Consider the following 72,089-nt stretch of genomic DNA (forward strand, 5'->3'; position numbering starts at 1 on the left):
TGTTTAATAAATGAAATTTTTTGGATTCTGAAAAAAAGAAAAAAGAAATCCCAGGAAAGGTGGAACACTACAGATGTTAATAAAAAGAAAGATGAAAGAGTGAAAGATGACAAATACAGGGGTGTACACAAGGGTTTATTCGAATCATTTAATGGTATGACTGACATATCTCACAAAAGTGTTATTTTATCACGTTACCAGCCTCACCTAGCCTTGAAATAATAAGTGTACTAGCACATTCCTTTATGGGGGCACACCATAGCACTAGAATAATGTGGGTGGTATTCCACAATGACATTGCCTCAGTACCACATTGTAGATACTATTCTACAATGCCATAGTAGTTTGATACGGGTGGTGGGACAGTGCTTTCAAATGCCATGATCCAGGCAGACTGGTTCAGATCAGTAATGACTTCCTTTAAATATTAGCCCCCCAAAGACTGATGCTTGAACTCCCTCAAGAGCTTAACCCAGAGGTGTAACTCTGGACCTCAAGAGCTTAACCCAGAGGTGTAACTTTGGATCTTGAGTCCAGTTCCTGGACCTGGGTTTTGTGATCACAGGTAACTGTGTGGACACATGTGCTCCCCCACTGTCATCTTGTCTGACTCTGAGATAAAGGGAAGTTAATCTGGAGTACCTGAACTCTGTAGGCTATGATTTGAATAACTATGTTCTATATAATTAAATTAACCACCAGAGATTACACAATCAAGCAGATTTTGAATTGCAGGTCCAAAAATGTATATCTAAGCCTTGAAGGCCTAATCTTTGTTGTTGATGCTGGACTTAGGTTTTTTTTTTTGCCTCTATCTACAGTTCCTGGTAGCTTTATTTCAGCTTGACCACACGTTCAAGTTTTGCTGGTCTGAGAAAACCACTTATCCTCAGTCAACCCTGTCTGAATGGAACAACCAGGACGGTGGCTACCAGAAGCAGGAGCTGTATCAGTCGGCCGGGAAAAACTGTGCCAGGGAAACGGAGGCACGTCTTGGCTCTGAAATAACTAATGTGCCGCCGAAGACAACCACCCACGTCGGTGGTTATTTTCGCTGAACAGGTCTTGCTTTGCATGACGTGGTGTGTGCATGAGTGCGTTTGTGTGATTGTATAATAACTGCGTGAGAGGTGAGCGGATATGTGATATGTGAGAGGAAAGTACTTGAATGGAGTTCCCACTACTCCTCATTTCTGGTCCCCAGAAAATCAAGTTGACAGCAGGATCGAAAGCTCATACATCATTTTTATTATCCATGGCAAGTTCATGACCTTTCATACACAAACTCTCCAGCTGTGACTTTAAGCTTTTAACCTTTTATATATGTGTGCTCTCATGCAAACACCCACTTTAAAGCTTTTAGTGGCATATATTATTTCCTTTCTGATGATTTGGTCTATAATAGAAATGACATCCTGTTCAATTATACAGAAAGGAAAGTTTGGTGCCTGAGAACTTGATGGAGTTGGGCCCACACCTGTAAACACTATCTCTGTTTCATAAAATTCTTAGTCAACTTTGGGACAAATGGGGGACAAATAAACCCGAAATACCCACACAATAACCCGTCTAACACCCCAGTCAGACTGTGTGATTTGTGAGGAGCGCCTGGTCCAGCTCAAGGCTCCTGTATGCCTACTGGCTCCACACTCCACTCCTTTCTCCACAGCCTTGCGCAGTATGGGGGATTAGTGCCAGGATTAGTCGCGTTGTCTCTGTGGTTCTGGCCGCTCTGAGCTGTTGTGCCGCTTTGGACCGGTTTGTGTCCTGATCTCATTTAGGTGACAGCGAAAGAGAGCGAGAGAGGCTGTGTGATTTACCTATATGATTTCTACACTGTTTTTGTCAGTTGTTGCTGGTCATACGCAGCACTCAGTAGCCGTGGTGCACAGCAGCCGGGGAAGCTGGGGGGTGGGGGTGGGGGTGGGGCTGGGGTGGGCTGGTGGGGGGGTTATCACATTCCTTACACAAACCAAAGCAAGCATGAACACGTTCCCATGCAAGGGTTAGCACTGTAGAATGTGGAAGAGCTTTTGAACTAAACGACCAGGGTCATCACACTGAGTGAGTCAGTGAGATTTTAATCAGGCTATACTGGTGTAGCACACCACACTCCTGCAGAATACACTCAGCTTGCAATTTGTATGTGTGAAGGTCTTCCAGTGCCAAAGTCAAGCCTTTGCTATGGCCTCTATGCAAGTGAGAGGTTCATGTATTCAGAACTCACCATCCCTCTAGCTGGGTTTATCCTCTAACATTGCTTCCACCATTGCAGAATCAGTGCTAGTTTCTCAGTAGCAGCGGGGTTGGCACAGGGTTGGTGACACTTCAGGGGTTTAGGCCAACCCAGGAGGAGCACATCTGATTCCACTTGTTTAATCAGATGGTCTGTTGCCTTCAAACAATAATGTGCTCCTGTTTGGTTGCAGTGAAACCCTTCATCCGCACTGGTGCTCCTCTGGGAAGACTAGACATATCCGCTCCATAGACTTCACAGTAAAGCCAACATACTGCAAGAGAAGACTGACTTCTGAAGTTCTGAAACTTCACATTTATGCATGATATTGTTGTTCTGGTACCCTGAAACACATCTGTGAATGTTCCGGTACCCTGAAATAAACTCTGTGAATGTTCCAGTACCCTGAATCACTTCTGTTTGTGAATGAAGCGCTTGATCATTACCCATGCCAGTCTGCTCCAGGCAGTGCTGGTCACAGGGAACACTAAACACTGCACAGTGTTTTCAACCTGGGCCTGGAGCCAAAGAACTCTTCTAGAACAGAACGTAAGCTCAGGGAAGCTGCAAATCCATTTCAGTTAAGATAGACTCCATGCAGCTGATTGGAAAAGAAACCAGTTATTGTCCATCTTTCCTCTGACAAAACTCTGAGTGCTTATATAATTAATAGGGAAAAGCAACATCCACTTCAAATGAACTCTTTTCTCACTTAAAACAAATAATCTTATCCAAGAAAATTAAATATTTTCAGAGAGTGCGTTTTTAAAAGAATAACGCTTAGGTGTCAGTGAGGTCCATTGTGAGAGATGCTCTTGTCAAGCATCTGACAGAAGTTTCCCAGCAGGTGTGTCTATGGTGTAATGGCAAAGAGCTCAGGTCAGAGCAGAGGGCCCAACCTCACAACTGTGTGATGTAACTACTTGGGTTGCTTTTATGACTAGATTAAAATTACATGGTTGTCTAAACATGCAGCTCAAAATGGTACCCAGATGATAAGGCAGATGTGGCATTGTACCAGATGTCAGGATTGTTCTGATATTAGACTGATGAGCCCTGCTCTCTCTCTGTCTCTCTCGCTCTCTGTCTGTCTCTCCTACAGACACACACATACACAAACTCTTACTTTATCCATTGTAACCTACAACACATACCTGCTACATTTTTAGATTTTGTATAAAGAATTGTAAAAAGAATTTTATCCCATTTGCCCCTTAAGGTTCCCATAGGTTTTCATGTTTTCATCATCAGGACTTTTGCTCCATCCAGCCCCAGAAAAGGTCCAGAGGAGGCCCAGATAAGCTGCGTTCTCCTGTCTCCCTCCATGCTTTATGGGTCCCAGGAGGGCAGCAGAGACCCAGAGAAGGGACAGGCTAAATTAAGGCAGGAAGGTCACCCTATACACATGCGCATGCACGTGTGTGTGTGTGTGTGTGTGTGTGTGTGTGTGTGTGTGTGTGTGTGTGTGTGTGTGTGTGTGTGTGTGTGTGTGTGTGTGTGTGTGTGTGTGTGTGTGTGTGTGCATGCATGGGCATATGTGCTACATGAGTGCATAAACAGGTTGAATAGTGTTACATTGTTTACTTGGCTTAAGGCTTCAGCACTACAGAAGAAGCTACTCGAAGCTGAGCAGTGCCACATTCAGCAGGCTGATGCCAAGGTACACCTCAACTACTTCAACAGTTTCTGCTTCTGCTACAAACAAAGGTTTGAAGCTACATGTTTTAATACTTGAATATCAGTTTTTGACTCTTTCAGCTGACCCTGTCTTTTCTTAGGTTTAGTCACCATCAGTTAGGCTTGTAAACAACTTCCTTCACATGAAGCCTGACACTGGGCCTCTTCCAAATGCTGTCTGTTCAAATTCCCCTAAAAGGTTAAGAGAGAACACAGACTACCATGTTCTATATGTCAGTTGAAGAGTCCCCAGTCATAGACACCATGTGGCACAACTTCCACTCAAACTTAGGTCTCCATGGAAAGACTCACCTCTGCATTGTGAAAACAACACTTTAGCTATATAAAACATCCATAAGTTGCCATTGTTAAGAAGTTAGTCTCTCAGGTAATGGCTAAAATTAGGCTTTGGCACTGGAAATGATGTCAGTCAGTCACTGAAGATGGGTAATACCCATCAGTAGCTCCTACCAGCGGCACCAGTGACTGATCACCTTCCACACATTGGTGTGTTTGTCAGATCATAGAATCCTGGTTTGATTTTGTCTTATTGCAGGCAGATGACTCCTTCAGTCACATCACTCCTTGAAAGTTACAGGATCTATTTGATCATAGTGATCTCAAAGTGCTCTAGCAAACAGGGGGCTGAGAATGGCTGCAGTGATTTGGGTCAATAATAATGATATAATGTGCTTCATAAGAGAGTGAGTAACCCTGTGAGGAATAAGTGATATTTCCTGCTGTCTGTATCTGGGAAAGAGTCTGTTTACCTGAATTTGTGTGAGAAGGGCATTTCAGTGGCAGCAGCCCGCTCTGATCCATGTGTCATTCCAAATAAAGCATTGATATGCAAAATTTTCTCCTTTAAAGCAACATTAGTCTCCCCCTCACTCACACAGATGCATATATGCACACACGCACACACACACACACACACACACACACACACACACACACACACACACACACACACACACACACACACACACACACACACACACACTCAGGGCTTGGTTCCGGTTAAAAGCGGACTTCACATCACTGACGTCAGTTGTTTACCATCTTCCAGGTCAGCTCTCATTCTTTTCTTTGGCTCTGAGGCTTAGATTGGCTTTCCTTTGCTCTGTTTCTCACCCCCCCCCACCCCCCACCCCAAACATACACACCCCACACGGGGTGTTATGTAACCTGTTCCTGCTCGGTGACCTGCTGTGAAGTCAGCTGTACAATTGTTACATTAGAGCTTTGATGTGACCAGATCAATGGCACACCACTAGAGAAGCTTGCTGCCAGAGAGGTAGATTTAGAGGGCTGGAAGGTAGAAGGAGAGGAGAGTAGAAGAAAGGAGAGAAGAGGAGAGGTTTGTACATCCAGGGGTTCCTCTTCTGCTGCTGCGGATCTGATGTAAACATACCAGGCTTGTGTGTGACTGTTTTTGCTGCGCAGTTCTCCCTCACTCTGCTTGCATACTGCGCGATTGATCGCACCCTAGTGGAAAACATCGGGCCTACACGCATTAGTGTTTTCTCAAGTTCTAGAGCGGGATTAATAATAACGGAAAGTGTTGGTAATGATGAATTGAAAATATTTGACCCATTACCGCTACAAATGACATTCTGGTTCTCGCCATCTCCTTTTCATCCTTAGCCATGCTAGCATTTTGGGGTGGTGATTTCTTCAAGGATCAAAATGCTAGTATATGTGTTCAGTTAAACTCTTGACATATGATGATTTACATAGTGACAAAATTAGCTTACATGAAGGGCAATGGACAATCTTCTGTTTTTTGTCAAAATCATGAATATCTACACACACGCACACAGACGCACACACACACACACACACACACACACACACACACACACACACACACACACACACACACACACACACACACAAACACACACCCTTGCATGAGTGTCATACTGAAAAATACCTAAGCTGTGATGTGATAGAGCAAACAGTTCTGAAGAGCCCTGCGGTGTTTCCATGTACATGAATGGGGTCATAAAAATATGTTGGAATCTGTGAAATGTATTTAGCCCTGTTTTTTCATTAAGTGTTACAGAGTGCCACTGCACACCCTTACGTTTTGAACAAATCTAAGTGGTTAACTTACACATCTCTGCGTTCATACTTTGATAAACTGTATTGATATAAGTGACTGAAATGCCCAAACTATTAATCAGCTTAGTACCTGGATGAGTATTACTTTTGCAAGCCTGTTACCTAACATCCATCCATCCATCCATCCATTTCTTGAAAAATAATGTTTCAGGAAAATGCTAAGCATACAGTAAAAGTGTCCCTGATCAATCAAACATCAATGCACTCAATGGCAGACTCTGGAAGAGGGGCCCCATGGTTGAAAAAAGCATTGCTAAAGTGCCCTATAGAGCAGCAAAAACAACAGGAAGTGCCCTATTCCTTGCCATTCATATGGGTAAAAAATGCCCTCTAGAGTGGCCCTTCATGTAATAAATTATGATTATGTGCCCTCCAGAGCAAGAAAATCTTACCACGCGTCTTGCTAGTGAAGAAAATGTGATGAAATGCACTATAAGGTGTTCTGGACTACACTTGACAATCCCTATGGTAATGTAGGGATTGTAATGTTCATACTGCTCCTATATTACAGTGTACCTCAGGGTGCCCCTTCCAGTAGAGAAAATGTGATGCAATGCTGTATAGGGTACACCTACAGGTACACATGAAGAAGTAACTATTTAGGTGCTCTTCTTATGGAGAAGTGCCCCTCGAATGGTTTGAATGTGATGCAGTGCTGTAAAGGGTGTTCCTACATGTGTGAGAATGTGGGAAGTTTTCTATTGCCCATCCAGTGAAGAAGATGTGGTGCAAAATAGGCACCCTCACAAAAGGATAAACTTGATGTTCCCTACAGGTGCCATTCTGATTAAAATCTTGCCCTTGAGAAAACACGAAGAAGTGATCTTGCAATGCAGAGAAATAAATCCCAGTGAAGAGTATGAGTTAGTGCCCTATAGCCTCCCATACACTGTGCCTTTTCCAAAGTGGGTTCCATGATGACCATTTAGGGGGACCATCAAATACTTTAAGATTTTTAATTTACCTACCAAACCTGCTTACATATAGGTGAGATTACAATTTTAAAATCAGGATAGCCTAATAACATAATGATATTCAAGAATGAAGACTATTTCATCATATATGATCCATCATGGCTTTTTGTTTACGTCACCAAGTTGTGCTGTACATGCCCTTTTTATTTTTCACTCCTGCCTTTCAAACAGCCTGAGTCCACCATTGACCTTACTGTTTATGTTCTGTAGCCTAACATGTATGCATTCTGCATGAACACAATGTACCCAGCTGTTCATCATTAAAGGAGCGAGAAGGGAATCAAAAACAAGAACTTTGTGACCCAGTTCAGCTCTTTGGTTTTTTTTTCACCACATTCTGCTGAGTTTTTTTTTTCCTGTTTTACCCAACTGCTGTACCTATGATATGTTCTATTTTACTCTCTTTGTGAGAACAAAATGTCCCCTATAGTGACAGTAAAATTTGCTGCAAAACAAAAAATGCAGCTTTCAGATGGAAACTAAAAGATACAATGGATTTCCCTGTGGTCACTGAATTGACAATTTTGGCTAACGTGTATATCTACAGTTTGACACTCAGTAATGACAACAGCATCAAAGATAATACAAGAATAAGAGTATGCCTCTACAGACGTATATGCTGCCTTTTATGGAGATTCTTTGGTATTCACTGGTAGCAGTGTGTGAAAGGGGACTGATCCCTGGTCTAGAAATGACACATGGCTTCCTCTTTGTATTCATGGTTGCCCTATAGAATGCCCCACTAAGCATTTCCTGTTGATGTGTATTGGGTACTTAAGGTTGTATACTACATATATGATGCCTTTATTAAGAAGCTTATTTTATTTTGGCTTCAGTGTTCGATAGCGTATGGGCCCAGGCTTATAAAATTGCAGTAACTGAATTCACTTGAGAGCCTTGCAAATTTAATAATAATGCAGTTATAGCAGAATTAGCTTACTATACTATGGTCGGGTGTGGAAGGCAAATCTGTCACAGAAAAAAAAAAAAAATTACTTGTAGCTTTAACACTCAGTCTATTGACTGAATGTGTTACCAAACAGGCAAATCTTCCAAAACCAGTTCCTCATATCTGAGAAAGGCTTATGGCGCCACCTCATGGACTTTCATACCTCATGGAACGAAATGAAAGCCAGATGTACACTTTCCTGCATAGGCGCATTCTTGATGATTATATTTGTTCTGAAATCTATATCTTTTGTTCATACTGACAAAAATATAATATTTAGATTGTAGTCTAACAAACAATGCAGGCACCTTTTGATATATTACATTTACTGAATCATAAGGCCAGTGAGTTTAAATTGTGCAAACCCATTTCACCAGTTCTTCTTACTACACTGCTAATAACAAATTCAAAAGTAAAATATAACTATTCTCCGAGCAGAAAGAAATTTACTACGGGTTATAGAAACAGAAACTATCTACACAGAGCACAAGATATTCAGCATACTTGGACTAAATAAAAATGAGCCAACTGCGCAGATGTGTGCGACGCTCGAACGCGACCAGAAAACAACATTTTGTCGTCATTTCCTTTTGTTACACCATGAAGCAACATTAGAAACAGTTAAACATTATTAAGTATCTAGTTTAATTCAATTTATATTTAAAACGTAGTTAGTAGGCAGTACACCAACAGAACTCAAAATACATTGACATTTGTTAGCTATCGAATCAGATGTTGGCTAAACGTTACGGTTTCTAAGGGAGGTTTTAGTTGTCGACTTCCGCCACAACACGAGAAATAATTAAGCTAGAAACAACGAAAAGGCTGGAAGTTTGGCAGTCCTGTGAAATTTGACCAAAATTCGTATATCCTCAGGTTTGTTGCTTTTTGGTTTTCATTTTCAGCTTTATTTGACGTTTATTAAGATATCAATCTCAGATCGACTCAAATCAATAGCAAATATAACGTTAGCTAACCAACCAGCTAGCTAGCTAACCCATTACAAGCCCCTTCCATACTGGTAGCTTTCAGTATTTTTACATGCAAAACAATTAGCGTGCGAGTACTAGCAAAATCGGGTTATGGAAATAATTCGACTAAAATGTTTTCATGCCCAGGAACACGATTACGTAAAAAACATGAGATCGGGGTCATAATAGCCTTAGCAGTAGCGAAAATGCCAGTGATTTCACGATTTGTGTCAAAATATCCTGCTGAAGCAGATAGCTATAATATGCAGTATGTAGCAGATATAATGAAGGAGTATGGCAGGCTTACTCGCTAACAAGCTATGTGGTGGTTGTGATTTTGAACACCCAAAACCAAAGATCAATAACTACCCCCCCCCCCCCTCTAGAGAGAGATAGATAGTGTGTGTATATATATGCATATAAATAAAACATGCATCTACAACAATCTAAGCATAAACTGAAGTATTGGTGATGCACAAGTGCAGTAAACCTTGGTATGATCACTCAAAAAGGTAGAATAATTCGAAAGAACACATGATATCCTGCTTAGAATGTTGTCTTGTAATCATCTACAACAATGTTCTTATTATTATTATTCATTTCAAGATGTTAATTGTGTATTGTAATTAACCCAACTGATTCCATGCACCATAAAAGGCAGCAAAACACTTGAATTATTGTCATCATGCCTCCCTAATTAAAATCAGCCACATGTGAATAATAATAATAATAATGATAATGATGACAATAATTTTAGCCCCAAAGCCTAAAATTATGCATAGTTGGCATTAATTTTGTAGTTGATTTTCAAATATTAGTCTGAATAACCTCTCTAAGGTAATTGATTAGCTGAAGCATCTGTGACCCCACAGTGATGATCTGATTATTTTATTGTGTGCCTATATTGGGCTACATTCTGCAGCTCTGACTAACTTCCATAACCTTTAAGCAAATGGCAGTGTCTGAAAAGGCATTGCAGAACTCAATAGGAAGAGACCTTTAGGACCATTAATTACCTGATTCTGTTTGAGAAGTAAATGTAAAAACGGTTACAAACAAACCCTTGTGTATTGACTCAGCACTGTGTTTGTATATATTTCTTTAAAAGGCATACTCAGTAGTGATGGAGGGAACTTCTAAAAATGATGGTGAATCACAAATGTCTGTTGCTGCTCAAGTTCCGTTCATTGACCTGTGCACAGTCCTTGAGAAGATCCAGAAAGCCAAACTTCGACCTGATAAAGCTAAATTCTTAAAAGATTTCATGGATTCATGGAGAAAGTTTCATGCTGCCCTTCACAAAGACAATCCCAACACTACAGACTCATTCTACCCAGCCATGCGTCTCATAGTGCCTCCATTTGAAAGGGAGAGGATGGCATATGGTATCAAAGAAAACATGTTGGCGAAACTCTATATCGAGGTTTTGGGCCTCCCAAAAACAGGACCAGAAGCAACTAAGCTTCTTAATTACAGAGCTCCCACTACATCTCAAGGGGAATCAGGAGACTTTTCCCTTATAGCTTACTTTGTCCTCAAAAAGAGATGCCCAAGCCAGGGTAACCTAAGCATTAAGGAGGTCAACAACTTTTTAGACTCAGTAGCTATGAATAATGCCAGCAAACAGAAAGACCTTGTGAAGAAAAGTCTTTTACATCTGATTACTCAGAGCTCAGCACTGGAGCAGAAGTGGCTTATTCGTATGATCCTGAAAGACATGAAGCTTGGCGTTAGCAAGGAAACAGTGCTCCAGGTATTCCACCCAGATGCTCCAGAGCTTTACAATGTCACTACAGACTTGGATAAGGTATGTAGACAGCTACATGACCCCTCCATTACATTGACTGATGTGTCAATTGGGTTGTTCTCTGCCTTCAAACCTATGCTGGCGGCTGTGGCCAACATCCCCCAAGTGGAGAAACAGATTGGAAATCAGCCCTTCTATATTGAGACCAAGCTGGATGGTGAACGCATTCAACTTCATAAGGATGGGGATGTATATAAATACTATACACGCAACTCATTTGAGTACACACAGCAATTTGGGGCCTCGCCACTAGAGGGGTCCCTTACACCATACATCCACAATGTCTTTAAGTCTCATGTGGTCACCTGCATCTTGGATGGGGAGATGATGGCTTACAACCCCACCACAGAGACCTTCATGCAAAAAGGCAGCAAATTTGATATCAAGAGGCTTGTGGATGACTCCGAGTTACAAACATGTTTTTGTGTGTTTGACGTACTGCTCGTCAATGACCGGAAGTTTGGAAATGAGCCTCTCAAGAAGCGTTATGACACCCTCCAGACTGTCTTCATGCCTGTTAAGGGCCGCATCCAGCTGGTGCCTAAAACCGAAGCCAAAGCCATTAAGGAAGTTGTAAACGCCCTCAATGAAGCCATCGACAATCGGGAAGAGGGGATCATGGTAAAAAACCCTCTGTCCATCTACAAGCCAGATAAACGTGGCGAGGGCTGGCTGAAGATTAAACCTGAGTATGTGGATGGTCTGATGGATGAACTGGATTTGCTGATAGTTGGAGGCTATTGGGGGAAAGGTAGGCGGAGTGGGATGTTGTCCCACTTCCTCTGTGCCGTTGCTGAAACTCCAAGTCCTGGAGGGAAGCCCACAGTGTTCCATACAGTCTGTCGCATCGGATCAGGCTACACCATGAAGGAGCTTTATGATCTTGGCTTGAAACTGGCCAAACACTGGAAAGTTTACCGCAAGATTGACCCTCCTCCAGCCATTTTATGTGGAACAGAGAAGCCTGAGGTTTACATTGAGCCACAAAACTCTGTGATCATTCAGGTCAAAGCAGCGGAGATTGTAGCCAGTGACATGTATAAAACTAACTGCACATTGCGTTTCCCCAGGATTGAGAGAATCAGAGAAGACAAAGAATGGCATCAGTGCATGACCTTGGATGAGCTAAGTCAATTCTGCACTAAAGCCTTTGGTAAGCTGGCGTCCAGACATCTGTACATCCAGGAAGACCAGCCAGACAAAAAGAAACGTAAACTTGGGCCCAAGCCCAAAAGGACTATTGGTATTGTGGACCACTTCAGGTCCCAAGACCTGTCAGCAGTTACCAAAGAAACAGACATGTTTGAAGATGTAGAATTCTGTGTGATGAGCGGAAGTGACACGCATTCCAAGGCTGAGCTTGAGAAGACCGTGGTCCGCTGTGGCGGCATCGTGGTGCAGAACCCTGGGAAGGACACGTACTGTGTGATTGCTGGGGTGGAAAACATGAGGGTGAAGAACCTCATTGGTGCCGACCAGTATGATGTGGTGGGTGCCTCCTGGCTGCTGGAATGTCTGGACAGGAAACAGGTGCTGCCATGGCAGCCACGACACATGATCCACATGTCGCCTTCTACAAGGGAGCACTTTGCCGAAGAGTATGACTGCTACGGAGACAGTTACTATGTCGACACAGACGAGCAGCAGCTGCGGGATGTCTTTGGCAGGGTCAGACTTGTGGAAATGGAGGTTGCCTCTGTGGCTTCAGTAGAAGAGAAGTATGGTTGGGATGACTTGCCAACCAGCATGTTTAGACCTTGTTGCGCCTACTTTGACCGGTATGGTGACATCGGAGACCCGAAAAGTTTCATCCAAGGGTCATGCCTGAACTCCCGGGCCCTGGAGTTCCGCTTTCATGGAGGCACAGTGATAAAGAGACTAAAAGAAGGCATCTCGCATGTTGTGGTGGCAGGGGAGGAGAGAGTGCAGGACCTGAGGACACTGAGGCGTCTCTTCACAAAGAAGTTCAAGATAGTTAGAGAGACATGGGTAACTGAATCTGTTAAGGCAGGGCACTTATTGAATGACAATGACTACCTCATGTAATAGTGGAGGCCACCACACCATTTAGAGACTGCAACCCGTTTATGATCATTGTTGAGATGATCATCTTTGACTTTTTAGCAATAATAAGTTTGCACAGGCAATATGTGCCTTTTTAGACTACCATTTTAGATTTACATAAATAAGTACATTTTTATTTAGACAAGCTTTATTTGGATTCCTTACAGAAAGTGTGGATCATGTGAATATAATATTTTAATTTATTAGTTTTTTTTAGTTTTATGTAAGATGGTTTCATGTTTCATAAGAATGACAGAATAAGGTTGTTTTTACAGTTTATCTTTCTATATGACAAAAATTAAAGATTGGTGAAGTGAATTAGAATGTTGATGGTATTGTAAATAATAATGCTTTGTCAATTTGTGAAGTCATTCAGTATACTTACATCTGTCAAACCAGTGTGTTTAGGTGAGGCCTAAGCAATTTGGTTCTTTAGCAAGCTTGACACATTTCATTTAGACCACTTGAAGAATACAGAATTTATAAATTGTTTGTTGACTTTCCGATTGTTTTGTATGTGAGCTTTAAGTAATCTTTCAGCAGTTTCACTTCAATAACATGATCTATACTGAAAAGTGATTTGCTCTTTCCATAATGGTAATAGCAGCTTGCCTAATATTGGTTCTACCAGTTCAAATCAAATTTCTTTTGATTTGAGGATTATGTTCACATATGTTATATTGAGCTTGCCTGGTTTGTTTCTTTTAGCTCTATTGAAAACATTGATGACATTCTTCCTCTAAAAGCACCATTTCAGTGAACCTGAAAATGAGGTTTCTCAGCATCATCCCCTGATACACACACACACAGAAGATGCACACAGGATGCACACAGGGACATACATAGCCCTGAAGGGATGAGAGGAGCTTAAGAGCCCCTTATAAAAGGTAATCCAGGGGGAATGAGGAAATCGTGTTGCCAGAGGGTTTGGAAAGGTGAGCGAGGGCATGCCAGGTAGGACAGCCGGAGTCTGAGCTGAAATGGCTCCCCTGAGCATGTTAGAGGGGTGCACCCACCTCTAAAAGGTTCCTGTATGGAAAGGTCAGCGAAGTAGCAAGGGACCACCCGCATCAGCATGCGCCGTAATGCATCCGCCTCAGGCGAGTAGATATTGCCCTTAGCTGCGGTTCTGTGACCTGTTTGTGGTCTGTCTTATTAGAGCTAGGTTTAAGGTATGGGGAATGAACACTGGTCCCAGATCAGTGCAAATGCCTTTTTGTCTGTTATGGCCTTTACCCAGCCCTGTTTTATGTTATATATGGGTGAGATTTATTATTTGTGAACTGTAGAGGGAGCACTTTGCTACTTTGCAGTAAGGGCCAATTGTGTTTTGAAATGTACATTTAGTAGAGTCCTTTCAAAGAACTACACCACCAAGCAAAATGTATTATTACTGAAATTATCATAACTAATGTTATGTGTCTTAAATCATTCAAAGTCTGTACAGATCATTTAAAGTCTGTCTTGTCATAGGAGTTAGAAAAGGTTGTTTAAATAGGGATAAACATGATCTGATGCTACTGATCCTACTCGATAATTGATGGCTCAGCTCTCAGTAGAAGTCTTAATCAGTTAGCAGTGGTAATTGGGCATACCTACTAAACATTCCAGAGAGAGGGGATCCATTGCTTTAGGCCTTGACATGAATAAATTGTTTGGAAATGGTTATGTGCCTTTGACAGAAATGAGGCACCCCATGTAGAGAGCCAGCAGACGTTTACTAATAATGGCTAGATTTGCCTTGCAAATGAGTGTTCTTTGGCTCTGGGGACGTGCTACCTTCGCGCTGGGAGTCCACTGACTGCTTTTGTATAACTAACCCCCTCCCCTCCAAAATTTCTCCAATACTTCAAGGTCCATTTCTGTATAAAAACGCTCAAGAGTAGGACAAACAACGGTGAAAATGTGCATTCTGTTTTGGCTTCTGCTTGCCCCTCTGGTGATGTTTCAAATCTCAGAGGCAGGTTACTGAAAGGTGAAGGATGTAGCTGGCGCCATTAGGGGAGTTCTGATGTTTCAGCGTCTTCAGCGCACACCCACACAGAGCATGACCCTGACAGCCGTGGCCTGCAGCAAATGTGGAAGGAGCATGAATGTCCGGTTTTGGGGGAATTGTTGATCCCGGATCACCTAATGCGTTTATTTGCGCAGTATCGAGGATATCAAGGTGAACAGCCTGCGGTATTTGTTTGGGCATGCATTTGTCTTTCTGCGTAGCTGCAGAAGTAGGCCGTAGCTACATCATCTGAATGGCACACCGTCTCTTGTTCTGCTCCGTTTCTAATCTCTTTTGAATGAAGCGGAATAAAGCGGCGAACATGGGCTCAGGCTGGCGTGCGGATCTGTGCCACAGCTTCAGTCCAGCTGGCTCCCCTTGCTTCTGCCTCCTGCCAAATGCTGCTCTTATTGCTATTATTGTCGTAACCAGCAGCGTCGACTATTGGACTTCTCTTCCGGGATAGTTTGTAATGGTTCCATTACTGTACATGGATGGGGTGAGTCCCTGGTGGCAAACAACTGGTCTGGTTAAAAAAATAAATAAAAGAAAAAGAATGATGAATTTAGAAGAATGCTGCATATAACGCATTCATTTCTCATGACTCCACATGTCGAGCTGTTGCATATAAAACATTTACACTGATTCCATGGCCCCACCTCTGCATATTATTTGTGATGACTACAATGCAGCACCCTCTCACTGCTCTGTGTCACAGGCATCAGTCTGACCCTTTCATTCTTATGAGGTGTACCTACTATGGTCTAGCTGGAATCCAGGGGTTCGGTGCGACACAGCTCTCTCCGGATTGGCTTTCTCCGCTATGTCCCATTTCTTGGCTGAGGATAAACCCATAGTCTAAGTGATTAAGTGCCATCTCTGACCTCCTTCCAAACTTTCCCTTTGAAGTGATAAAGCTTTTCCTAAAGAGTATGTAGAGGAGATTCTGGAATTGGGGACAGGATTGAGTGAATGGGGACATTTTTTTTTCTCTCTGGGTGAGACTAAGTTCATTAAAATGCATTATAGTTAACATCCCTGGAATATTAAATGCTTCGGGAGAGGAGTTTTCTTGCCAAAGACTAACAATGTGAATCTAATCACTTTTTCTTTGGTAAAGGGTAACTCCCTTGGCTCCAGCAGTTTTGCTTCCGTCTTCTTCAAAGTCCTTCTTTTTTCTTCAAAGTGCTCATTTTTGGCTCAAAGCAGATACTTTCCCTCAACCTTTAAATCAATGAAAGATAAATTTCACTTAGATTTCTGATTAAATTGCGAGATACTGACATTAACCTTTATAGCATCTGTCAATTTATCAGGACTCTGTTTAACTATGTGTGTATTTGTGTGTGTTGATATATGTATGTCTATATGTTTCATGCACATTGAGTACATGTGTGCATGTGTGTATAAAGGGAATGAATGCAGTGTCATGTGTCTGTAATGTAGTGAACCTCAGAGAACTGAGATGGTCTACGTTCCACTTTTGTCCTACTACTACTAATGATGTCATTGTGCCTTGGAAGAAGACATATACAAGGCCTCTGTCCTTGTGATTTGCTAATGAAAACTGCTTTGTAAGTAGAAGAAATGGTGCCCTCGTATAAAGCATTACCCTTGTATAAATATGACATGCACACAAATGACATCTGCATTCTTCATCTCTAATTTCTATCTATGAGACATAGATCTCTACTACACTGATATATATATATATATATATATATATATATATATATATATATATATATATATATATATATATATATTTTTAGTTATATGTGCGCATCCTGTATCTTTCTGCTGCTTCAGAGCCGTTACAGGAATGTATCCCTTTAAGGCATACGTTTTTCAGAGGCCTTCAGGTTCTAATGTATCCAGTTCTCTGTCACCACATACTTGGATGGGCACGTTGCCAAGGTGTGACGCCAAAGTGACGTAAAAGCTTTCTTCTTTCAACTCTGCCCCAGGCTGTACCATCTGGATGGATCTTTCACCTTTTCTCTAACACAGCACGTGAGACAGACTGGGACAAACCAGAGCTATTTGTGGGAGGGCTGGTTTTGAATGATAGATCAGCTGTCAAAATGGGGCATCCCTTACGCTCATTTGATTGGCTGGTTATTGTTTAATCACAGTTACATATGGCAATGGTGGTTAGACCCACATGCCTAAACACTGTTTAAAGAAGCTACATACCATACATGCTTATGTAGTGCCAGGTAAAAGGCTGAAACCCAAAACCGTGACATTGGTGACATTTATTCATGGTTTTCCTTGTGCATGTATTATGCTGTATGCATTATGTATATTTAAATACAGTTTTATTTTCAACAGCTAATCACTTGTCTCCCATCAGTCAGTTGATATTTTTATCTTCCCATTGATAAAGCCCCAGTAGGTTAACTAAAGAATGCCCATGTCAAAAGAGTATTGATTTTCTGCTTTGTCTGCGGATCAAGCTTCCCGCATCTGCCGCTGGTCTCTTCACTGTGAAGGGTGCAGACTGAGTCCCCACGCATTCACACTGTGCTCAGTTTGCATTGCCAAGAGGTTTTTTTCTCAATATGCATGAATATGAAGTATTGTGACTCTGAGTTTCCTTTCACACATTTCTAAACATATCACTGCTGAGATGCTTTAATTAAGAAAAGGACATGGATTGATTTTTGTAGCCTTCTTTTTAAATGTCATTAACAAAAAAAGAAAAAAAAAATTCAGTTTTGAAATCAGATTTTACCAGATAGGGAGCAGTTACTTTACATTAATATCTCTAACTATGAAAAAAAGATCAGTAAACAGTTTTACGTCCAAGTAAAGCTTTTTATTACTTAGGAAAAGAATTGGCGACTCAAAACAACAGATGATGTTAAACAAAAGTGTCAAAACAACATTGTTTAAATAAACACATGGATATATATTTATTTATTTATTTATTTATTTATTTATTTATTTATTTATTTATTTATTCTGGCAGCCCATTTTTTCTTCCAGTTCTTGAAAGACAACTCACCATGTGTCCATAATGAAAGAGCCATACAATGTCATTTTCCTGTCAAGTTTTTGGAGGTGATCTCTCTCTCTCTCTCTCTCTCTCTCTCTCTCTCTCTCTCTCTCTCTCTCTCTCTCTCTCTCTCTCTCGTATTATTCAGCCCTTGTCAGAGTTTAATAGAGGGAGTCAGGGTAGCCCTCTTTGATGCTGGAATATTTGGACAAACACAGACCCCTCTGGCTGAGTTTTACAAGTCCAGCAAATCTAGGCCAAATGCTACATGCCAATTTTAAAGGCCCCATATCTTTCATTTGAAAATAAGCAGGTAGTATCTCTGTCTCTCTCTCTTGCTTTCTCTCTCTTTTTCTCCATGTCAAGGGACTGTTGAGGCTTTCCCTGTGTTCTTGTAAAACCACAATATACCATTAAATACATATAATGTCACAAAAAAACAACACTTCACTGCTGATTACCTATTGGCCTCAATTTCAAGGTAGTATTACTTTGACTTCCTGCAGCAGCAATCTAGAGGACTCCAGTCAACCAGGCAATGTGTCTCACAGCTAATCGAATAGAAAGAGAATGGCAATGAGATTGGACCTACTACTGTTAGATGTGTCCTTAACCTGCTTTCATGGTAAATGTTACAAATTCAGTTGATGCAGATAATTTGAAACAAATTAGAATGAAGTGACTTATTCACTCAAAATGAAGTTTAAGAGCATCTTTTATCTTTTTGATTATATGTATGTTAATAACAATATCACTAATTTAGTATTAACCTAACGTGAAGCAATTTAATTACTGTATCATATGTGTAATGTATAACATTAAGTATACACAAATAATTTCACTGTAATGTGAATATAATTTAATGTACATAGCTTAATATGAAATCTGCTTTTAAAAGGAGTCCACTTTTATTGCATTATCAGTAAAGATTTTGTCACCAGCCCATTCAAACACACCACAAGCCAGTTCTTCAGAAGAGATCTGGTGAAAAACATGGATACTTAGGACACATATGCTGCTGATTAGCTCCTCTCATGTGTCAGACTTTGGGTCAAAACATGCTGTGTGTGTGTGTGTGTGTGTGTGTGTGTGTGTGTGTGTGTGTGTGTGTGTGTGTGTGTGTGTGTGTGTGTGTGTGTGTGTGTGTGTGTGTGTGTGTGTGTGAGTGAGAGACAGGTTAACACTATACCATATGGTTGTCCACTGTGAGACAAAATAGAAAAGCAGGGACCAACCACTGAGTACCTGCCCAGTACTTTGGCTCGTTTTTCTAAAGCCTTTATGTGAAGTAGACTAGCGTCAGCTTTATTCATAAACACTCTAGAATAAAAGCTTTTCACGTGTACATAAAACACCATAGGTCTGATTAGTATATAAGACTGTGCATTCTAAAAACCAGAATAAACAGCACTGTGCATTCTTATATCAAGGATATCCAGCCACATTCGTTTACATTTCTCCCCGCTTAGTATTGGTAACCAAGCGGTAAAAAAATAACTTAAAAAGGGACTCATTTTCTACAGAAGATTGCAATAAACTGGAGTGCTATGGGATTCAAGTGGAATAGGCTACTTCCAGGTTTTACGACATTTAAAGGGCCCTTAACTATCATTTGCCGCGATCCGTTAGTGGGAGTGTTCTGATGTTGCTGACATAGAATTTATACACGAGAGAAATCAATATCTAATTAGATGCCCAAATTTACAGCCTGTCAGTTTCGAACAAAAATGTAATGTCTGATTTTATCTGAGACCAGCATTATTTTGACATACAAAAGTATTTTTATCATTATTTTAAATCTATACGTAGTCCTGTATTTTTTTAAAAAAAATTTTGTGGTAATTTCTTTACATTTATAGACCCAATTATGTGCTTATTTTAATTGGTGTAAAACCTGCTGATACTGTTTCTTGTTTATTGAAACAGAAAATGGTCACTGCAGATCGATCTGTTAGTATCAACAGTTTGCATGTTTGCCGGTTCGCCAGGACAGATCATTCAAAGCGCTTTAGGTGACGCAAACGAGCCTGTTATCAGTAACTAGTTCAAGGCGAACGAGGTAGCACCTTAACATTAGACCAAGATGACCGCTAATATCGAGAGAAAGGAGCCCACCTTGCACGGACACGGAAGCGAAAATCGGAGCGTTGAAACAAGTCCCTGCGCTTCTAATCAGAAACCCCGGAATCAGAGCGAGCGGCTAGGTAGCGGCTCGAACGTATAGCGGGTCTGCGCAAAGGGCGAGAGCGGAACCCGTGATAGACGAAAACGGAGAGACATGTTGCTACAGATAACTGGGTTTTTCTCTAGAGAATCGCGGAGAATGGGGATTCGACAATGTACGCAGTAATCCCCCTGAATATACTAATTGATTGGGAATTGCAGATAATCGCGGAGGTAAGACAGGACCACTTGCAAGCTATCGTTTAGTGGGAAAAAGACGAAAGACAGACTTCACGTCAATGACTGTTGTGGCAGAAAAAAACCCACGGTGGAGTCAGCCAGTGCTGCGCTTTCCCAAAATATGACCAGCGGTGCTTGGAAGTGTCGGCAGCGAGATGACGGCTTAAAAATCTGGTTTGCACCCCGCGAGAACGAGAAGCCATTCACCGACTCCGAGAGGGCCCAGCGATGGCGACTGTCATTAGCGTCCCTCCTGTTTTTAACCGTGTTGCTTTCTGATCATCTGTGGTTCTGCGCCGAGGCCAAATCGACAGGGACCCGAGACAAGGAGCCTGACAAGTTAGCCTCAGTGGACACTGGTGCGTACCCGAGCGTAAACCCCAAACCCAATCTCCCTCCAGCAAACAGCAGCCTCAGAAGAAACGAAGATGCTATTTTTATAGAGAATTCTACCAAACCTACGTGGAGTCTAGAAACTTGTCACGCGGATAGTTTGTCCAAAAACTGCTTTACTTTTGTCAACGCTGACCACTTGTGTACGGGCCTTTCGGAAACGAACGGGACGCGGTCGGTGGACCTAAAGGATTTGTACCTTTCCTTTTGTAACTCTTACTCTCTTATGGATCTGTTTAACGGGTCAAGTCCTGACAATTTGACCTGCAGCCTTGACGTGATAATGAACGATCTGTCCAGATGCAGCCAGTGCGTCCAGGCGTACCAGCGCTACGACCTGCACGCTCAGGAGAAATACGAGGAATTTGAGATCATGACAGAAAGATACGAGACGGATGTATACTCTGTAAGGACATGCATGGATGAATGCAGGGTAAGGCTCGCGGAGCTCCATTCTCTCAGTCCCTCTGCTTTCAGTCAATAGAGTTGGGTCTTCCAATCTAGTCGTCATGGTAACTGATGACAGTTTCATGGAGATGGCTCTTGGTAGGCAAAAGTGCATTTGATATTAGATACTTGCTTGATTTAACTGCTGTGCGACCATTGCGCTGATACGTCGCCAAAAGTCTCTTTTCAGGCAAAAGAAGATCAGGATGCCCTTCTGGAATAACAAGAAGATTTTTCTTTGCTAATTAAAGTTATCAATTTCTGTTGCAATCACATTATGTAGACTATACAGTATCTTAAGTAAAATGATCAATACATAGTCTGCATTGTTCCGGGCAGTTCTGGAGAGTATTAAAGATTGCCGCTGATCCAAGGTTACTCTGTGCACGAACAGCTGCGAAGCCAATCTTTCAACGTATGTGCGTCATTGTATAGCGCGCAGGTGCAGGCGCCTTTCTGACTGTGTAGAGGAAATAGCTTATAGGCCCAGCAGCAGCAGCTCCACCAGGTGTTCGTTCCCGTCCGACCCACTCCACACTGAGTACATTTCAATAACACTAATAGGGCAACGGTGGTTTCTCGGCTGATCTGTCAGAAGAGCTTTCCTTCATTTAGCTTTGTTTGCACATCACTCTGCGCGCGCTGAAACAGCGCGCCCTCTTAACCACCATAAACTTGGTATTAAGGTTAATTTCTAGCTACCGTTGTCATCTTAAATGGATCACTCCTTGCGAGGAAAAAAGGCCCCAAATGGCTCGCTGTGTGGTTTCTGTGCTGATAAGGAAACGATCATGCCATATTCTCTACTCTTTGTTGCAGGGTTGTAATTGATAGTCAAACATTTACCGAGAACCTGGTGCGAGGCGCCTTTTTAAAATGAAGCAGCGAGTTGGAGATAAGATGGTGAATAAGAGGCCGACGTGTTATGTTTCATTAGCGGTTAATTTGACGAGAAAAAAGATTCTTGTTCACAAACTCATATCAAGAGTGTGGAGAGAAAGGAATATTCACTGTCCATGGATCTGTACTCGGTCCACTGGCGAATTATTAAGAGCCATGCTTTGGCTAAACTAGCTTGCTTTATGTTTGTTTTCATATACTACCTGCGGTTCAAAGGACGTGATGGGGCGTGATGGTACATATAATATCTTCTCCCCTCACCAGTTCGCCATTTAAGACGTCATTAATGACAATAAGGTAGCCTGATTGTAGGCAATTGTACATGGTTCTGAAACGGCGTTGTCTCCTACGTGTGTCCCAGTGTGTGGGTCTGACTTCAGCAGAATTAAATATGTTTTGCAGCAGTTTATAGGCAATTCTTTACAAGATGAAATCATAAGTTTTTTTTGGAAGCGATAAAGTGGCACGTGAGAGGCTCATTACAAAGACAGCTGAATAAGGTATAAAAGAGTAACACGAACATACTTTGATGGCGTTCTACTAGACGGTATCTACTAGACTACTGCTGTCATAGATTTCATGCTTCAACGTGTGGAGAGGGTTGGAAAACTATTTTCTACCGCAGCTGCATAATGCACGCGGGCAGAGAGGCCAGCACACACCGCCACTTGTTATTCCGTTTGAAATGTCTCCAGAGCAAACAACGATGCAGATGTGTGACACGCTCCGACTTATTGTTCCAAGACCGTTGGTACAGATAGGCTAATCTCCACAACCAAACTTGAACACAATATCGAGTTTATATTTAAAAAATATTTTAGGGGATCGTAATATTTTGTAATCATATTCACAATATTTTGAAAGCATACCGACCAACAATCGTATTAAGCTGGCGGTAATCATGTAGTGGGAGAACTGTTGTTTACCAATTTTAGGCCTACTATAGCCTGCAGTTTTTCTGCCACGTCATTATTACCGTGCTTAAGCCTGACGAGTTTTATATGTATTAATTTAGTATCATTTGACCGAGCATTATGATGGATCATATTTATAAGGAACATTTTTCAATAGCCTCATAAAAACCGTCCCAATTTAGTACGATAATCCCCAACTGTGAGCCTCCTCGCCTAGCGATCTATATAGCAACAGGTGGATTTTGTTTTGTTTGTTTATATATATAGGTAAAGATCTTGAGTTGGAAATTATTGCTATGCGTCTTATGCAAATGGAGTTTATTATTGGGAAATTACCTGATGTAACCTATGGAGTGGATCAGACTGAAAACTTAGACTAAATCGGTATTGCAGTTAAAGGCAACATTGGGAAGAAGAACATTGTCGATTTTGTCATATATAATATACACAATATTGCCCCACTGTATTTGTCTGTGTGTGTGTGTGTGTGTGTGTGTGTGTGTGTGTGTGTGTGTGTGTGTGTGTGTGTGTGTGTGTGTGTGTGTGTGTGTGTGTGTGCGTGCGCGCATCTTTATATTGCCACAAAAGGACATGGTTTGCTGTTAAGGCCATTTTGCACATCCCAGAGAGTGTGTATGATCAACGTTGTGTTTTCTGAAAAGGATCTCTAGAAATGATTTTCAGAGTTTATCAATGACTTTAATGGGTGTGTGAAGCATCCTACGATGCTATGATGTTGTGACGCTTCTTCTGCAAGCAATTGCGAAAGTACCCAGTTGATTCTCCACACACCGGTACAGCAGTTCCCCTGAACAAATCTGAATGGAATCATTGATGTGGAGGAAGGTGGCAGAACTCAATCTGAGCTTCTGACAGGCAGCTGCTAAGAGATAGCCAGATGCAGAAAGAGAGTGTGAGAGTGAATGAGAGAGAGAAAGAGAGAGAGAGCTGGAGAGAGAGAAAGTGAGGATGAGAGGTTGAAATAGTGAGAGAAAGAAAGAAAGAGGGAGAGAAAGATCGAAAGAGGGAGAGAGAAAGGGAGAGAGTGAAAGAGACAGAATGAGAGAGAGAGAGAGAGAGAGAGAGAGAAGGATGGTGTGAGATAAATGTGAGAGAGTGTGACAGGGAGATATCTGGAGAGATGAAGCATTGAGAAAGAGGGGGAGAGAGAGACAGAATGAGAGAGAGAGAGAGAGAGAGAGAGAGAGAGAGAGAGAGAGAGAGAGTGGGTAATCACTGTGACAGCCAGATCAGCCCTCAGGTTGATTTAATCAGCCACTGCCTCTGCACCATGACTGACTATGTGTGGCAGGAAGTGGCGCTTACATGTGTGTGTGCATACGTGCATGTGTGTGTATATGTCCTTGTGTGGGGGGTGGGGATGCTAAAAAAAAGAACGGAAGTAAACGTGCTCTCCAGCAGGTCCAACCATTTACTGAGGGGGAAAACACACCAGGTGAGGAGAGGATATAGACATGTTCTTACTCAATAGTGTGCTATTCTTAGCCAACGCATTGAGTTCAGCACAGCCGTGACCATGGTGCTGCTGCTACTTTTAGCATTTCTCGGACCGTGCTAATGTCTCCTTGCGATCACCAGCCATTGATTGAGTAGCTCACAGGAGTGAGAACTGTAAGGCAGAGGGTGAAAATCACTCCGACAGCCAGTTCCTTCCATCAAGATGGCTTTTGTCTCACTCACGAGCCCTTAAATCCCTGAGCACGGAGCAGGCATGCATGGGCTGAGTGTCACATGACCAGCTGCTCAAGTTTAGACTTTGCTGCCATTTTATCTGACATCCAAGTTGTCCAGATATCATGAAGTGTTTTCAACCCGAGAACTGATCCCGGCACCGTGATTCCGTCCGGTTGTCGGCTGTATCGCTGAAGCATTTAATTACTGTGCTGCAGCTAGCCTGCTGTTGTTACACTTACTGCTCTCCTGTAAATCAACCACTTTGTTAAGTGACACATATCTTAAAATTGTTCAGAGAGTGGAGCCCAGGTAAGAAACAGTGCTGTCCATGTAGCAGCTCAGAGTAAAGATGAACAAAACATCCGATACATGGACTGAGCATTTCACACTGCTTCACTGGGCTATATAAACATTGTATGCCTATGTCTATGATATTACTTTATGCCTATGATTTATATGTCTACATTAATCATACAACTCAGTTCTTTTCCATTTCAATCTTTTTCTTTCTTTCTTTCTTTCTTTCTTTCTTTCTTTCTTTCTTTCTTTCCACTGTACACACTTCAGCTAACAGAAGATAGCGAGACATTATGTTCATGCACGGTCTACGCTAATATAATTGTACAACTCCCGTTCTGAAAGTTGGCCCCAGCTGTAACCTGATAATGCCAATAGTGATTGAGTTGCTTCCTAAGCCTACCATAGCTTTAACATGATTGGACCCTCCCGATGGCATTCAACATCGGCCATTATTATAAGATAAAGACTGGGTTTTAAAATGCAAATTCTGCTAATCCAGACTCTCACTTCATTATGTTTACAGAGACTCCTTGCTTGTACTTTATTATGCTCCTTCAGGCAAGCTATTACTTCATGTGTCTCATTGCAGACTCCTCCTTGGTCTTGTTTCCAACCCTTGTGATTGCTGCATTGTTAAGAAAAATGAGAAATGAATGAGAAAATAAGAAGAAACAATGACAAATGAATGAAGACCTGGAAATGAAAAAAATGGCATTACTATTTAGTGCTTATAAATAAGTCACAGTTTTCCTATATGAAATTGACAGCCTCTGCACCTTTCCTAGAGTTGTAACACTAAATCTTTCCCCCCCAAAAAGCATTAACACTGACAGTCTGTGTAATTCAAATACTGTAATGTCATGATTGTAAATCCTTGCTAATAAACATCAACAAAAAAATCCAAACAAACAAAAAAGACTGCATTAGGATGAGGTTGCAATTTGACTTTGACTTCCTCAGCTCTGAACTTACTGAAATTACATCACTTTCTCAGCTCTGAAGTTATGAAGTTATGTCACTTCCTCAGCTGTGGACTTACTGAACATTCTTCACTTCCTCAGCTCTGGAAGCTGGTATCTAAAATATAAATATATCATTTGCTCACTCCTAGTCTGTAATAGCATGGTAACTGTATGCAGCCTCAGAAATGTATTGCCATTGGTGTTCTGGATCCATTCCTTTATTGCAAGCTAAGGAGCAGGTTCATCACTTTGTTGTTCCAGAATCACAGAATGCATCACATCGCCCTACTAACAACATGGCCCTAGCCCACATAAATAATGTGGCAACTCATAGCAAGGAACATGCTGCTGCAACTGACTGTGACATGCATGGGTTGTTTCATGGAGAGAGAGAGAGAGAAACAGACAGAGAGAGAGAGAGAGCAGTGGTTGTTATTAAAATGGAGTGGAATGGAGTAACAGTACTGAATAACTGACATTTTGAGTGGTGCCTTAATCTGGTGATTTTGTAATTATCCTAATGGGGGATGTTCAGTTTAGCAGGGGGGGATACTCATCCCCTGATTATTCATGATTATACATTCAAGTCCATCTTAGCAAGTGGGATACACATCCCCTGACTGTTCATTAGTGGGGGGGGGGGGGAATACTCATCCCCTGACTATTTATTCAGGTTCATCTTAGCAGGGGGAATTCTCATCCCCTGACTGTTCATTAGCAGGGGGGATACTCATCCCCTGACTGTTCATTAGCAGGGGCAGTACTCATCCCCTGACTGTTCATTCAGCACCTCATTGCTTTCCTGAATTTCACAACCAACCAATGTGTCTGGACAATGACACTGTGAATGACTGTTGTCAGCACCCTTCTCAGTTTAGCACAACTTCAGTTGAAACACCGAGAGGTAAGACTGAAAGAAGTGTTATGATACAGTGTTGAATTAGACAAGTTAGTGTTTATCGTCCTCCAATTAATAACTTTTAAATGTAGTATTCATAGTAAAATAGGCTCAGCAGTTTTTCTGATGCTAGTGTTGATGATACAAGAGATGTAATAGTGTTAATCAGAGTGGTAATCAGAGTAATAATGTATGACAGGAGTAGACATAGGCAACTATTATACAGCTACTTTTAATATACAGTGCTTTCCATATCTCTCACAGCTGATGCAGTGATTTTTACATAAATAAGATATACAGACATGCTTTGGTCTTCAGATAACCTGGTAGCCAGCCAGCCATTACCTGCATGTTTAATAAAGCAGAGCTTTCCATTGGATAGGGTCAGGATGGGCGTGGGAGCTGGGCCTTATTAGAATTCCCCTGACTTTATGAAAGCAAAGCTGAGGAGTGGTTAGGTCTTGCATGAGGGGCGTGGCTGTGTGTCGAGGCCGAGCCTCAGGTCAGGTCTCCATGACGGCATTAGAATGCGGAGCATGTTTGCTCATTCATAAAAGCCTGCCACAGGCTTCTGCAGCCTGGCAGTGTGGAACACACAGGCACGCCAAGGTCAATGTCCCTGAGCATTGACTGCTACTGCTGCAGAGGAGGAGAGGAGGATCTGCAAAAACAGGACACACATACACACACACACAAACACACACACACTTTAACACTTTATAGACATAGAGTATGCCAGCGTGCATACACACATACACACACACACACACACACACACACACACACACACACACACACACACACCAGTCAAACATTCATGCACACAAACACGATGACAGCAGTCCCCTAAGTCCACTGCAACCAGTCCTGTTCAGAGACTGGACTGATCTTCCCTTTGCGGCAGGCACGAATGCTGAAGTTACGCCGCCGGCTGGTTCTCTGCGTATGAAGGTCACCATGCCACAGCGCAGGTCAGCTTTGCCTTTGAGTGCATGTCACCAAGGAGACAGTACAGCAAATTAATCAGGCACGGCGAGTTTGACGTCAATCTTCATTCATCTTCTCCCGCTGCCAACAAAGGGCTGTGAGACACCTTGGTCTGCCAGAGTTTAGCGATCGTACACACAGAGAAACCCAGCCAGAGGGCCCTCGCACTGCAGTAGTTTGGTGGCACTGGTGTACTGCAGCATTAAATCAGACATAGTGACAAAACATAATGAAGTAGATTTAGACCCTTTACAGATTTAGACCCTTTACAGTTAAGCTGATAAGGTTAACAGCAGCCCATGGCTTTAACATGTAGGGGTTCCTTTAGTAAGTCTGCCTGATAGAATACACCAAACCCATTTAAACAGATTAACTCTCATTAAGACATTATGTAAGTTACAAAGCTATGTTCCATGTTATTGCTCACTGTAGCATTAGGCAAGAAAATGATGTCATAAATATCTAAAACATATAGAATATGTGAGGTTAAGGTGAAGAGAACTCTCCCCACCTCCTACATAAGCATAAACATAACTGATGGAGTGTGTAGCGCTGAAAATAGCAGTGCCCTTATCAAGAGCCTCTAGTGTGGTTTTAATGGCAACAGATTCTTTGATAGCTGCCAGATATCCAGCAGAGGACTTCCTTCTTAGATAAAAATGATTTCACACTTTACATCCACCCCACACTATTTAATAGGGCGACTTATAGTCAGAGCTGTGGGGAGACAGAATAGCACACTGAGGAGCCCAGGGACACGGTCTTTACCTGTGTATGTCTGTCATGACTACTTGAACATCTGCATGTCCTTAACTGTCCATATTGTGAAAATACAGATCCTTGGAGAAAGAACCATATAATGTACATATTTCCAAAGTGCTAGCACCAGAAAAACAGCTTTGCCTGTGCCAAGGAAAATAAGAAACCTATCTGAGCCAAGAGATTCAGTCCCTACACCTATGCTGTGAGGTAGAAGTCCAGTGGGTCTCCTGAAACATAAGATACACTGGTTCTACTCAATCCAGCAAAAAGAGAAGCAAATCTTAATCCCAATGCTCAGTGATCATAATTTAGCTCAATTATTGGCCACTTATCTGCCGTATACCACTCCAGAACTCTGCATTTATTTTAGACCTGCCCACCTCATAGCTAGTTGGGCCTCATAGCTAGATGGTTAACATAAACACCAAACAACTGCATGGTGCTGTTTGAGGAGTGTCAGTGAATGGCCTACTATTTTACCATTGGTCTTGATTAATAAAAATGTAATTCTATCTCGAAGGTTGTAACATTACCCCCAGGCTGTAGCACAGCAGGGTAATTCACTCTATCATTGTACCATTCTGCCTCGCTGATTATTTCTGCCCATTATCATTTATTTATTTCTGCGAACCTTTTTTGTGCTGATTTTGTTCATTTAAAAAACAATCACTCCAAACAAAAAGGTTGTCTAAACAGTTGCGTATTGACTGAAAAAGATAATTTACTACAGCATTTCCAATATACAAGGAAAATGCTCGGTTGGAAATTCACTGCTTTCTAGGCAGGTTTGAGATTAGCAGATCAACAGTCTTGGGCTTGTTGTCATTGTTACCAAGCCTGTCATATTTTAGGATGTGATGAGGTGGACAAAGGCACAGAGGGAGGAGAAAGAGCTCCAAACGTTGGTTGCATCTGTACCCATCAATCAGAGATGAGAATCTGCCCGATGTGCTAGTTAGCTACTGCTTAGTGGGTGGTGGGGTTTGCCAGCTCTCTGTTCTCTTCTTCTGGCTACTTGTCACTGCTGGATGTGATAATAGTACACTGCTGCATATTTGAGGTATGTTTTAGGTATGTTTTAGGCATGTTTGTGCACTGCTTGGCTGTTTTGCTTTCTGCTAACTGCTAACATTCTGCAACATGGATATAGCTCACTCTTTGTTGAAGCATTATCTGTATTTTTATGATTTATTTATTTCTACTCTTGAACAAAAATAAATAATAAAAAGGTATAGCACTGTGGGTGTGGCACTAGGGCCAAGCCCCGCCTAGCAGGGGGTTGCGAGGGTGTGTCTTCTGCCTATGCTCAGACCACTGAGTCTGCTGCTGAGGGAGAAATAAGATAGATAAGAGAGAGACTGCAGAACACATAGCTGGACCTAAAGCTAATTCACCTGCCCATTACATGTCCTGTAAGTGGTGTTAATGACTGTAATCACTTGCCTTTGTTGGCACTGATGCTCCGTTTGGCCTTCCGCGGACAAGCAAAGTGGAGCTAACTGCTGAGATTATGACCACGGCACCCCACCATGCAGGAAACTACTGGCTACTCATACCTGCTGTTATGCTGGGTAATTTTGTCCTACATTGCTAAGTTCAATGTGTCATTACCAGGAGGTGTAGGCGAGGCTACACGCTAGGTCTAGAAAAAGTTGGAAAGCAACTCCAGCACTGAGGTGCAGCTATACTTGGGTCCAAAGCTTCAAGTCTAACTTCAGGGACATTGCTTCTGCCAGAGAGGGACATTACCTGCTCTCCTTGCAGAGAGAGGTTCTACCACTGTGGTCTTGCTTCCAGTTCGGCATTGACATCAAAATCCACTGTACCTTAATGACAGCATATTTCATCATGTTTCCTTTCTATCACTTAACCACTAGCACAGTAGCTACATTTTTATTTTAAAAAATCTGGGATTGGCTAGCAGATGATACTAAGATCGCTGTGCGATGGCCAGTAAGATATGGCCTGTTTCTCTTTGTGAAAAAAAAATCCCTCTCTGCAGTCCTACAGACGATGTGTGATAGTGAGGTGCAGATCACAGCATCCTTGGTGATGTCCTGCGGTGTGACAAATAAAGGCGAAAACTATTGTTGTGAGACCGGATGCAGTTTTAAGTGAAAGCACTTCAGCATGTGAAATATATTTCTAATGAGTCATCTGGTTGTCAGCCAGTGATATCCATCAACCCCACTATTCCTACTCCAAAGCAATCTGCCTCCCCAATCTAACGGGAGTCGAACTCCTATGGTGTTGGCATCCACACTCTTGGAGCCTGGCACCCCCTCAGTGGGACGTATGGCACAGTGGACAAAAGTTTTATGCTCCCCTGGGGCAGCGGGAGAGGTTGGCACATTCTCTACCTCTGGGTTTCTCCTGTGCCTTACTGCTTGTGAAACACTGGGGAACATTTAGTAAGGCTTTGTACGTCCCCAGAACAAGCAGCTCTAATTCTACATCCAATGTTTGGAAACAGAAAGTGCAGATGAACAGGAAAGTAAATCTATGTTTTTAAAACATTTATTTACTGCAAAAACTTTGTTGATGTAAAGTTAGATGCTATAGCCACTCTGTTGGCATTCTTTGGTGGCACACCACTCTCAACCTGACATTGACATGATGTGTGAAAGTTCCAGTAGCACTGCTGTGTCTGATAAACTCATACAAGGGGCATGCCCACTCTGGCTACCACAGTCGCAGAGACTGCTGTGTCCGTCACCCGAATCATGTCCAGTGGGCCTGTGTTTTGGAATTATCCAGTGAGAAAGTGGATGGCAGGGGCCAGTCAGGCTTTGGCATGACAACAGATACAACTTGGCCTGTGAATAAACACCCGTGAAATGCACCTGTAAGGTTTGCCTCATAAACTGACCTGTAAGTATAGGTGCTTGGGGTGTTTTAGTAAAGTGGATGAGTGTTTATGAAGAGTAAATATAAGTTAGGTTGGAATATAAGATACAGTTGACAGGACTTCAGACATGACCCCTGATGACTGTGCTAGTCACAAGTATTTAGGCAGTGTCTGGATCTTTTTGACTCTGTACTCCAGGACATTGATACAATGATACAACAGAGCTGAAGTTTATGGGTATTTAAATAGGTTCAACAGTATTTTGGGTGAACCATATAGGAATGACAGCCAAATGGATCTCCACATTTGAACCAGAAGATCATTTAAAGCAGAGGTTCTCATGAGTGCTTCAGTTTAGGGCAGTTAACCAAGCTGCTTCTGGTCTGCTGAGAGTACCATTCCCTCAGCACATGTCTCTCTGATTTACCCACTACCGCTCATTAATACTCCCGGGATGTGTTCAAGGTGCACAGTGTCCTCTCAGGTTCTCTCCACATACCTTGATGTTTCATTCATTTGTTTCCCTACATTTTTGATTTGAAAAGTTTGAGTTGTACTAGCAGATTATTATTTGTAGTCAGTAATTCACAGGTAATTAAAATTCACCCTTCATTAAATTTAGAGATTAATAAACTCATTTATAGTAAATGTAGTGTATGCATATTTCACAACATTTCACTCTATAGTGCACAAGCAATATCACTAGTCAAATGTACTCTGGTCAAACAGCAGATCTAGTTCATTTCTACTCTATGTTGTAAAATTGTACTTTTTGATTAGTGCTCAAAAACACTTTGTGTTGGCTGAGAAAACCACATCATTAAGGCCATCTGGTCAGAGCTGAACCCTTTCTTCAGACCGAATAGTAACCACACATCCACATTCTGTCAGGACAGACCTAACCTCTCGCCCCTTTCCTGTTTCCTTGAGCAACATTCCAGGAGCACAATGTTCTCTCTGCTTCTTTGTAAAGGTGTCAGAGTTTTCCTAGAGATATGATGCTGAAAGTATGTGAAAGCATGTGGATGTGAAAGTGTAGGGATGGTTCCACTCACCCAGACTCGGCTCAGACTGAACTGAGCTCAGCCCAGAATGAACTGAGCTTGGCCCAAACTGAACTGAATACAGCCCAGACTGTGCTCTTAAGTCTTCTTGTGCAGCTGAGCAAGGCTGATTCACAGTTACACAAAGATTTCACTGATTAGACTGTGATAAGATTCCTATTCATAGCAACACACTGACATAAACCATAAAAATTATACTGATAAAAATGAAGATTAATGGAAATCTATTTCTCTCTCTCCTGTGTAAAGGCTTGTTTAGTAAATCTCTGTTGATTTGCTGAATTAAATTTTGACAAAGAATTTCATATATACACCAGATCTACTGCACTGCCTAATACTCAACTCAGTATGTCTCCATAAGAATTGCATTAAGAAAGCTGTCCAAAGCCACCTCTTACTTTGTCAAGGATGGGGGGAATCCTATAGACTTCAGAGGGCCCTGCTTTCTCCGTGCCCCTGTACAAGAATCACGCATTTTCTCTTTGTTCTAGGAACTCACAATAAAACCCCAGCCTTGAATATTTCAGGGAAACCTCACTGCTGGTCTCAGATCAGTTTCTAAGGGACAACTCTGCTCAGTAAGGGAGGGCCAGGAAAGGGCTTGATGATTGGTCAGTAGTAATGTTTGTGGTGCTAGGGGAAATTTAATCAGGAAGCTCTGGCTCCTAATAAGCTGAGCTGGGTATGCCCTGATTGATACATTGATATGTGGCTCACAGTACACAGGAGATAACAGGGAAGCTGTCTGCCACATAGAGAAAGACCCAGCATGTTTAGGATAACTGCATGGTGTATGATCCTCGTGGTTTAAAAAAGAGGAAGTCTTATGATGACACAACACATGCTATAGCACTGGATTACTTTGGATTTGCCATGGATGAACTGGCACAAATTAATGACCTGTTTTCAGCCTTCTCCGTGAAGATGCTTTCTGGCTTCAGGTTATACCCCCCCCCCCCCCACACACACACACACACATTGCCCCATCACTTAATTTCCTGGGTACTTGCGTCAAAGTCTTAATGAAGCAGCCTAGGCCTGAGTAAATGGGCCTCTACACCCTGTTTGATCTGTTATCTTTTGTCATGGCAGAAGAACAGGGGCAGGGCAGGCAAGTCACTAAGCTGCTCTTGATCAACGTGCTACTGCTCTAAATCAAGACACTGGGGGAACAGATGAAGGTTTGGTATTTGGAATGAAAAAATCAGGCAGGGAAGAGAGATAAAATGAGGGAGAGAGTAAGACAGAGAGAGAAGGAGACAAGGAAAGAGAGAAGAAGAGGGAGAGAAAAGACAGAGAGATGCAACAGTTTTCCATAAACATGGCGTTTCTGACATTGTGACATTTGTGTGGTTCAGACTTTCTGAGATTAAGCTTTGTAAAGATATGCATATTTGAGAACAAAGCATCTGTGAAGGTGTTTAAAGTGCATGTTCTCTGTTTGCAGTGTCTGCGTGGTGTTTAAAGTCTCTATTATGTAGCCCTTTCACATAGATCAGTGTTTATGCTGCGGTTCTTACCTTCCTTTGACACTTTTTGATTACAAGGTCATCGTGATTGCAAGCAATCTGGGGATTCTAGTTTTCATAATCCGCCTTTGTGGCACATTTACATAAAGAAAGGAAATGTCCATGTGTCATGCAAAGCAGAGAGGCTGGTAACTCTGGTCTCAATTGGTATTAATAACAAAGATGAAATGTCAATAGTTGACATAGAACTGACATTTGCCCCCCAACCCAGAATATACTCGCTTAAGTAGATCTTTCGAATGCCCTTTATTCTCATGTATTGAATATGCAGAGGTGTTTATATGTGTGTGAGAATATTTTAAGTCCTCAATACTACACACTAAGGGGCTTTAGACCTTAATGTTATGAGGATGTAGATTATATAAACATTTTTCTTTTAGAACTTATACAAAATACACTTGGCTTTTGTGCTTCTTTATTTCAAAAGATATCCATTCCATTGTATAATGAGGTCTATCCAAAAATATGTGCGTATGTGTTTTTCTAAAATTTGGGTGTGCTTTTTATTCGGAGGTTCCTGAACTATGGTATATGTTTCCCAATTTCCTTCTAAGTGCATTTGAATAGGCTTTAAGAGTTTTACATGGTTCACAGGCACATACAGTAATGCACTGTAAGAGTGACGATGAGCTCTCCGTCTTAGAATAGAAGCTCTTAAATGTGTGTTCACACTGGTTAATCTAGTGAGTGCAGAGGTGAGGTGCATCTTTTGTGTGTGTGCGCAAGACGAGTGCTATAATTAAATACATCTGAGTCCTTTCCAACCTGGTGACATTGACTCATCATACTTCTCTATTTAAAAAGGGGCTTGTTCCTTGACACAGGTGCCCATGTGTGGAGTAGACCGCCAAATGAAATTAAATCCATTGTTACACAAGGGAGCTGTAAAAGGCTGCTTGAAAACCAGCTAGTGAGTAAAATGCAGTGAGAATGTCCTTTGGGGGCCCTAAGGTGCTAGCACAGTAGTTGATGGTTCCTTCCTTCATATAGTGCGTTCGACTGGCATTCGCAGACTTATAGATCAGCTCGTAAATCAGATTTGTAAGAGCAGTGGAACATATGGCTGGTCACACATTTTTTTTCGGTTCATAGGTTTCGCAACAGCTTCTGTTTAGTGCTGCCATTACCAGAGCCTTATATTAGGCAGAAGCTCTTCACAAGCTTGCTGGAAGCATTAACCAGTGCCATTCGTTATGCTGCAGGTTCAATCTACTGAATAATTAAACAACCTCCTTATTATACTGCCTTTACTTAAGAAATTAGACCCATAGAACGTACTAGGATGTAGGCATGCTGTTCAATTCTTTATTTCCTTTGATTAAGAGGATTTTTTTTGCGTTTTCTCCCACTCCAATCCAGTTGTTTCTGGAAATGAGCTTTATTCTTCCTTCTCATCATCACACTGCTGTTAGCTTCCTTGGGGACTACATTCTCCTTTCAGCTCTTTTCTCTGCTTTCCGTGAGACGTGACAGATGTGCATAAGAAAGAAAGAGGGTAAAAGAGAGAAAAAGGAGAAAACACCCTCCACCTGCTGAATATACGTGTACAACCGGACTGGGAAGGAGGTGCTTTTGAAGAAGTGAACCTGGGAAAGAGGCTCAGATCTTGAGGATGTCAGCCCCTGAAGCGGAGGCTCTATTTGAAGTGGATTTCTCTGGCACTGGGGATGAAGTACTGATGTGTTTGCTCAGATGGAGGTATCCCCTCCATCTGAGGTAGATGCTGCTGGGACAGCTCTGCAGTTTATGTACAGCATACACATGTAGACACACACACACACACACGCACATACACGCACACACACACACACACGCACACACACATACACACACTCATGCAAAAACACACACACAAAGACACATGCAAACCCCCTCTATCCCAAACAGCACACATGAATATATACACACACGCATGTGCAGACATGCACACACGTGGGTACTCAGATAAACAGATCTGAACATGTCCACGGCTGACTCCTGGAGGCTTTTGACATTGCAGGATCCTTTGTTAATAAACTGGAAAAACCAATTATGCACCAATGTTGCTGGACCTTAAACAAAGTGACTTCATCACAATAAGAATCATTCTGCAAACAGAATAAAATAATCACCTCATTGTAGTGTATTGTAATGCAGCCAATTCTGTCCACTTTCAAAATTCAAGAAATAAATGCTTCCCTGAAATATACTCCACTGCATTTTCACCAGTAACACCGAAATGCTCCCAACTCCTTTTCTTTTACCAAAGCCTTTTGACATTAGTTAGGAAGTGCATAAAGTGACACTCATTCAGCTGCCTCAGATTTTTTTTTTAAATAAGGGATCTCTACTCTCTTCTTCTGTTCTACTTTTGGATAATGTAAGATAGTGGCTAGTACACTATCATCTGTTACGAATACTGGCCACATTACACAAATATTTAGTGTAGTGGATGGATCTGGAAGGCACTTCAGTGGAATAAGTTTCTTTTCTATAGTAAAATCCCCATTTGGTCTCCTGATTGTACAAATAGCTTCTGGGAGTTAGAAAGAATAAGGAAATGTTGGTGGAGGCAAAAGTGAGCCTATAAAACTATTATCAACAAACTCACCTCTAACTCAATACTATCATCAACAAACTCACCTCTAACCCAATACTATCATTTATTTATTCATTTATTTATTTATTTATTTATTTGTATTTCTTCATGTGTTTTTTCATATCAATATCTGCAAATTTACAAATTATGTGTTTAGTTTCCAAAAAGATTTGTATTTCTCAATATAAGATATGCAGACCAACATGGCCAAGTTTTTTTTAAACAACAGAACTTTATTCAACTCAACTTTTTAAAATTACAGACATAGCAATGAAAGGTTGTAACAACTGTTTTCTCCTTTGCTGAATAGAGATTAAAGGAATGACTCAAGCTATATTCAATACTGAAATACTATCTCGATACTGGAAAACTATCAGTAACATCCAGAATTCTATTAGCTAAAGTTAGGATGCTAATTAGCTCATTAGAATGCAAGTACAGGATGGACCTCAGCCAATGTCAAAAACAAGCACAGCATTTAAAAGTAAACTGAAGTAGAACAGACAAGAAAGAAAAGGAATATACTGAATACAGAAAATACTGAATGAATACTGCTGGCAAATGAACGCTTGAACAGGACAGTTGTTCAAAACCACTAGCCAAAAGCTCTCAGGATGCTTACTGAACCCAATGTACCGAAGTTCCTGGCCCAGTGTCTCTGAACAATACATCGGCTTGAAAGGCTGATATTTATACAAGATTGCCATATGAAAACTGCCTGTAACCAGGTGTGCTAAACAAAAGCAGTCCAATGTTTCAAGCATCCACAGGGTAACTGATTGGCCTCAGGAGTGTGGGCTGATCCTGTTCAACAAGTGTCTGTGCTGTTTGGTGTTAACATTATTTTGTCTTTTTCCTCTATTTACTAATATTTACTTCAGGCGGTGCAAGCTACATGAAACTCAATACACTAATGGGCTAGTGCTAGTGCTAATGTAAGTCCTTACCTACAATGCTTATTGTACAATGCTTACAATAACTTGATATTTTAATGCGCTGTAGAGCACAACAATCTCTATGTAATCCTATCAGAAGTAAATGCTGTTTCACTGTCAAGGTTGTTACTTATTTTTAAGCCTGCCACATGTTTTGGAGGTGTTGCTCTGTCTGAACTGGTTCACGATTGGCCCAGTAGTATATGTGGACGTGTGTGTGTGTGTGTGTGTGTGTTCTCTCAGTTCATTAGGGGAAGCAGTGACTCAACTCAGGGCTCGAGGGGGTGGAGAAGTCATTTGTGGTGCCCCTGTTTTCCCCGTCCCTGTAATTAGTGTTTGTGTGTGTGTGTGTGTGTGTGTGTGTGTGTGTGTGTGTGTGTCTGTGTGTGTTTGTATGTTTTGTTTAGGGATGTTGCCCTCCAAAAGGCATAATCACGACCGCATTTTTAGATCACTGACTCAGAAAATGTAACTAACACTGTGTGAGTTGGCAGACCCCTTGGTTACAGTGCTGTGATCTAATGTTTAATGGTGACATGTCTGCATGGAATTATACTGGGAGAGACAGACACTGTGCCAGATGTTGCTTCCTTTTCGCCATATAGTAGACCATTTTGAATGTCAGCCATCTTAGAGAATGATTTGGCCCTCTGTAGATTTCAATACATTAACCATGATGCACCGTGATTTTGAGTATACAGACAATATACATTTCTGCATCTGAAATAAACCAAAACACAGTGCAGGTTTTTCCTGGTTTCCAAGTTTATGCAATTAATGCATTCATGAGATCGTAGTTGAGCTATGTATTGTGCAGGAAAGTATGGTCTTCCCTGGCTGAAACAGAAGAATGTTGTGGTGCAGGATGGAAAGCTAAATAGATGAAGAGAGGAAGAGAGGGGGCAGGGAAAGTGGTGGGAGTAAAGGCCAGCCTAGCTCACCCACCCCTGGAGGGAACAAAAGGTTTGTGTAACAGGTCATCATCGCAGTTGGAAAAGCTTTAGATCAGTGTTTCCCTCTTGTGCTTCTGGAACTCTGCATTTCAGCATTTGTGGGGAAGTCAACTTAGTCAACTGAGTAGATATTTTGGTGCATTAGAGCCAAAATCCCAACTGTGCAGTGCAGGAGCACTCATGGTAACTGGAGAACCTTGGACTACCGGAAAACACTAAACTACTGGAGAAATTGGACTACTGAGGAACACTGGACTACTGGGAAAACTGGACTAGGTGTAGGCTTTTCCCCATAGGCCCCTTCCAAGTCATTATAAAATCCACAGTTTCTATTGGTTAATTTATGTTCCAGTGGTATACACAATCATATTACACCAAGGTTTGAAACTGGTTTACTGAAAACTTAATGATGCTCCATATTGGTCTGCAGAAGCCTCACATTTGGATGTGAGCAGGCAAATGTTTAGCAAGTGATGAAGGCAAGACTAGTAATCAGAAGGTTGCAAGTTTGAGCTCTGAAACTGTTTGGCCCCTGAGCAAGGCCCTTAACCCTCACGAGGTGTGTTCCATCGGCATTGTAAGTCGCTTTGGATAAATGAATGCATCAGCTAAATGCAATAAATGTGTAACCTTATTATCTGAAATAAGTCATGAACCTATTTTCTCTTAGTATTTAGAACAGTTTCTATATCAGAAATAGTATTCTGTTTATTATTATTATTATTATTATTATTATTTTGCCTTTTCATTCAGCATTCAGTTGAACAAAAGAATAGAACAGGAAAGAAACTGGAGGGTGTACGTCACTGTAGCTGCTGGTACCATGTGCAGTCATACACAGAAGCACAGTACCAATAGCAATAACATCCTCTTATGTATTATTGCTTTATTGGATTCCCCAGCTGTCATCTATCTGTTTCGCATAAGGGACAACAAACACAGCAAACAGAATCAGAAATGTGAGTAATTGCCTACTGATCATGTGCTCTTGTGCTGCTGGATGTGGTCGCGTGTGCCGCTGGACATGGTCACATGTGCCACTGGAAGTGGTCATATGCTGTCAGATGTAGTCACATGTGCCACTGGACATGGTTACATGTGCCACTGGAAGTGGTCATATGCTGTCAGATGTAGTCACATGTGCTGCTGGACATGGTCACAAGTGCTACCGGACATGGTCAGATGACGCATTGGATGTGGTCACGGGTGCCACTGGACGTGATTGCGTATGCTGCATGAGGTTGTCACATGTGTCACTGGACATGGTTGCTTATGCCACAGACAGCACTATGTGAGGCTGACTTATATGCTGTGAATATGGATAAAGTGGAAGCATCTTCCATGTTCAAGGAGGGCCGGATGGAATCTAACATGACACCCTTCTTCCTGCCACCCTGGAAAGAGACTCAGTCCAGTTTCATCAAGCCTCTCTGACTCCCTGAAAAGCATTGGCATTTCATTAATATGCATCTTAGTTTTTGTGGCGAAGCATGTTTCTTCAAACGTGCTAGGGACCATAGCAGTAACCCTTTAAATGGGCTTTGGGTAACCATGGTAATTGGACATGTACTTGATATCTCTCACCTCACGCGTGTGGCTTGCTTGCTTGTTTGTGTGTGTGTGTGTGTGTGTGTGTGCTGCATTCATAGATGTCCTGTCACATCAAATCAAATCAGTATAGTACTATTCTCCATTTACAAACAATTCCACTTCCTGGAAATCACTACTGCTGTTGTCAAGCATCTGAAGCAGACATGATGAACCAGGAGAATTTGGGGCAAGGTCATTCTGACTGACAGCTGAGCTATCAGCATGACTGAGTGACCTTTCATTACATTAGCTGTGCCTGCGTTGTGGTAGGGGTCCCGTCATGGCTGCTATAGCTGCTTCAGTGCAGGACACGTCTTGCTGAGTGGTAATGCACACGCGTGTCAGAGCAGGGAGGTTACCACAGAGCGCAGGGCTTACCCTCTTCAGGTGTGTCTCAGAAAACCACTGGCATCTGCCCTTGAAGTGTTTGCCACAAGGGGGTAGGGTGCTGTATTTCTCGCCTGGTTTTAGGGGAGGGGGTTGTAGTGGGCAGTAAGGGGCCGGCTGTCGGGGAGGATACGCTCCCGTATAAATTCGATCTCGGTGCCTTCCAGTCTTCCAGGAGCGGGGGATACTCTGAGGCTGATACCAGGCAGCATGGTGAAGGGAGGGGTGGATGCAGCCAGGTGGATGCTCACCCGGCACTGCCTACACGCCTGATTCACTTCCTCTGCATTTACATTCCTATTTATCACCAGTTCATTTAATTACAACAGTAGTCTGAATATATACCTACAACTGTGTAAGATATATGAAGAGAAATACTCATTATGTTTGTATTTTAACATCACCTAGCTGATTATATATACTATTAACATATATTCTACCACGCTATGTGACTACGATTGAAATCACAGCCAAAACAACCTGACTCCCTTAGATTCATGGCCACTTATTTAAATGATGTAAATTGCATGTGCTAAATTTGGTTTGCTGTTAGTCACTGCCAGTATGCCTTCATAGGCTTTTGATGGCCAGCTCAATTGTAGACAAAACAAAGAGAAGCCAGAGTTATCACAGGCTAAGTATGCACTTCAACAACTAAAATGATTAGCCTTTATTATTAACACAAAAATTATGCCAGTGAGTCAGCAATTCAGATTGAATGAAAATATTTGTGCTTCTTTCATAAGAAACTGACAATAAATGTAAAAAAGCACCCATGTCTGTAGACTTATCGTTGTAACCATTACTGTTTTTATCCTCCTTTAGTATTACACAGTCCATTTAGTTTAAAATGGTTAACCATACTTTGCTATAGAAATGTTTTAGAAAGAGGAACATTTACACCACTCACTGGATAAGCCATTGTCTGTTGATGTTCAGACAGATTCTAAACGTATCCATTAAGGTGCTAGTCCTGAACATCATGATGACCTTTGACAATAAAGCTTGATATTTTTCATCCCACATCCTTTTTAACCAGAGTTACAGTAAACAAATAACAGGTCACATGGTTAAAAGCACTGGAATGAGATCCAAACTTGGATCTAACTACATTTGATCAATATGAAATACACAGAAGAAAACCAGTAGCTGATTTAGTACGTGAGGCATACCACCACGGCCTGTGCTGTAGCTAGTCTTCTCCATCATCATCCTGCCCCTGTGGGTTTCAGGTGTCAAATTATCCATGAAAGGTCTTGAATTTTAAATGATTGGTATTTTTCATGCATATTTTTTCACTGAAATCAGCTTAAAAGCCCTTGTATCACCAGGAGACTACAGAAGAGGGATCTGAAGCATAATGATATAGTAAACGTTGAATCTTCTAAATATATTCTTTTTGATGCTGCCAAGCTGTTATTAGTACAAAGAATGTCCACTTTTTAAAAGTTTATTTGTAGCATGGAACTTGATTCAGAAGGAAGTTGCTTTGCTGCTTCTACTTTTTATCTTGGAACATCTCTGATTGGGGTCACAAGTCACAAGAAAATGTTGTGCTTTCCATGTCAGCAAGAGTTCATGTTGCATTTGAGCAGAATACCCCTGTACCCCTTGTCATACCAGGAAAATGGAATGGTAAGGTGAATTTGTAGCTTAGTGAGTAAATTTGTAGCTTAGTTCCAGCATTGCTGGAACCCTACCAAAATAAACAAACAAGTAAACAAACAAACAAACCAGTGTATAATCTTTAAAGATACACTATTCATAAGACATAAACTGCTTTACTGGGAACTTTAGAATTTTTTAAGCCAACATGTTGTTAGAGGTTTAAACCTTTGTTTCCATGTAGTTTGATTCTATAATTCTTGGGGATTCTTGGGGAGACAGGTTTGCTAAACTGCTAATTACAGCTTCAGTGATGAAAATAACAGTTTGGAGAGAGACAGCATGCCATTACAATGGAAAAAATATATATACTTAGCTAAAGCTCTTTTCCTTTAGCAAGCACTCAGTATGCCTTTAACAGTGTGAGACTGCTGAGGATAAATTCTGAGATGAAGTATGTATGTAAGCCTGTCTGTCATGCTCTTCACTGGATCCACTGAAGTCATCTGCTGCTACATCGGTTCTCAGGAAGTTTTGTGTGTGATGCTGTCTCTCCTCCTGCTTGACATGCAGTGTGTGCACTTCCGGTTCCCTCTGGCTGGAGAAGGAAAGACAGAGAGAGTGAGAGAAAGAAGTGGGGGGTGGGGGGTAAGGCTTAGTGGTGCACACATAAGCTCATTCTTGGAAGAAGGTTCTCAAGGGAAACAACGGGTGTGACTGAGACCGAGAGTGGATCTCTCATACACAGACACAGATACACACACACACACACACACACACACACACACACACACACACACAAACAATCGCACTCACACATGGGAAAGAAAAGGAATCATTGGTTCTGATTTTCAATCTAAATGCAAATGTTTGGAATGGGAGCTCATGAACAACAAAAAAAAATACAACAAACGAAAGAAAAACAAAAGAATGAGCTTTCAGAACACTTGTATCATGTATGTTTGAGTGGTGTAGCATGCATGTATATATGTATATTTCATAAGCCCATAATAAGGCCACATTGTGCTCAGTGGCAGGCTTCGCTGCTCCATTGCAGTGCACCTGTGAGCTGGGGAATGTGACTAATTTTTCCATAACCAGCTGCCGAGGTCGTCAGCACAATGCGTAAGCTGTTCCATGTGTTGTGATTGGCTGGAACCATGGTGACAAGGCAATCTACACTCAGCATGGTCATCATCAGGATTGTATCAGTGAAGCATATGGTGATGCAGTAACATCATGACAGGCATGAAGCACAATCGCATGTGTTTAGAGTCAGTCTGTCACACCTGTAAATAGAGCACCACAGCTATTATCCAAATTAATGCTGTAAATGTTATTGCTTTGATCCCCATTAACAGTTTTGTCACTTTATGAGTGAATGACTTATCCAGTTCACCTCCACGGTGGATTCTCCCTGTTCAGAATCAGTTAAAAATGACCCTTGGAAACCTCATGTTCCAGAATCTGTCTGATGTAATGTTTTTGGGTGCCAGGAAGCATGAGGTGAGATGTGACAAATCCGACAATTTGCAGCTTTTCGTCCACGCCAGAGTAGGAAAGGGCTGAGCAATGCTGTAATACATGCTTATCACTGCTCCATTTATTTAAGAGTCAAGCTTGTTGTAGTAATGTGTCTCATACCCCAGGTGGCGATGACGTTTAATTTCTTCAGCAGAAAAAGTAGTGAACGCTGGTCTTCCTCACATCGCCTTCAGCCTACCCTACCTTACACCCCCCCCCCCCCCCCCCGCAACATACACAAAAACACACCCATGCACTAACACACACACACACACACACACACAGTCGCCTAAGACAGGCCAATTTTCAAAGAGCACCATCCACTCACTGATTCTTGGCACGTCTGTGTGTAGGGAGAGGTGCTCTTTGGCGGAGACTCCATCTTTCTCCTCTCCTGTTGCGAGCCTTGTGACACACATAGGCAGTTGCCAGATTAATAAATAAACAGGCGAATAATTGCCGCCAATTAAATATTGAAATGAAGCAGTTGTTTACAGAGAAACGCTGGAGCTACAAATTGAGGTATTAAGCTCCAGTATGAAACAGCATGTGATCTCATTTGAGGCATTCACGGAGCCAGGTTTCAGCACACCTTCTCATGTGATTTGCTGTGATGGATAAGCACACTGTGGAACAAATAACGTTGACCTCTTTGAGTTTTGCAAGCAGCTTGTGGGCTGTCACTTGTGTATTTACTCTGGAAAATCTGCATGAGTCTACACATGACTCAGGATGTACACAGTGCTATTCCAAAGCCGTAACGTATGAGTTTCACAGTGTCGGGACTGGCGGTGTATGCGCACATTTGTGTTTGAGTGCTATTTGTTGTGCCATTGCTACACTTGCGCTGATTCAAGCAGAGTTAAGCTGGTGCAGGATGGAGACACCATTCACTCCCTGGGGCTTGGCGCAACCCAGCTTGGCTTGACATTTGCCGATTTATTACTGCAGCTTTCGGTGGATTCCTGTAGGCTGTGGAAAACAGGTGTGGGCCAAGGTGATGCCCTCGTGGGCACAATGACTCCAGCCTCAAGCATGCATGGACTAGTTAAATGCAAGCCGCACCTCCCTCACCTGGGCGTGGAGCTCCTCTCCGTGGCCATTTACGGTTCATTGCCCACTCTCATTTTTGAGCTGAATAGAATATCGACAGAAATACTCGAATGACTCAAGTGTTAAAACCCATATCAATCACCTCGTATCTATGTATATGTTGACCAACTGTGGGGAAAGCGTGCACCTAAGGTTCAAACACATGGCATTCAACTCATTATTCAATATCCCGCATTACACAACACCAACAACAGCTGTATTCGGCTCCAATGGCCTTTGTCCTCCTTCCCCATTTTAAGAGGGTCTCCTTGAGAGTGCTTTGTTCTTGCAAGTCAAACAGTGGCGGTGAGAATGCGCAAGTGCCAGAGACTCCACTTGAGTACAGTTAATGAGCGCAGGCTTGTGCTGAAGCAATACTTCAGCCAAAAATGCTAATGTCATTATAATCACAGTAATAATGAATGGAAGCTAAGAAACTAGCCAGTTGGAGTTATGGTAATGTACATCAGTGTTAGCTGCACTGGCATTTTCTGCTTAAAGACTTTGCACATCCCTTTGAGGTTTTTTGTTATTGTTGTTGACTCTAATATTGTAATATTATGTATTTTATATCATGAAGTTTTTCCTCTGAGGGATAAGCTATTTGTTAATCTGTTGCCTTTATTTCTTCATTCATGAGTCTTAGTCAGTCTGCAATGTTTATAAATAACACATTAAAATTCACATTACACAACATAATATGCATTCCCATGATGAGCCAGTTTGTAATAGCATTGCCTGATATGAAGCATGATGGTAAGGGGCAGTATTCACTTAGAGGCAATTCACAGCTGACCCAGTAAATCACATCTAGGCTATGTAAACTGTCTGCAAGGTGTGAGCATGTTGCAGTTGTGCATATATTTATATGCATGGTAAAGCACTTGACAAAGCAGAAACAGATCTAGAACAGGGCAGATAAACGCTGATCCCAGCCCCACGTCTCTTGTAACCTTTCACATAAAGACTTTGCCGAACAGCGACACAGTGTCTCGCAGTCTTTGAGGCTTGTTGGGCAGACAGCTGTTTTCCACATAGCACATAATACAAGTTCATGATCAAAGTTAAGAGCAGCGGTTTCAACCGTACAAAGGCTGACCCCTCCCCCCAAGCTCCATCCAGCTTTGTTTGAACATGAATCCACTAAATGCACCTCCAACAGCGTGTTGACAACTCCTCATTTTACGCTTAACCAACGTTTGAAGGCATTATGCGAGTCCAGAAATGTAAATAAAATTCAGATTAATACAGCATCCAAACTGTTGAATATTCCGGCGCTGTGAGGAGAGGGAGAGAGTGCACGGAGGGGGTGGGGTGGGGGGTACAATCTTCTCAGCTTTAGCTACACTTTTGAACTAAGGGAACGAAGGGGGCTTTGATCTTCTGTATTAATCATGGCCTAATTGAGGGAATTCTCTCTTGCCCACCTCTCTGAGCTCTTTGAAGCTTGCCACCATTCAGTTCTTTGAATTCAGTCCTTCCCTCCCCATTACAATGCAAGGAAAACTCTGGAAGGGAGGCATACCCTGATTTCCATCTCCCCATAAACCATACCACAGTCGCGAGAGGCACGCCAATAGGTCATACACAACGTCTTCCAGGTCTTCGGGGAGGGATATCAGATAAGACATTTTGCTGACCCCGACGTCCTCCAGTGGGTGGGTGCTTGTGTGGAAGCACAAGAGGCAGGAGAGTGTGCACCCAAATGTGCTCTTATAGACTCGTGATCTTGGAGCTAGGAATATTCAGTGGAAGGGAAAGGTGGCGTGATTGGCTTGTGATGCTCGATGCCATCCAGAGTTGATGAGCGAATGTGCAGTGCAGATGTCCGCTGCTAGCTCGGCATCCATCTGGAGAGACGAGGGCGCCGAACAAGTGTGATCAATGTCTGGCTTCTTCCAGTTCCAGGGCATAAAGAGGAGGAGGGGAGAGAATGAGTGAGAGACTTAAAAGCAGCTTCCTTCTGGCAGGGGGTGTAGTAAAAACGGGCTGTCGTAACAGGACTGCTTTCAAATAGTTTGAACTTTATCAAAAAATGGGTAACAGTGTTTTGTTATTTGTTACTTTTACATCTTGAGAGGAGTATATGGGAGACAGCAGGGTTTTCAAACTTATGTATGTATGGTGTGATGTGTACGTTTGATGTAGACCTTCGTGACCTAGGAATATGGATTTGGTACGAACATTCTTTTGACGAGTAATAATTATTAAGGCACTGAGGTGTGTTTACAGTGGTGCATGAGGCATGGGTCATCTGAGTGACAAAGTATCCACTGTGCTGGCTCTCACAGACCAGCATACATCCGTAAACCACAGTCCTTAGAGCACAGAGAACATCCAATTTCCTTGTGCGACCTGGAACTCAGCTGCAAACAACGTTGTGCACTCCCCCACCCTGGGGCTGATAAGTCCAATCACCCCTGTGTGTGTGCACATTACAGTCAGGGTTGCAGAAAGTCTAGGTTTCTTAATCTAATCGAGTTTCGTAATAATGTGGCAGATCTTTTTTTCAATGTAATTAGTTACCATTGATGCATTGTAATGGTCCTCGGAAGCAGTCTAATTAGATTTGAATCATTAATGAGAAACGTATGGTTAATGAAGTTCCATTGAACTTGTGACATATGTTCGCACATGCACAGACACTGTGAGATATCAAAGAGAATCTACTAGATTTGTCTAATATGTAGAAGAGAACATCTCTAGACATCTAGACTTGATATATTTTGTTTGTGTGTACATGTGCTTGTGTGATAGTCCACATGCATGTATGTGCAACTCAGTAGCAAAATATATTAGTAGTGTTGGCAGAAAACCAAAAAATGTTCTTTTGTACATAACCTATTCCTATCCATTCATCCATCACTACTGTTGCTCCCACCCAATGACTATTGAGTGTTTTTTAAAACGTCATTGGCCATTAGGGGTGCCATGTTGATTGCGTCTCTTTGTGACATTGCTTATCTAATCCCTCAGTCCCAGTAACTAGAAGGCATGGACATTAATGTGTTGATTTACTCAACAAAAGGAAACAGCATTTAAATGCACACATGTAGGAAAGAGCAGAGGATCATCAGTAGAAGATACTAATTGTAGCTATGATAAATGGTATTACATCAGTCAAGTTCAATAGCTGAGTTCAACTATGCACACGCACACACACACACACACACACACACACACACACACACACACACACACACACACACATTGTGTCTCCTCTGTATTTCCGAACTGTGAACATCCTGTTCGCACTGCCTCTCCCTCTCCCTCTCAGTCTGTCTCTGTCCATTTCTGTCTGATGCTATAGAAATCGTGCACTACCATGCTCCAAGCCAAAAACCAACCAACCAACCAAACAAACAAACACAAACGTCTCCATAACCTTAGACCTTGGCTTAGGGCCACACGGCCATAAGTGATAGCAGCAGGCCAAGCAGTCGATAATCACAGCAGTCTCTGGCAACTCACTGCCTCATTTGCACTCCATTTCCCAGGAGGCGTTCTATGCTTAAACCTTTTGACTTTCCTCTACCACTGTGTGGGATGTAGAAGGATTGGAATTTATTCACTGCTCTGAAACTTGCATCTCTTTTAGATACTTTGTTATGTAATAGCACTGTGATGGGAGAATCTGTCATTGCTCACCTCTCTTGACCCATGAATAAATGTCCATCTCCCCATGTAGGTCATTATAAGCACAGTCTAGAGCATTTCAACTCCTCCTAAGGATAAGTGCACAAAAAAAGAAAAAAAAAGTGTTAAACCCAGCCTCCTCCAATCAAATTCAACTTTTCACTTTCCACCACCTTCCCTCTGGGACGTGATTGGTAGATGAGGGGGCATTCCCTTTCTGGCAAGCTGTTTCTTGTTCCTGTGCCAGATAGTTTCTAGAAGTATTCGAAGGAAATGTGTGTGTGCGTGTGTGTGTAAGAGAGAGAGAGAGAGAAGAAACTGAGCCTTGCAAATGAGACTGCATCTCTGGATTCTCTGACAGCCAGACAGTGCTAATGATGACCTGCTTTTCTGCATCTCCTGTTCTCTTTTTACACACACACACACGCGCACACACACACACACACACACACACACACACACACACACACACACACACACACACACACACACACACACACACACACACACACACACCAATTTGTGGATGCACTGCCTTCTTTCCTTTTTCTCAACAGCGGCCTGTGTGCTGGGTACACTATGTAGGGCAAAATAAATGAGCTGGAGCTATTCTTACAGTGCTGTAACCCTCAGTAGCGACCCCATCCACTGCCCACCCTGCACCCCTCTACTCCACTCACATTTCATATGCAGACATACCCTGGTGCAGAAATGGACCAGGTGAAATGTGCTAATGTGTCCATGGGTGCCTAGAGGGTAGGGGGTGGGGACGCAGGGCCCCACTGATTGGGGACCTAATGACATAATTATGCACCAATGAGACAAGAGGTCACCAACCCAAAGCTGCTCTGCATTCATGCTATGACTGTGACCTCATAGCTCTTTGTGGCTCGCATTGAGGTGACAGAAGCAGCAGAAGGGTCCTGACTAAGAGCGATGCGATAAGGAAAAAGCTCCATTCAGCACGCCCCCTCCTGCTCCCTCTGAGTGCTGTGGGTAGAACAGTGACTGTGGCTGGAGTGCAGGAGGAAGGAATTATTTTGCTGTTTTTATGCTTTTTTCCCCTATTGCTACATTAGAAGTTTTATCAGTTGCTTTATTTGGTTTATTTTTATTGTTTATAATTATTTTCTTTTATCTCTTTATTGTCACCATTGGACTTATTTTGTAGCCACTGGTTTTAAATGGCTTATTGCAGTTTTTAACTGCATTTTTGTTAAAACATTTGCTTAAACACTGAGTAGTACAATCAAAAAAATTAATATGAACCACACCTGCTATATATATCTGATAGGAAGAGGTGACAGCTCTACTTAAAGCTGCCTTCACCCCTAAACTGAAGTGATATGCTTGTCAGTGCCCTCGACAATACAGCCAACATACTAAAATTGGTGAGAACTGCAAAGCTATAATATTCCTCAGTGCAGACCAGTTTTCTCCTGAGAAGAGTTCCACTGAGAGGCTACAGAGTTCTACTCAGAGTATAGGGAGTTCACTGAGAAAGTATTGTTTTAATAAGAGAACATAGAGAATTATTTTGAGAGTGTATTCACAGTTCTACTGAGGGAGCATTCATTTCCACTCTGAATATAGAGAGTTTTATTGAGAGAGCATAGAGTTCTACTTAGAGTACAGAAAGTTCCACAGAGACTACCAAGTTCCTTTCAGAATATAGAGATTTCTACTGAGAATACAGAAAATTCTACTGAGACTGGACGACGCATATTCCTGTACAAAATGTATAGTTGCACTCTCACAACAACGCTGCAAGTGAAACCTGACAAATTCACATATGCAAGCTCGTGGGCATTTTGGACAGGAAGTGAGGTAAGCCCCAGGCCTTCAAGCTATACTAATGGTCCTGTCTGCCTCTCCTTGCAGATGGTATACAAGCCCTGGCTCTGCGCTCAGTACTTCCAGGGCAGCCAGTCCAACTGTAGCCACAGAGTGTCCTGTGAGCGCTACTGTCTCGAGGTGCAGCAGAAGTGTCCCTTCATATTGCCTGACAACGACGATCTCATACATGGTGGGACTCCCAGTTTTATATGCACAGGTAAGTGCTGCATCACAACAGAAGGAAAGCATGAACAGGTGGTTTTTTTTTTCTGATCTAGAACAGAGTGCTCAATTCACAACAGGCAGTACAGCAGGCTGGCTCTATACCAGTCGCAGTTTATGAATATATCTGCACTCATATACCATGCACTAAAAACTAACTCAGCTATATATTAGACAACGGTCATATTCTGATTACACAGTAATAGTCTCCCTCGTTCTGAGGGAGAAACAGGTTTGGTTTATGGACTAGGCTAAGGTAACTGTTCTCAATCAGCCAAAAATCATTTGAGACCACCAGTTTAATCCATTGGTCTCAAGACTGTTGATCTATGCTTCTTTTAGATAAAACGTGCAAAAATTATGCAGATCTCTAAAACATCTATAAGGAAGGTTACACAATGGAGACCGAAATGTCTACACTTACTCTGTTGACTCTAAAAAAGGGGTTTCACCAGGTATCTCATAGGGACATGATCAAGACATTACATTGGGGTTTTTGTTTGTTTGTTTTTGGTCCTTCTTCAGTTTTTATGTATTTATTTTGTTGTTATTGTTTATTTTTCTTTCTCAAAAGTTGTTATTGTAATGTAGCTGGCCCAAGTGCCGCAGGGTGTGGGGCAGGACACACAGACTTTTTCAACGCTGCAAGACGTTTATTAACATTAAACACATACAGCACAGGTGGCACTCACACATAACACAGTAAACATGACTCTACACTTAACATTAAACGATGAACACGAACACAAACACATTAACACGTGACTACACAAACTAACGTTACGGCTACAGAGTTTAACACACACGTAGCAACAATGACCAACAAGGATGCACACACTGACAGGGGTTTAAATAGACAGACAGACATTCAACATTAAACCCTGTACAGGTGTGTACAATCCCAGGGGGCGTGGTTACAAACACTACAAATGTAAATCACTGGCCAGACCACGTGACTCATGGGAGGAGCCTTCCATGACAGTTATTATTTATTTTTCTTTCTAAAGATCTACATCTAAACTCTGTTTGGACAATATAGTACTATACTATAGCTATTACAATACTGTTTGTTAGCTAGCTAGTTAGCTAGGATGGACAAAGTAATAGCTAGCAAATTAGACAAGCATTTAGTGCAAGGCTACTAGCTACATGTTAGGCCAAGGTTATGGGGGAGAGTGGAGCTGTCATGGTTTCTGTGTTACCTGCATTCAGTAAGATTTCACTGTGGGGGCTGATTGTCTGCATCAAGCACAAATCATGCCTCTTTACATCTCTGAGGTTATTTGACATTAACTGTCCATCGATGAATTATGGCCTCCCCTTACCAAAGGAGATGGCTGATTCCTTATTTCTGTCTTTGTTTGTCCAGCCAGTATTATCCATATTGATAAACTGATACATACTGAGACAAAGACTAGGGTGATGGTTAGGCTTGGGGTAAGGTTATTTATGTTAGCCAGTCACAGACAAGTATACACACACACACAAAAAAAACCTGCATTTGTGATCATCATGACAGTGCCACCTGGGTATCATACAGATGTCCTCTAGTGTGTCCGGTCCCCCTGTGTCTCAGTCTAACAGTGCAGCTATCATACAGAACGCTTGCTCTATGTCTACAACAACAAGTCAACTGAACAAGGATCATTGGAATTCATGAACATATAGGTGAACATAACCACATTGTAAGACTTTGCCATTCATTGCAAAATGTATCAATGAACAAAGATTGAGATATTATCTAGATGTTAATAACTGCTGTGTTCAAAAACTGTTTTGCTCTTTACACTATCATCTGTGTACTGACATAAGGCTACTGTTACATAATTTAACATCGCTGAATAAAAAGATGTGGAGAGTCACATTATTGAAACCATCACCAAGAAATGACCATCACCTTGGTTGAACTTTAGTGAAAAGCACTTTAGTAACCCTTTAGTGAAGAGCACTGTTTATAAGGCTACATAACACTTACATAAGTCCTTCATGACAAGTAACATAAACATAGATCAACATTTATAAATGCTTATTTCAACAAGAGTGAGCTGTAATCAAAGCTGCTTTTGTCAACTTTGATGTCAGGTTAATATAGCAGTGTCAAGCAGTATAGATATTTGGTGACATTAGGATGCATCATGACACTGTGTGTGGTGAAATGACATAGCATGTTATGACAACGCACTATGCGACTCAGTTTTTTGGTATGCCAACATAACATAATGCTAATGATATGCCATATCTTGCCAAGTGGCAGCTGACTGTTGTTACGGATAATAAGCATTTATAAATGTTTATGTATGTTTACCTTATGTAGGTGTCATGTAGCCTTCTGTACAGTGTTACTGAAAAGTAATCACTTCTTTATTTTTTGTCTTTCTCTGGGGGTCACTTCTGTTAATGTATTTACAACTGTTCGCTATCATCCTGGTAATCTGTGACAGTATTTGCCAGCACTTTGCAATTCTTAACTTATGCAAAAACAATGTAGTGATATGTTGGGGCAAAATGCCCTTTTAAAATAGGAGACTCCAATTAACAGTCAAAGCTGCTTGGGTTTAGTGATTTCGATTCTCTTTCATTTCCTTTAATTACTTCCTAGCTAACCATTTGCTAGATTTTCACCCGTCTCCTTTATATTACGTTCTAATCTGCCTAAGTGACACACTAATGAAAGTTCTGTAGAGACAGCTTAATGTGTAACAGTATGTCAGCATAGATTTACATAATGTAGTTCACAATGTGACTTCAGACTGAGTGGCATTAGGGAGAAATTCTGAGTATAAAAGATTTATATATATATATATATATATAAATTTTTTTAGATAGATGCTAAGGAACTGGTCTTGTAAGAGGTACATATACTGAAGCCTCTTTTTCAATGTAATGCCTGTTTTTCACTGTGGGGCCTAACAGTTACTAAGTTATGGCCAGGATGTTCCGGACTGTTCTGGACTCCTGATTCAGGTTACAACTGGGACAGTTACTATTCATACTCAGAACTGTTTGGCTGTACAGCGAAAAATGGGCCTAAGATTTTAGTTTGGCATTCTGTCGGAAGAAGACTTCCATCACTTGGAAAGCTTACTATGAATATACATGTTTCTGACAGCTTTTCAGGTGACATGTGCCATACTGGAAACTTTCCTAGGTGATGTGTGTACTGTTTGAAATCTTTCTCAGGTGATCACGTGTGTTTGTCTTCTTGTGTTTCTTAGGGCTCCCGGAAAAGCCAAACGCTGAAGAGGAGCAGTGCTGTGACGTGCGGTGGGAGCTCAAAACCAACAACCGCTTGCGTGGCACTTTCAGAAGGACTCACCCCTCCTGCCAGCACACATCCATGAGCGCCTCGGGGGCACCGCGGTTGGGCCAGGGTAGACTCAAGCTCTGCCTGCTAGTACTGGTCCTCCTCCACACCGTGGCAACCATGACCGCCAACCAGAACTCCACATGCCTGGCCACCATCTTTCCACTGGAGGACAACGCCCCCAGGGAGGAGTGATTGGACGTTGGCAGGGGCTAGCTCTAGCAAATCAGCATGCTCTGAACCATCTCCCACAGGGCTCGTCAGCGAAAAGAGCCCATCCGCCAGTGAGGAGCGGGCGGTGCCCGGGCCGACCCGGGTCGAACTGGGCGTGTCGGGCGTGACGGTCACTCCCGGTCAATCCCTAGCTGCGCTTTACATGTTCAGTGCTCTATAGACCCCAGGTAGGAGGAGCAGTGGGATACAGGAGAAATGCAAGAGGAGAGGAAGACGAGGAATTCAGTCCGTGCCCTACCAAGACGTCAGCTCTGTCACTGTTCTAAAACGCACGCATTTGGAAACTGACACAGGCACACACACACACACACACACACACACACACACACACACACATAGACTCTTTCACACCCATATACACACACACTCGCACAAACTCACACAAGCCTGTTTTATTTCTCTTTGCACTAGAAGATGATCTAACTTTTTCTTTCTTCAGCTATCAAAGATGGTTTTCTCTGCACTTCACTTGCTTCAGTTCAAAATGGAAAATGACATGGTTAAAAAAAGGAAAACAATACAGCAAAGTTCTATGTATCCATGTCTCAGTTAAACTCTACTGTTTTGTGCACCATTCTTATCTATATTTTTTTTGAAGAGCTCGCATGAATAATTCTCTGCTTGCTGATACTGTAGCTGCAAAGATGTGAACGATTGGCTGGCTGTGGGCCCAATTACCCGCAGCACTTCTTACCTCCTCTCTTGCTTTCTCAAGACACATTCTGTCCTTGCCTTCTGGCCTAAAAATTCTCCTTGTTGTAGACAGGGCTATATGTCAACAGAGCCTCAAAAACAGTCCAGTAGTCTGTGCTGCTGGCAAAACATAGTAAATCACAGTCATCCTCAAACAACAACAAAAAAAAATCATCCCGCCTCTGATGCCGTTTGTCATTTCCATGGTCCTAGCATTCGGCTTCCCTCTAGTCTCAGATCTGCAGTGCTGCTTTGCGGACCTCATCATAACCGCGTTGTCCTCCCATAACTTCAAGACTGATAGGTGAGCGCATTGTGTTTGTGTACACTGGCGACATCTGCTGGCCAAACAGAGAGTTTTTATTTGGTAGTGTATTTCAGTATGTAGTGCGCTTCTGTACTTCTAAATAAAGAAGGAAGACAAACGGACCGGTGATTTTTAAAAATTAATTATTTTTTTAAATAATGAACTTATTTAATGGTGACTGAAAGTCAATAATCTACGTGTTGAGAAATAGTGCCGAGGTTTTGGTCTAAAAACCTCACTTTGAAGATTAGAACCACCTAACTGCACGAGTAAGTGTATTGCTGATTTAGTTTTGCTTTTGCAGAGGTTCTGCTCAAACAGCTGCTTTACAGACATTTTAATTTCCTCTGTAGAATGGCAAACCATTATGTTCTCCCTGACTTTCCATGACCATATATGTGAGTTAAATATCAGCATCCCCAGGCTGCAATAACGTGATTAGGGTGCCTGGAATATTCAAACATAAAATCACATAAAACACAATATCTCATGCATTGTCAAAGCAGTAATAGTACTTTTTGGAATCTGGTTATGTCACCTAGTTCTAAAATCTGGTTATGTCACCTAGTTCTAAAATCTGGTTATGTCACCTAGTTCTAAAATCCATATTCATATTTGGGTGACACGAAGACAAACCATTTGAACTGACACCCTGTTTTGACAACTTCCCTAATCGTTGACACCTCCATGCCCAATATTATAGTTTACAGTGATGACGATCAGATGACGAAATAGAACAAGTTACATTGTAATCATTCGTAACTAAGCTGTAATTTTGCCAATGTCTTGTGCCCCCTGCCATCCCGATTCCTCATGTAAAGGGCTTAGCAGATAGTGCGGAGTGAAGGAGTTCTCAAGGGCTCATTCTATATTTCTCCTTCTGTGTGTAGGACTGTTGTCTGGTGTCCGACTGTACGGGCCACGAGCTGCTGATGTACTGTTTCGTAATCCGTTTTGCCTAGTGTTTCATCATGGGCCATTAAGTTTAAGAAGCTTATTTTTAGGCTTAACGTTAGTCGTACCTCTTAACGCCTTTGTAACCCTGTTTGCTAAAGAACACTGCATCCATGTTTATCTCGCATCTGTACATCTTACTAAGTATGCTACTACGAGCGGGATGTTCTTCGATCGTTTCTCTGTCTCACCCTCAATTTGGAAGCCCTAATGTCTGAAGAGCATCCATTGTCCATTTGTCTGGTCTTATCTCTTCAAAATGACCATATATAATCTGAGAAACGACAGCAGCTACAGATGTAATAGAGGTCGGTCTCGTAATGTATTGTAGCTTTGTGATGATGGCTTTATTAAGTAATCATAAGGATCTGCTTTATCCCGTGGTCTTGTCGTATGTTATCTTCATTAAATGCTCAGTTTGCTATTTAAAGCAGCTGGCCAAGGTTTTACAATATGAAGGTGACAATCATTCTTTATTTCATTCTTTGACCATACTTGGCTATCTTAAAATCTATTTCATTCTTACTTAAATAAGAGGCCAGGTCTTTAACCGAATATGGCAAATATCAGCATTATAGATACAACAGTCCTACAGTTACTATATGGGAGTCATCCTTTAATAGATTATATAAATAAAATATCTAAACAATATCTAAAGAATCTAAACAATATTATAGGTATTATATCCATGTTGTCCAACATACATACATACATATATATAAACATTAAATTTCTCTTTTTAAATAAAAATATTTTAGGAGGGCTGTTCATAAATCATCTAAATCATGTTGCTCAGATCACACTATAAGATTATACTTCCCCAGTCCTTGGGCATGTTTGGCCGGGGCACATTTTGGGCCTAGTACATTTCCCAGCACAGCCAATGTTGATTACTTGGATCGGGTGTGCGAATAAGAACAGACACAAAGAGTGGACTGGCCAGAGCTCCAGCCCTGGGGAACACTGCTTACAGACATTATTAACCATTAACAAACCTGAATATCATACCGAGATAGCCTATATTGAAATGTATCACATATAGCCTACAGTCCAAAATGTATGGGTTTTTTTTCCTAGCTGAGATGCAGGAAGTGCAGGAGAATGTAATGTTCTGCAGCAAATATTGCAATTGGTTTCTTTGTTCTGTCAGCCATTCTGATTTCCCAAGCAGGGAAGCAGCGGGGAGGTGTTTGGTCGCCAGCATCAGCTTACCTTGTAAAAATCTTTTTTTTCCTCTGTTGCCTGAATTCTCCCAAGTTGGCCACATTACCTCATCTGCGCAACATCTAGAGCACCCTGGCAGAGATCCCACAGTTCCTTTCTCAACTTAACATCCATTTGAACCTCTGATCTCCCAAACTCCTGTTGATCTATGCAGATGTGCCTCTGTCATAATATTGTAGATCTGTGGTAATCACACTCTCACCCTTTTTTCTTTGAAATTTGTGTGTGTCCATCTATACCCTGTGACCCCCTGACCCCTTAATTTTTACTCTGTTACCCCTTTTTTTTGTCACATGTAAGATGTTGCATTTTGTTAAACATATGTCAAAAAGATGTGCGTGCTGCTTAAATGAATGTTCTCCTCTTCTGGGACGGGCAAAATTGCGGTTCTGCAGAGTTAAAAATCCTGACAAAAAACTGACAGACATATATAGATATTACAATTATTATTACAGTATCATATTGTCATACAATAGATGCTTTAGTTCGCTGATTCTCTTTTGATTTTTTTTACACAAAGACTTTGATTAAATATTTATAAATCGGTCTCACAGGTCATGACCTTTTTTGAACGTAAGATGAAAATACAGCTACATTTATGAAAGTTCTGTTCTAAGGAAAATAAATAGAGATATGTTAACTATTATGGGACGTTGTCTGACTTCTTTGACTGTAAAAATCTATATCATCCTACAAATAACTACAGGCCAGTAGGCAATCCAGACACACAGAACCTTGGAGTGATTTGAGTATTAGTTACTCTTTTACTTTGTATAAACCCATAAAGACTTTATAGTCTTCATTATAGGTACTCCTGCAATTCACCAAACAGGGACAGAAATGGCAACCTGCATAAACATTGTTTTGCTCTGTCTAGTAGGAGATTTTAAGTGGCTTGGTTAGAGGTAAGGAATAGGTTCAAACATACATCAGCAGAACAACTTTAGTAATTTCAATCAATAAGCAAATGAGAATCACTGCTGCCCCCTGCTGTTTAACTGAAATAGTGCATCATCTAGTAAGCAAAACATACAATATTTATTGTCAGGGTTCCTCAGTTTCAGCTGTACAAATTAAATCATAACAAATTAAATCATAGTTAACTTGTTTAATGTAATGACTAAAAACTTTGTTAACCCATATTTAGGCACACACAAAAGTGTATCATTTGTGTCAATAGGGTGAAGAAACGAGAGGACTTGAACAGTTAACTTTTCAATGGAGAATTAAGAATTTTTAACCTACTATGTAAATATAAACAATATAGTCTAAAGCAATTAACATTAATATTCAGTAGACAATAGTCAAGAGTTTTTGAAGAAACAGTGAGAATGCATATGATGGATTTGGATATATTGGCTACATAATGATCATAATTAGCTGGACAGTAGGAGCTAATAGCAGCTGAACATTTTCATCAAATTCATAAAAATCAAACAAACAAACAAACCATATAAAATGAATTGTATAAAAAGGCAATTTCCAGCGAATACCTGGAAAGTTAGATTTGGTACACCAGGAAATCTGACAGCCAGTTGGTCCATGAGCCGTAATCCAGAACTTAATCTAACAGGTAAAGTGGGCATCATAAGATGCTATGGCAATGGAACATGGTAAATGATGTACTGTTGATCCATTCACATAAATCTTCTGCTTCATGAGACAAGTACCTGCTCTCAGTATTCCCTTAAAAGGAGATAATGAAAATTTGACCTTTTGTGAATGGGGTTGAAATAACTGATTGTGTGCTCTTTTGAGATATAATTAACACATTTTGAAGTTGAAAAAATGGGGGCTCTAGATTAGGTGTTCCCAACCCTCCTCCTGGATAACTGCCACCCAGCCGAGTTTATTTTCACCCCTAATCTAACACATGTTGTGTAGCTCCAATTATTCAGATGTTCTGGAAGACTTTGATTAGCTGGATCAGGTGTGTCTGATTACAAGCGGAACTAAACTCTGCAGGGTGACAGATCTCTTGGAGCAAGGCTGTGCACCTTTTCTGTCTGTTGAGGTATAAACATGTTGCACTTAAACCTTTTGACCACCAGGTGTCAGCGCTGGCCTATTATGCAGAAACCCTGAACTGCAAAAATCTCCCACACTAAAACTTAAAAGCCCCTTTCAGTTGGTCAGTAGCGACCACACCAAAGTAAGATTTTTTTTTTCTTCAAACTTAAAAATTGCCCATGTCAAACTAAACATCGATACTGTGACATATTACACCTAGCAGCATAAGCCACAATATCCATGTACTTCCTTGACAGAACCCACGTTCCAGATAGCAGTTCAATGCTGGTAATGCTAACCTCATCCTTCCAATCAAGAGGAGCATGGCTTGTGGTCTAGCCCCAGACTGACAGCAGGTAGGGCTAACCCAGTAGACTATCTTTCTGTGATGGGTTGCCACGTCAGGGTGGCTTCTTGTTATGTGTCTAATGAACACAGGCAGCCCTACCCACCTGCTCCGTCACTCAGCCTCTCATGAGTGGGCCTGCTGACAAATACCTGATTCATACCTGTCTCGATCTGCTCCAATGTGCCTGCCCCAGACCTCTGCTGCTCCTCTCTTCTCATAAGGCCTGGGCTCCACAGCTTGATATTCAGGATGTCTCACAGCCAAACGCTTACAGCTCTGCAGCTTTCCACAGTGCTGACAGGAGTGGAAACCTTCGCAAAGCAAGCCCCATGGATTGATTAGGTAGTGAAGTCACTCCTGTTTGCAGCTGCACTCTGCGGGGCAGACACGATCTGAAGCATCTCAAGTGTAGCTCCAGCTGAATGTGAGATGGTGAAGAAGGTCCCAAGAGAGTTATGCATCTTATTTGTTTGAGATGCTTTTATGTTATGGCTTGCATTTACTTATGTGACATTACTAATCCTGTTATGCAGTACTAAGGGAAAGTTAGGTAATGGATGAACCAATCCAAATTGAGACCATATAAAAAGCACAGGAGATAGTCTATATAAAACATTCCATATAAAACAGACTCAATTTTCAGTTCACAGAATTTCATGGTGAAATAATCAGTGTCTGGGTACTGAGTGAATGAATATTTGATGTTTTAATCCGCTGCCTGGCCAAAAAAAAGGTCACACAATCTAATATTACAGCATGCATTCGCTGTGGCATCGCTTCCACAAGCTTCTGCAATGTCACAACTTTTTTTTCTGTCCAGAGTTGCATTAATTTTTCCCCAAGAGCTTGTATTGATGGGAGATTTGGACCACTGCGCAAAGTCTTCTCCAGCACATCCAAAAGATTCTCAATGGGGTTCATGTCTGGACTCTGTGTTGACCAATCCATGTGTTAAAATGATGTCTCATGCTCCCTGAACCACTCTTTCACAATTTGAGCCAGATGGATCCTGGCATTGTCACCTTGGAATATGCCCGTGCCATCACGGAAGAAAAAAATCCATTGATGGAATAATCTGGTCATTCATTATATTCAGGTAGTCAGCTGACCTCATTCTTTGGGCACATAACGTTGCTGAACCTAGACCTGACCAACTGCAGCAACCCCAGATCATAGCACTGCCCCCACAGGCTTGTATGGTAGGCACTAGGGATGATGGGTGCATCAATTCAGCCGCCTCTCTTCTTACCCTGATGCGCCCATCACTCTGGAACAGGGTAAATCTGGACTCATCAGACCACATGACCTTCTTCCATTGCTCTAGAGTCCAATCTTTATGCTCCCTAGCAAACTGAAGTCATTTTTGCCAGTTTGCCTCACTGACAAGTGGTTTTCTTAAGGCTACACAGCTCTTTAGTCCCAATCCCTTGAGTTCCCTTCGCATTGTGCGTGTGGAAATGCTCTTACTTTCACTATTAAACATATCCCTGAGTTCTACTGTTGTTTTTCTATGATTTGATTTCACCACAGATTTAAGTGATCTCTGATTACAATCATTCAAGATTTTTTCCTGACCACATCCCTTCCTCGAAGATGATGTTTCCCCACTGTCCTTCCACTTTTTAATAATGCGCTGGAGGGTTCTTAACCTGATTTTAGTAGTTTCAGCAATCTCCTTAGATGTTTTCTCTGCTTGATGCATGCCAATAATTTCTGAAACAGATTCACATCTTTTCCATGACCACAGGATGTGTCTTTTGACATGGTTGTTTAACAAATGAGAAGCTACTCACTGCATTATTTAGGGTTAAACAACTTGTTGCCAGCTGAAACATAATCACCCATGCAGTAGTTATCCAATGGGAGGCTCTTACCTATTTGTTTAGTTAAATCCAGGTGGTTACCTTTTTTGGCCAGGCAGTGTATGAAGCCTTTGGAAAGTGGCATATACGTGATAGTGGTGTGTAATTTCAGACTTCACCAGTGGGTGTCACTCTATTGCTTTGATGCTATTCAAAGGGTTGCGAGAGCACGAGTGCGTGTGTGTGCGCATGCTCACAAAGGTACATTAGTCAGGCCTTCCATTTGTTCAGGTTTTATGTGTTTTTTGGTGAATATATTACATTGGCTACTTAATTTAATACTAAATTAGCCCTTGTTATGCTCCCTTTAACCTAGCTCGTTATTTCTCCATGAAAAGCAACCGTCGAAAGGTTATAAACCCGTGCATTTAGCATGCATTGCCAAGTACGCTGTGCAGGTGTTTGAATGCCACAGAAGGGCAGGTTCGGCAGGGTGTCTGCAGTGAAAAACGCAGAACAAACCTGAGACTACAGAGAGAAGTGGGTCCACGAAGCCATCAGATTAACGCAGATAGCGTCAGACGTCACAGTTCCACCACCCGGTATTTTGCTAACCAAGGCCTCAGAACAAACATGCTCACACTGGCATCAGTCTCAGCCTTTTGTCTCAGTCAGCATCACACAGCAGTTTGGTGTGTTTGTTTATTCAGAGATATTAATCAAGAGATGCAGAGGGATTTTATATAGAAATAGCCATTATTCTTGTGGGGCTCATTGTGTTTTATATATATATATATATATATATATATATATATATATATATATATATATATATATATATATATATATATATATATATATTAGCAAGCAGCAGAACGTAAGTTATTCTAGACTTTATAAAAGACAACTCTAGACAATTCTAGACAACAAAGCTCATTAAATGAAGTCTACAGAGCAACAGTAATCCTGAAAGTTCCAAGAATATACAGCATATTTCTGATAAAATTAAAAGCTGGGTTATGAAAGAGGGACTAGAATGTTTTGATTGTCAACTCAAAATACAGTTTGATGTAGGACTACTACTGTCGGACATAGGACTACCCATAACTGGCATGGCTGGTGGTCACCTTTAAAGTGAGCCAAATTTCCAACTTTTTTCTTTGATTGCTGCAAATAAAACATTTCTCTTTCTCTACTCATTCTGGAGCCACTGGAGGACATGTAACAAAAGGACTCAAAAGATTATTCATCTGTCAACTGCGCTGAATGAGGAACAATGCAGCAACCAGCCCGGCTGTTTAACATTAGAACAGAAGGCTAAATTGGGCTGAGCTGGAGCTTTTTTGAAACGATGTTGCAGAGAAAACTTGGCAGCAGCTCGCTGCTCTGAGGTGGGCGCTGACGGCATGAAGGCCTTCCAAGCAAGAGCTGCGGGTTGAATTATTCACACCATACCAGCTACAGCCTGCTTAAAGGGGTGCTCACACTTGAGAACTTGTAGGCTGTAGGCATCGCATACCATAGCTGCTCCAGACCTAAACTGCTCAGCACTGAAGATCAAAACACATTTGCCAGGAGTCTTGAATTTTTTTCAGGATGTGGTGTTAGGTTCTGGAAAGGTAATATGCACTACAGTCAACTGGCACTTCCCTGCTAACAGTTCCCTTCAGCACACCATCAGTGTCAGAATATGAGCAGGACTCGAGAACCTTTTTATTGGGCTTTGGTTAATGCTAGTAAGAGAGTCGTATTCCCACTGTGGCTCCATGGTAACGATGTGCTGTCTTGCAGCTAGAGTGCTAACTTTAGGATAAGAACATCCTTGAAGTGAGAGTGAAGTAGGCGACATAAACAAAGCCAGGCTGGAAATCTTCGCTATGGAGTTCACTTAAACTGTTTTCTCATCATTGTGAGAGAGAGAGAGAGGTTTTGGTGCTTTGGACAATTCACTAAGTACCATGATTTTGTCATGATAATAGAAATTCAATTTCTTTACAACACCCTTAGCTTTGCTTCATAATATTTACTTTAGACTTGACCATTTTATAAACAAAATCTCTTAACTACTTCTCAATTGCCTTGTTATGTTGTATGGGGAACCTTGGGTTTGCTTAATACCACAAAGATCTCAATATTTCAGTTTCTAAACATTTAGTACAGTTTTCACAGTGTTTGAGCAGTATAATGAATTATCTTGAACATTCTAGTGAAAGCAGATGTGCCGTTTTTGAAACCTCTCCACTAATTGATCTCTTAGAGCCGGAAGCATAGAGATGTGGAGGAGTCTGGGAATGCCTTAATATTGTGAGATTCTACTGGAACACACTTACTGCCATCATTCCCACAAGCAAATATTAATGCCATGCCATTATGTAAGTGCATGCCTTCAGTTAATCAAATATGACTGGAAGAGTGAATGTGAAATTACAGAAGAATAACACAACACAGCAAAATTCCCAGTGCTGATTTAACGTATAGAGAGCTGATTTGTGTGCAAACAGGCTTAAATGAAAAGTGTTACATTTGTACGTATTTAAGTCCTGGACCCCAAGCAAACTACTGTTCTGATCACCCCACCTACACTATATACATACACTACATCATCAAACATGTATATATACACCATCTACATCACTGTAAAGTAGCAGTAGATTTGGACCTCTCTGGTGGATAATATGTAATTGCAAGCAATTTGTGGAAGTTAGTTCTGTTTTTTGTTAGTCAGCTAAGCTGCACACTCCTCCCCCACACAGATCCACACTGACTAAATGAAATAAGATGGTACATACATGAAGAAATTGAAAGTTTAAGGGTTTGTTCAATTTTTATTATACAGACAGTGCAAAAGCTGTTGTGCCTCTTCAAACAGTTTTGACCACTGGAAGCCTTACTGCTTCCTTTTCCTGGGGCATGAAGAGTTTGTGTCCTGTCCAGCACCTGAGCCTCTATGGTAAATTTAGCACAATATCTGATTTCTTTTATGTGTGATAGAACACAACATTTTTGCAACATGAACATACTAATGACACAGCCACATCAAAAATAAAAAAATTAAAAATGCAAAAAATGGTATAAAAAGATTTTATACACCGATACGGAGAATGCAATCAATGCTTTGAATGAAATGTCTTCCAAAAATGTATTTATCTGCTGACATTATTAATTAAGTGAAATTAAAAACTTCTTTGTGGACATGTAATATCATTGTGATCGTTATAGTTCCTGAGTACTTTCACATATGTTGTGTCCTCTTGAAGAGGGGCAGAGGCTATTGCTGCCAGCAACCTAGAGCAACCACCAGACTGGAGATTTATAATGAAATATCAAACCAAGTTGCTGAAGCAGACATTGGTTCAAATAGGGATTCTGTTCCAAGCAGTGTAAATACCATGAATATTCATGAAGTATGTCTTGAATATTCATGTGGTGTGTCCAGCTCATTTCCTATTACTTCCTAAGTACTGATTTGGAGACATCAACTTCATCAACAGTGCTAGCACAACAGGCAGCTAGTTATGCAACCACAAACCAAGCAAAGCGGCTTATTGAGAAATGGAACAACTACAAATGGGCACAGTCATCTTGCTGCAGCTGCCTTAGTCCTGAGCCCAGAACAAGGGCAGAACTGCATGATGGGAAACCCTCTACATATCAGCTGAGTGAACCTAGCCATACAGGCAGTTACAAGGCTATAATGGTGATGTTGGTGACTTTAAGAGCCTTTAAGAAAATTGACTAGGTCCGGGTACTGACTGCTAGTGTGACCATGCAGTTAATCCTACTGAAATCATAATTAAATTCAGGTACTCATGGTAATTGTGGTATGTAGAGCCCCTAGTAAAGGGCCCAGTAAACTAATTAGCCATCATTAAAACAGCTCCACATGACCAACCAGCCTAAAAGCAAAACTGTTTGAAGAATGTAAATGAAAACAATAGGCACTTCAACAGGGTATGAAATAACACTTGAGGTTGGCAGTAAAAAAAGGTGTGTTTACATTATTTTTATTCAAGACCTGTATTTGGGATTATATTTCATGTTGAGGCCAGTTTAACCACTCAATTTAGGCTTTTCATTCCACTTGGATCAAGTGGAAATTGCACAGTATTCACACAGAATTCATTCTATTTATTCAACCACTACAATGTAAATGTGAATGTCTAAAGATCTAAGGACTGGAATAAAAACAGTTCTGAAGTCAGTAGTCCTCACTCATTGAAGCATCCTCCAGAGAAGTATGCACTAGAACTTGTGAACCACAGTTAGGAAATACACTGCAATATACAAGAATTTCAACTCCAAGCCATAACATGAAGAAAGTTTTGACAATAGCCACCATATGCAGACAGACACATACCATCCCCTGCGGCAGATATAATATCGGAAACACAGTTGTCCCAGTTCAACCTGTTCTTTGACAGTTCTTCACCCTGACTAGTGGCTTAAAATAACATCCAAAGCAGGGGGTAGAACACAGAGCTGGGTTTAACCTATCAAAGAAAACAAAAACACTAATTCCAGCATTCAGCATCGCTTTTCAGCAGATTATTGATTTTGTAGTAAACGTACATGACGGTAATTATGGCATTCACTAAGGGTAAACTCATCAACAAGTCATGAGTCATTATGCAGGAACAAATGAATAAGACATATAATAACTGCAAGGTCAAAATACTCAGCATTACATAATGCATGTACCTATGTATATAAATGAAGGTAACGTAGACATTTTTCAGTCTTTAAATATATCATGAATTAGTATGTTAAATAAGCTGTTTTCACAAGGTCCCCTTGGAACATTCTGCCCTTTTTTCCCAGTCACCTGTAGATCGATCCTGTCATCTTGACATTGCTTTGACATACCATCATCTTCTTGACAGTATTGTTTTCTCATCAGTGTTAGAAAATATTCTTCACACAATTGAAATGTTTGAAGCTGTTGCTGAATACACACCATACACATGCCTCACAAACATTCCATATTGAAGTGGTAATTCCTTTCACATTGCTTGGCAAGCACAGTCATGTAACAGTCATGTAGTGCTTGGCAGGAGAATTGAATGCCCTTAATAAATATGTTTTTAATCTTAGCAAGTCCACTCTATGTCTGCAAGGTGTTCCTTAAGCAGTTTCTCAGTTCTGTTTCCTCTCAAGTGTCACATTGTGGATTTGAACATCAGCCATGCCATCTCAATGTGCATTAATAGAATCAAATCACCAACAGGGGTGATTTACAGTAAAGTGAGTGTAACCCATGTTGGAAAGAGCCCACTATAACCTCTATATTCATCATTAATGACAGTGATGCTATAGGGCAAACATGCTTTACCACTAATGGTATTAAATAATGGTGGGATTTCGTTTTAACAAGTTGTAGATTTGAGTAACACATTGCCTATGTGTTATCCCAAGTATGCCAAACAATTTTTTTTCTGATTGTAGGTGTAGGCTGCACTTCCATGGCCATACTCAGTTTTTTTCAGTTTTTTCTAAAATTCACTTTACGAAAATAGTATATTTTAGAGTATAAGGAGTATTTTGCAGCAACTCCAATATAGTTCAGCTTTATTGTTTGCTGATTCTATTAAGTAGGTGTAACGGTCACAGGGCAAGGAGCAGGTTTTACAGACTCCCCCGACAGTGATAGACGTACAGAAATAACTTGGAATATTTTGAATTTAAAAACGAACACTAACACAACCTATGACAAACATAATGACTGACAAAGACCCACACACCAACAACGGTTTAAATACACACAGACATTACAACTCTAAACTGCGCTGACAATAGGGGTGTGGTTACAAGCGACTAACATTGAACTACCACTGCACGTGGTGGGCCGAACCACATGACCAGTGGGAAGGGGAGCATTCCATGACAGTAGGCTGCACGTTGTTCAGTTCATATCAACATACTGACTGTACAATTCACATTTAGTAGAACTGAGTTAATTCGATTTTCTTCTAAACCACCTGATTCAGTTCATGGTGGTGGGTGAAGGCAGAGCCTATCATGGTACCTCAGGGCACAAGGCAGGGTCCAACCATAAACATAGCAGGCATGCACATACAGCTAATTTCAAAAACAGCCTTTTGTGTTCTATTTATTCTTAATTAACATTCCAGGACATTTCAGTCATTTTGTTGTAGTTAATTTTAATCACCCTAGGTAAATTGGTGTAGAATGCCATTATGCTTGATGTGCAAATATTACAAAAAATACTTACCTGTCCTTTTTGGCAAAAGTGGTTTTCATCAGTGACCAAAAATCCTTTTTCTTCACCAATTTTAGATCCTATGTTTCTTGTTTGTCAGTTCATTGCATGCTCACATTTCTTATTTTTGAAGCCATAGCTAAAGGGGCTTTTGAGTTTACAGTCTCATCCTTCATGTCTACCTGTCTCAAATGTAAGCCTTGAGAGAACCTGAAATAATAAAGAGATCACACTGCATATGCTAAAATGATTTTGATTACTACACATGGAGTAAGGAGGCTCACAGGTAAAAAGGTACTTTGAATTTTCTTTTGTTCAAATATAGTTGTGAATAATGTATCACATATACACAATTCTTTTTTAAATATGCAAACCTTTCTGAACATGCAGACTTCATAATATACTGCATGAACACACTGAATACAGTAAATTATATATTTGCACTTGGTAATTTGCAACATATTTCAGTTTGAAAGTTGGTGAATGTGCTCTTATAGCTGTAAAAAAAAAACCCCAACTTAATCCAGCAAGGTAAGATGGATTGTGAGTTCTCAAAAAACAAGAGATCCTGATCTGACTGTCTCTGTGACATCTTTCCTTTGTGGCTCATATTTACTTAACCTTGAAAAACAAGAGCGAGATGTGGCAGGATAATGACACAGTAGAAACATCACTCCTTATGTCAGCTGAAAGTACCCAGACATGCCAACTGATTTAAGTCAACTGAAACTCAGTTGTGATATGCAGTGAAATATTGGCACTCAGTTATAGATATATGTTACAAAACTGGCTAAAATCCTGTTAGTAGCATTGCCAAAGATTATGAAAAGCAAAGGGAAGCCTACCACACGAAAGCCATCTGTTTCTTTTTGTTTTGATCTGCATTTTATTTGTCTTCTCAGCAGCTCTTTTTTCCGGAGCCATTTAATTAACTTAATTAAATCATCTTTTTAGTGGGCTTCCCCTCTACCAAAGACAAAAGCTTTCTTTCAAGATTTATATTCTGTCTGCAACACATGGCTCCTATCACTTCCAATATGTGCATGTCTGTGGACTGCATTTCATTGTGTATCTAGCTAGCAAATGATACAGGTACACCATGTGTAGGTAGTAAGCAGGCACATAGAGTAGTACACTCTCCCAAAAAGGGAAGCATGAACATCTTCAAGTGAGTTTTGTAGTGTTCAAAATACTTTATTTACAGGTGACCCAGAGTGGAGTTTGAAAATTCCTATAAAGTGAGTAAAAAAAAAAGAAAGAAAAGGCAACTAAAAACATTTATTGCTAGGGCTCACTACAGCTAAGATCTACGTTAAGACAACAGTCTTCAGGCTAGCCTATTCAGACTAGCATAATCTGCAAGACTGAAATGGTTAATTAGCACCATGATCTACTACATAGCAAAGCTTCATGTCTTTAAGTGACTGACTCATCCCCTCCCTCACTCTGCTACCCCTGTATATACACCTTAGTTCCTCCCTTAATTGGTAGGAGCTACCATCTAGAGAACAGATTACAGAGATGGCAATGAACAATCCATCAGATGAGAGTTACATTATTGTCATCCAGTTTTATGGGCATTTAATTGTCCATTAACAGTATGCATACTTGTATCAGAAATCTATCTCTTTCTCTTTGTCTGTGCAGGTTGGCTGCCCCAGGATTCCTCTCTTATGGGTACACCGCAGATTGACACAGGTCTCAAAAACAGGATCCTTCCAGGACCACACCTTTCCTCCAGGATCTCTCCTTCTGGTAAATAAATTGACCCAATTAATGTCTGTAATTGGTGAGATTTGGTGATGGGGGAGCTCTACATCACTGCACCATGAGACAAAAATAAATACAAAATGCAAGTTGTAAGATTTATGGAGAATCTTTGGAACAACTGTAAAGAAATAAAAGATCCACTGGAGATACATTTGCATTTCGAAGGAACGGAAATGCTTAACTGGCTTTAACCAGATAGCAGAATACACATAAACTAAAATACTAAAGAAGACTTTAACAGTGCTTCAGAATGGACCACTGCACTGAAAATGAGGGGAAGGCACTAAAGACATATGCACGCAGCGATAACTGGAGCTGTAGCTAGAGTACACTAGAAATGTGAAATATTTGTAGTTCTCTCTGTAGTTTGTAGCTAACAAACTACTATTTTCTATTTAGCAGTTTTCTCAGTATCTTATCAACTATTAAATAACAAGATTATTGAAAACAAAGTATTGTTAAATTATACTCTTGTATATTATGAAAGGAATCATGTCTGTTCTTTTTTATTCACACTTGTCAGTTCCTACACAGCCCATTAAAAAAACCTCAGTGTGACACTGAATCTGAGGTACCTGCAGAGACAAAGATAGAAGAGCAAAGTATATACAAAGTATATATAACTTAGCTGAACTAAGTTAGCAAACACAATTCTTTCACAAAACCACACAAACAATCATGCCCCTCCTCTGACAGGTTCTCTTGTCAGAGGCAAGGGCACAGGTTTCACTTGCATGATTTTAGCCCTGCTGCTCTACTTTTATTCTTGATGGCTGTTTTAGAGTTAGGTCAGATGTAGTCTCAGCCTCAGACACTGCCCACCTACAAATTGACCATGGATGTTATTTTTGTTTTTTTCAAGCCATCTTGTATCTAACAGTGTTTTGTTTTAAACTACAGTTTGTCTTTTGCACAGATGCATCAACCTTGAAAGCAGCTTTACAAAAGGCCAGAGAAATAATTGAATGACAGAAAAAGAAATTGGGAGTTTAAAGGAGAAAGTAAAATCTTCCTTGATGAAGACAGATATTTCCTCCAGGAGAGAATCAGAATTGGTGAAAGGGATTAGTTCTCTAAGCACAATTTCTTAAGACAGCTGGATAACTTAAGACAGAACTTGAGCATTGTCCAAGAGGACGTCTCCTTACTGAACGATCTTGTGATTTTTGGTTATCAGGCTAACCAGGAAATCTTCCTTTGAGGAACACCCCCCTGTTATTTTGTGATTATTTTATGTCCTGTTTTGAGGTATTCAAATAAGAACTTAATTATGGTTATTTCCAACTATTAAAATCTTCAAGGCTACATTAATCACAAATTACAGGGACCTTGGAATATAAACAAACAAATTAAACATGCATTTATCTAACTTATTAAGTTAGATGCAAAATTATTTTATTTGACTTTGTTTTTTAAGGCACTTTGGGTTTCTTTAAGGAACTATATTAGCTGTGTTCAGGTCTTCAGCACATGAGAGAGACAAGATTGTCATGGGCAAAGAATAGAGGAAGAGAAAAAAAAAAAGAGGAAGCAAGCATGAGATTCAAACCAAGGAGTTTAATGAAACAAAAGAAACTACTATTGTGCACAAACAAAAATGAAACAGGCATATGTGTGTAGATACAGGTGGTGGAGGTGGAGCAGGGACTCTTCATCCCTGTCACATTCCTTAGCTGTAAAGAAAAAAGAACCAAGCTAAAAAGATGAATGGACCCAAGAAAGGTTATGCTATAAACACTGAACAAGCATTTTTTGACTTTCAAACTGTCAGAAAGAAGGTACTGTAAAGGCACTAATAATCTCAATATTAGCTAGCTAGCTAATGTTTGCCAAGTTAATGTTAAATCAACCAAAAATTAGTTAAACCATTTTATAAGCGGCTGTTAGATATGCAGCCTAGAATATCAGCTGAATGGTAATTTTTGACATTTAGCAAAAGTCAAAGTAGCAAATTAGGAAAAACTTGACAAGCCATCCACTGGTACATGCATTACTTTGGTACAAGCATTACTTTATGCTGGGTAATTTAACCTAATTAACCTAATTGGTTTATTAATTTGCTCCTGTTTAATGGCACATTATTTACTGATGAATTCATCCTTAGTGCATGTTTTAATTACTTTCAGTTCATGTACCCTTATTATAAAGTGTTACCAGTCTTGCTCTTCATTTTGAGGGAGGATCCCAGACACCGCTCAAACATGCCCACTCCACCACAAATCTGGTGATCAGTTTATCCAATTGGTAGATGTGTTCCCCATGCCAGAGCAAACAGCAGAGGGCATGCCCTAAAAGCTTGTGTTCAATTCCATTGCCTAGTTTGGTTCTGCCCCTGAGACAAACACTATTCAAGGCAGGTACTTTAAAACTGACCTTACTGCTTAGGTGTGCCTCTAGCTCAAAGTGACAAGGAAGATCAAATGTCATGTAAAAACCAAACCAGCAGGAAAGGCATTATTACTTTCCACTGCTCACAACAGCCTGCAGAAGATCACCACATGAGTTGGAAGTGTATCAGCCCCAGGACATTTCTCTGAATGTAGCTGACCTCGATGTCAACAAGGCCCCTTCTCCTATGTTTGTGGAAAACCTAGGGAAAACAACTCGAGCAAACACATGTGATGGTGGGGCAGCATCTAAGAACTGCACAAATCAACCACATGAACTTACATGACCTCCATGTCAGAAAGCGTGCCTACCTAGTGGACTCATCTATGTGAAAAACAACAAAAACGAAAAGCCTGAGGCCAATACTCAAAGCCCCATGGAATTGTCCCTTGCTGACCTTTTTCTCAGCAAGAGCCATTTTTGTGATGACAGAGATAAATGTGGTAGGCCATTCAGGCAATCACTGACTACTTAATGTCATCACGTCTTTTATGGAAATGCCTGACTCCCTGAACAACAAACTGAATGATTTCTACACACGATCTGAAGCTCAGAACAAGAAGTCTGTAAAAAGG

The 72,089-nt window shown here is 41.2% G+C and overlaps 2 protein-coding genes across 2 annotated transcripts; both read left to right on the plus strand.

Annotated features, from left to right (window-relative positions):
* The first annotated feature begins 8,570 nt into the window (after positions 1-8,570).
* Positions 8,571-13,918, plus strand: lig4 (ligase IV, DNA, ATP-dependent). Its single transcript, XM_027011828.2, has 2 exons — positions 8,571-8,839; positions 10,043-13,918. The coding sequence occupies exon 2, from the start codon at positions 10,058-10,060 to the stop codon at positions 12,785-12,787; it is 2,730 nt and encodes a 909-aa protein (XP_026867629.2). The 5' UTR covers positions 8,571-8,839; positions 10,043-10,057; the 3' UTR covers positions 12,788-13,918.
* Positions 13,919-19,824: 5,906 nt separating this feature from the next.
* On the plus strand, positions 19,825-54,155 carry fam155a (family with sequence similarity 155 member A). The gene is made up of 3 exons (XM_027011762.2): positions 19,825-21,031; positions 50,086-50,257; positions 53,478-54,155. The coding sequence occupies exons 1-3, from the start codon at positions 20,327-20,329 to the stop codon at positions 53,759-53,761; spliced, it is 1,161 nt and encodes a 386-aa protein (XP_026867563.1). The 5' UTR covers positions 19,825-20,326; the 3' UTR covers positions 53,762-54,155.
* Positions 54,156-72,089: the final 17,934 nt, after the last annotated feature.

The sequence above is a fragment of the Electrophorus electricus genome, chromosome 16 (genome assembly GCF_013358815.1).
Source record: "Electrophorus electricus isolate fEleEle1 chromosome 16, fEleEle1.pri, whole genome shotgun sequence".
NCBI classification, from domain to species: Eukaryota; Metazoa; Chordata; class Actinopteri; order Gymnotiformes; family Gymnotidae; genus Electrophorus; species Electrophorus electricus.

Excerpts from the sequence above, each read along its gene's own strand:
- lig4 (XM_027011828.2), top strand. The coding sequence starts at position 10,058 with ATGGAGGGAACTTCTAAAAATGATGGTGAATCACAAATGTCTGTTGCT.
- fam155a (XM_027011762.2), top strand. The coding sequence starts at position 20,327 with ATGACCAGCGGTGCTTGGAAGTGTCGGCAGCGAGATGACGGCTTAAAA. Across the intron at positions 21,032-50,085 it reads CATGCATGGATGAATGCAGG|ATGGTATACAAGCCCTGGCT; the intron begins GTAAGGCTCGCG and ends CTCTCCTTGCAG. Across the intron at positions 50,258-53,477 it reads TCCCAGTTTTATATGCACAG|GGCTCCCGGAAAAGCCAAAC; the intron begins GTAAGTGCTGCA and ends TGTGTTTCTTAG.